Source organism: Pelodiscus sinensis, chromosome 1, assembly GCF_049634645.1.
Source record: "Pelodiscus sinensis isolate JC-2024 chromosome 1, ASM4963464v1, whole genome shotgun sequence".
Taxonomy (NCBI): domain Eukaryota; kingdom Metazoa; phylum Chordata; order Testudines; family Trionychidae; genus Pelodiscus; species Pelodiscus sinensis.
Window position 1 is genome coordinate 20,754,520 of NC_134711.1, and position 72,089 is coordinate 20,826,608.

A 72,089-nucleotide genomic window follows, 5' to 3' on the forward strand; every position below is an offset into this window, starting at 1 on the left:
AGGGGTCACAGTATGTCATCCTAATGTCTTCACTGCTGTCAGAGCTGAGCAGATGCAGAGTGGTGGCTGTTGGCCTAGTGCTCAGTCTGAAGACAGCATAAGAAGAGCAGCTATGCAGAAGTAAGAGTGGCAATATCAAGTCATATACATAAGCCTTTCTTCTGGCTGCAGAATCTAAGTCTCACCATGCAAGTTTATCTCCACAGTCCTTTGTACTCTTATCAAAGGATGCTGAACAATTCAAAAACTCAAAGGCTACGAGTCTGTTCTTGGGTTGATGGCTGTTCTTGCGCAAAACTTGTGGAGCATCTACACTGCACGTGTGTTCTTGCACAAGTAAATTTACAGTAAAGCATCGGAACAGAGGGCTTCTTGCACAAGTTATTCTTGCACAGCGTGGACAGGCAACAGGGGTTTCTTGCACAAGACACCCCTATGAATAAAATGGCCATCAGAGCTTTCTTGCGCAAGAGCGTTCATGGAAGTGTGGACGTGCTCTTGTGCAAGGCCTTTTGCACAAGAACTCTTGCGCAAAACAGTTCTTGCACAAGAAGCCTGCAGTGTAAACTCAGAGATACTGTACCAGGGGGCTAGATAAGTGGGGACTTACGGTAGATTCCAGGCTGGAGTGTTACTGTGAGAGGCAGATGCAGTAAATTCAAGAACACAGATTTTCTATTCTAGTGAAGTGGGTTTTTTTGAGGGAAGCTACAATTTCCATTATCAAAGGCGTGGGTGTTAAAGTTGACTCATTGTGACTGCTCTGGAAAGCATCCACTCTGAAAATGACAGATGTCAGCAGAGTTAACCATCTGCATGTACACTTCCTGCATGATGCCATGGGTACCGGGGTAATGCTGTCTTTAGATATATGAGTAGGGAAATGCTGAAAAGAAGGGTAGAGGCATTACCTGTGTACACAGCATGAAGGATATGGTAATCCTATACTAGCTATGCAATTCAGAATGAATGTTGGAAAACTGGAAGAGGATTCAAGAGAGCTGTAAGAGTCATTTAAAATCTGGAAAAACAGGTCATACAGTGAGAACTCTTAGACATGTAATTAGTATATAGAAGAGAAGGTTTAGAGAATTTGATTATATAGGGAGTTGGGATGCAAAATCCCAGTTAAGCAATTAACTGGATAAATGTTAGGTAAACCTAACATTTAACCGATTCACCGACTAACGTATGATCTAGGCTGGGGATTCTTCCAGTCCAGCTGGAGCAGCACCCATCCTGCAAGGCTCCTTCCTCCAGTCCCATGCTGATGCTGGCTGCTAGCTCCCAACCCTGCTGTAGCAGCCCTTAGTATCATAGAATTGGAAGAGACCTCAGGAGGTCATCAAGTCCAGCCCCTGACCAAGGCAGGACCAATCCCAACTAAGTCAACCCAGCCAGGGCTTTGGCAAGCCGAGACTTAAAACACCTCTAGGGATGGAGATTCCACCACCTCCCTAGGTAACCCATTCCAGTGCTTCACCACCCTCCTAGTGAAATAGGTTTTCCTAATATCCAACCTAGACCTCTCCCACTGTAACTTGAGACCATTGCTCCTTGTTCTGCCATCCATCACTACTGTGAACAGCCTCTCTCCATCCTCTTTGGAACCTCCCTTCAGGAAGTTGAAGGCTACTATCAAATCCCCCCTCACTCTTCTCCAGACTAAACAAACCCAAATCCCTGTCTCTCCTCATAGGTCATGTGCTCCAGCCCCCTAATAATTTTGGTTGCCCTCTGCTGGACCCTCTCCAATGCCTCCAATTCCTTTCTATAGTGGGGCTCCAGAACTGGACACAATATTCCAGATGTGGCCTCACCAGAGACGAATAAAGAGGAATAATCACTTCTCTGGATCTGCTGGCAATGCTCCTCCTAATGCACCCTAATATGCCATTAGCCTTCTTGCCTACAAGAGCACACTGTTGACTCATATCCAGCTTCTCAGCCCCTGTAATCCCCAGGTCCTTTTCTGCAGAACTGCTACTTAGCCATTCAGTCCCCAGCCTGTAAATGCTTGGGATTCTTCTGGTGTGCCTGGGTTCCCTGCTGACAGAGGCTGTTGCAGATGAGAGCAGTCCCTGTACACAGGAGGACCCTGGCAGGACTGGAGCAGCAACCTACTCACAGTTGGTTCCAGCCCCCAGCAGTTAAGTGATGCTTAGCTAGTAGATAATTCTTTATATCTTACAGAGGCATAACGTCCCCATCTTCCCCCATAGGCTGGAAGATAAAGCTCAAGAGATGTGGGGGATTTTCCATCATTTGAAGTTTTTTTAGTTGGCTGACTTTCTAAAAGATATGCTTTAGATCAACAAGAAGTTATGAACCTGATGCAGTAATTATTGAGTAAAATATCATGGCTTGTATTATACTAGAAATCAGGCTAGATCTTCATAATGGTCCCTTAAGTTCCATGAAAAATAGCCATTATTTTGTATACACCATTCCATAAATATAAGAGACAGACTTTTGAGATTCTCAATGTTGAACAAATATCAGTTTCACTTACTAGGCAGAGGAAATTTGTCCAGCTGCCAACCCATCAAGTCAAAAGGGGAAAGTCCATCAGTCTGAAAGGAAAGAGCTCATTAGGAGATACATTTTTCCCTTCATTTGTTTAACATAGGACAAAAAACTGTAGCTATTTCAGGAAATAATATCCTTTTTTTAAAAAAAATCTCAATTTTATTAGGATGTTAGTAAATTATACAGGATTAAGTTCAGAAATCCATCAGCAATGGTCAGCAAAGTGTGCTCATTTTTATTTACTTACATACACTCGGATGTGAATTTACTCAATTTCATTTCTTTTCACTTTTGTTTACTGTCTTCACAAAGTGGATGCAGCAGGTCTTCCATCGGTAAATTGAATGAAAAACATTTCTCTTAGGCAAGGCACAAAGAATTTAGACAAATTTTCAGTATTTTTTGATTAATCTAATTTTTTTTACATTAAAGTACAAAGACAACAAGTTAAATAGTCACAAAATATTCCAATGATACATAAAATCAGTTGTAAATGCAGCATGATAATTCAAAGAAGTCCAAGATGTAAACTGTTTATCATAACTAGAAGAGCCTGTTCTTTAAGAACATTTTCAACGTCCTCCATCACTAATAAATTAATGTTACTGCTTCTTTGTTTTAATCTCATTTGAAAACATTTAGAAATTCCATAGCAAATAATGGAAAATTCCAAGAATGAAAAAAGCAGAGATAAGTAGTATTTCAAGGCCATTTCACAGCCTTAAACCAAAAATACACACAATCAAACATGAGTTAATGCTTTAAAGTAACTCTAGTCAGACATTTAGAATGAACACTTCCAAGCATATGTATCTATAAGAGAATATGGAAAACGAGTATTACAGAAGTGATATCGTCATGGACAAAGTAGTATGGTGTATGGTAGTTACAATGTTCCTATAGCTATAAAAAGTAATTTCTAAATGTGTTGTGATTACATTTCTTAGCAAACCAAAATGCTCAGGCCAACCATCTGAGAAATTATTTACAAAATAAAAGCTTGTTTCATTTTCAAACGTATAAAAATCAGTTTTGGCATACCCATAAGGCAATGCACAATATACCCCTAACATAGTAAATTATACAATAAAAAGGCAAAGTTAACTTAAATGAAATTCTATGCAACGTTATTTAAAGGGACACTGTTAGTTTCAAAATTACAAGTGTACGCCATTAAAAAGTTAACAGCAAATAATTACCAAATACTGATAGATAGGAGATACAGAACATTCTTTATATTTGCAACAGAAAATCTGTATTGTACACTGTTTTTAGTAGTATCTGATGTTTTTTATCAATAATTTGGAGAATTATATTTTTTTTACTTATAATTAACAGCAACACATTAGGAAGAGATGATACACAGACAAAATGCATTAAATTAATTTGTTATTGAACTAAATGATTTCTTTTTGCATTTACATCAGTTTGGGCAATGAAAATTAACCAATTCAGTTTCAGTGTTGGAATGCTTGGGCTAAAAATATAAGATGACGACATTTATAATCAGTTGTTTATGCTGAAATTCTAACAAATCAAAGAAATCTTTCATCAGCCTTGAAATTTTAAAACATTTTTCGAAACCTACTAGGAACAAATTTGAATTCACAGTGTCCCTTTAAATCTGATTTAGCACAAGATTATTTTAGACTACTAAGAAGCCTATAACACTTGGTTTTGAAAAAAAAACCTTACAATAAGTCAGCATGCAGATTTAAAATGAAACAAAAAATTAAATTTTACAATATGTTTAAATAATCCAAAGGTGAAAAAAAAAAAAGATTTACCTTCAAGGGCATTCTCATAAAATATGGAAACTTTGGAACACCAATTGAGTTATTAAAATATTCTGTTCAATGTTCATACAAATAACATTCCTACAATTACAAGTATACATACAATCATGATACTTTTCATTGTTATCTAATATTTAACTACTTAAATTTACAAGACAAACATAAATAAAGCTGTTAAAACAGGCAAGTACAGTACTGGTCTGCCATTCAAAACAAGTTGTTTTATACTTCCTTCTTCTTGAAACCCAATCAGATTAGAAGCTTTTGAAGTCATTCTTGAAATCTAAAAATAAAGATCAAGAGAATTAGATTCCTATGTACATGTACAAATGCTTTACATTATCGAGGCATATACAAAACGATAAAAAGTCCCACCACTCATTCTGGTCAAGGAACACAATTACCATTTAATGCAAAATCTTAGAAGAGGCCACAGTCTTTTAGATTATTTTTTATGATGACATCAGTTACAGCATCAAAAACAAACTGCACATTTTTGGTATCTGTGGCACATGTGAAATGAGTATAGATTTCCTTTGTGTCCTTTCTCTTGTTCAGATCTTCAAACTGGCACTGTATGTATGCAGCTGCTTCTTCATAAGTGTTGGATCCTGAAGGAAGAGAAAAAGTTTATCAATCAACTCTAAATTTCAGAGTAAGCAGCAATGAATGCCATTCACTTCAAAAGAAGCCATTAACTAGTTTTTAAAAACCTCTGGACAGTTTCTTTAAAAATGAAAGAACTTTATGCAGTTTTATATAACCTCACAGTCACTGTTTTAATTTATATATTGTAACTCTTGTTGGTGATAAAACATATTAATAACATTTTTAATTATCTATACAGAAAACAGTGGAATCAATCTAGTTCCCACTTAAATGGGAGTTTTACCCTTGACTTCAATGGGAGGTTGATAAGCTTACTAATGAACTTCAACTATTCTTCAAATAAGTGATGTTTTGTTTCCATAGAATTGTTTTTTTCATATTTTCAGATTAATCACCAAGGAAATTAAATACTAAGGAAAACCAAAAAAATTCTTCCCTCATTCCATCATTTGTGTTTATCACTTTTCTTTTTCATAGAGCTTTCTACCATCCCCATCTGTCCAAATTTGTATTTGGCATATTCCACCTTTTCTTCCAAGTTTAATTCTAGTTTTTCAACTAAGTATTCTCTGCACTACAGAGCAACAGATTTTAATATTATGTAAATCTACCCATAAGCAGTAGAAGTCTAAATGTAGACCACTGATGAATCAATCGTCCTCTCTTCCCAAAGAATTCTTGTATTCCATATTTTTCCTTCCAACGTGTTTAGAAACCTAAATGCCCTAAAATTCTTTAGGATACAATTCTGATTTTAAAGGTTTTGGAGCAAAAGGGAGGAAATAAGAGTCTAATCAAAATAAATTGGAAAGAATCTCATCACAAAGACTGTTTAAACACTTTAAATACTTAACGATGAACCAAACATTTCTGTGGATTCTCGCCTAGTGTTTCCAAATAGTCCATGTATTTAAAAGATGTTTGACATCAGCTTTCAATAAACCATTAATGTAATAATACATTAAATATGACTTTAAAATATTTAACTATGATCAAAAGTAAGTGAATATTTGTTCAACTATGCTCTCAAACCATTACCTTACAATTTATTTGTGTTGGAAAGAATTCGAAATTACCCTTTTGTAAGCTATTTAAAAGTCTGAGATATGAAAAAAACTATACATATAACTATCTCTAAGCTGTAGTTAAATGCATTTTGGAACATTTTGGATATGTCTACACTACATGGCTCCGTTGACGGAGCCATGTAGATGAGCTTTGTAGACATAGCAAAATGAAGCAGCAATTTAAATAATCGCCGCTTCATTTACATCAAAATGGCTGCCGCGCTGTGCCGATCAGCTGTTTGTCGGCACAGCGCGGTAGTCTGGACGCTCGACATCAAAAGCCTTTGTCGACCGCCCTGGTAAGCCTCATCCCATGAGGCATAATGGGGCGGTCGACAAAGGCTTTTGATGTCAACCGCCAAACGTCCAGACTACCGCGCTGTGCCGACAAACAGCTGATCGGCACAGCGCGGCAGCCATTTTGATGTAAATGAAACGGCGATTATTTAAATTGCTGCTTCATTTTGCTATGTCTACAAAGCTCATCTATATGGCTCCGTCGACTGAGCCATGTAGTGTAGACATACCCTTTTAGACCTAGTTGTGGCTTTTCAGGTTGTCAATGCTGACAGCTCAGAGATAATGAGTACTAGTCTATCAGTAGCATTCCTGGTCTACAATGAGCTAAAACCTAAACTCTCTTTGACTTATACAAGTAGTCTCAGCTGCTTCAAATATGAGTAAGTAAGGAGAGCAGGATTAGGCACATACCTTAAAGTGACTAAAAGTGGCATTGTAAAATTTCATGTTTGTGTTACTCACCTTTCATATCAAATTGATTCAGTTTACAAACTAAAAAGCGATCTCCCCTAACTGCTAGCTACATACACAACTTTGAGTCTAGATTAAACTGTTTTTTACTTGCTCATGCATCATAAAACCAGTAATAACATTCTGTAACTGGAAGTGACTTGACTCAACTTCCCACATAAGTATCACAATACCTGCATATTCAGGATAGCAAATAGTGAGGGGACTCCTCTTGATCTTTTCTTCAAAAAGATCCTTCTTGTTTAGGAAAAGAATAATAGAAGTGTCTGTAAACCATTTATTGTTGCAGATGCTGTCGAACAATTTCATGCTTTCATGCATTCGATTCTGCAATTGACAAGAAGATACTTGTCATATAATACAAGAATAATGACATCAGAAAACATATACATGTTTGATATAGGAAAACTACCAACAGAGTAGCAAAATCTCAAAGTATTTTTGTACACTGAATCCCAGAACCTTACCCTAGTGATTTATCAAACTAAGAACAAGATAGGCAGGTAAATTCTTTATTTTTGTTTTTCTTTTCATTTATTTATTACTGTAGTTTGGAATATTGAATGTCTAAACAATAGCACAGTTTAATAACTCTTTTCCATTGATAACTGCAAATGTGACAAAGAAAAATAATTCCATGGAAGACCCTGACCTTTAAGTGCAAACTGATTACAGTACAGCTTCTCTTAAAGAAGTTGAAAATAATGTATGGCAGCTATGCAAGAGTCAAGTATTCCAGTGTTACCAGATCAAATGAATAGTGTTTTTCTACAAGTGATTTATTCACAAACATTTTCTAGTTATGCATATAGTTTCTATCAGATTTCCAACTGTTTAAGTCAACAGACTACCACCCACCTGGGGAACAAATTTGATGAAGCTTGATTTGAAGGCTACTTCCTTTCCTCACCCAAATTATAATCTACACATTGGACCTCCCAAAACTGGGACTCCCTCATCTGGCATCATCTATGTTCTGGCAGGACTATGGATGTCCCTAGATTAGAAAGTCCTGGCTGGGAGCCCTAATGGCAAGAGAACTGCCAGCTCAGAGCCTGGCGGGGCTGGGACCAGCACCAGAGTCCCAGCAGCACAGCAGGGGCTGTGGCAGCCCCAGTAGCAGGGCCAGGGACATGACAAGCACGGCAGCTGCGATAACGGGGCCAGAGCCAGAGATATGGCAGCCGCACAAACCCCGATAGTAGGGCCAGGGCTGGAGATGCAGCAGCTGCAGCAGCCCTGGTAGCAGGGCTGGGGCAAGGGAAGTGGCAGCCCTGATAGCGGTGCTGGAGCCAAGGCAGTCTGGGTTGCAGCAGCATGGCAGCCTGGCAGCTGAGGCTGGCAGCCAGGAGAGTAGGTAGTCTGAGGAACTGGTAACAGAGGGCCTCCTCTGGTCTGGAAAATTCCCTCGTTTAGCACTGGTCAGGTCCCGAGGGTTCCAGACCAGAGAGGTACAACCTGTGCAATATAAGTCAGTGCCACAAAAGAACTTTGCTTATTAAGTCAGCTGCAGAGAAACGCAGCTACATAAATAAAGAGTGGTGCTAGTTTGTGTCTACTTCTGCTGGGGTATAGGGAGGAAGGTGTCTGCGAGGACAGAAAAGAATAGTCAGAAAGGAAAAAGCAACAAAATGAATAAGTAGCTAAAGATGACAGACAAAAACAGGGAAAAAGATCAGAGAAAGAGACACATACTGGAATACTAGAACGTGAGGGGAGGGATAACTTCGTGGTTTGAGCATTGGCCTACTAAATCCAGCATTGAGAGCTCAATCCTTGAGGAGACCATTTAGGGATCTGGAGCAAAAATCTGTCATGGATAGTACTTGGTCCTGCTGTGAAGGCAGGGGACTGGACTCAATGACCTTCCAAGGTCCCTTCCAGTTCTAGGAGACAGGCATCTCCATTCATTTAGTTTCTTTGGAACACAGAATACTAGGACTGTAAGAGACCTCGAGAGGTCATCGAGTCCAACCCCCTGCCCTCATGGCAGGACCAAGTACTGTCTAGACCATCCCTAATAGACATTGATCTAACCTACTCAAATACCTTCAGAGATGGGGATTCCACAACCTCCCCGGGCAATTTATTCCAGTGTTTGACTACCTTAACAGTTAGGAACTTTTTCCTAATGTTCAACCTAAACCTCCATTGCTGCAGTTTAAGCCCACTGCTTCTTGTTCTATCCTCAGAGGCCAAGATGAACAAGTTTTCTCTCTCCTCCTTATGACATCCTTTTAGATACCTGAAAACTGCTATCATGTCCCCCCTCAATCTTCTCTTTTCTAAGCTAAACAAACCCAATTCTTTCATCCTTCCTTCATAGGTCATGTTCTCTAGACCTTTAATCATTCTTGTTGCTCTTCTTTGGACCCTCTCCAATTTCTCCACATCCTTCTTGAAATGCGGTGCCCAGAACTGGACACAATAATCCAACTGAGGACTAACTAGCGCAGAAGAATGACATCTCCTGTCTTGCTCACAACACACCTGTTAATGCATCCCAGAATCATGTTTGCTTTTTTTTTTTAAACAGCATCACACTGTTGACTCATATTCAGCTTGTGGTCCACTATAGCCCCTAGATCTCTTTCTGCCGTACTCCTTCCTAGACAGTCACTTCCCATTCTGTATGTATGAAACTGATTGTTCCTTCCTAAGTGGAGCACTTTGCATTTGTCTTTATTAAACTTCATCCTGTTTACCTCAGACCATTTCTCCAATTTGTCCAGATTATTTTGAATTATGACCCTATCCTTCAGATTAGTCACAACCCCTCCCAGCTTGGTATCATCTGCAAACTTAATAAGTGTACTTTCTATGCCAATATCTAAATAGTTGAAGATATTAAACAGAGCCAGTCCCAAAACAGACCCTTGCGGAACCCCAGGTATCCGTAAACAGAAGTATCCCCTTTCTAGTCAGGCACCTTTGGGACCTGACTGATGCCAAGCCTGAGAATTTGCAAACCATGTGAGCTCAATATTTTCTAGCAACCTTTTTACTACTTACTGGGCTTTTAGAAGACATTTAGGGGTAAATTAGAGCTCAGTAACAGCACAGAACACAGAGCCAGGACTGGTTGCTGTAAACAACCTTTATAAGATAACAGGAAACTTTGCCACATCCATAAGTGAACCTCCGGCTAACTAACACTATATCGGACCACTAATGTTGCTGGACCAGAATGTGTCAACCTGTGATAAGAATTCTAGAAATTTTATTCAAAGCGATGGCATTTTCTTCACCATCTCTACTATACAAGGGGACACTTGCAAAGTGGAAATTACTTCCTTCTGGAAACAGTATATATACACTTTTCATAAAGAATTTAACTTGTTTCAAGATCATTTAGTTTCTATTTCATCTTCTCCCACTTCCTTCAAGGTTAGTTTACTTGCCATTTCTTCATCTTCTGCTAGGACCAAGTCATAATCACTGAGCGCTACACAAAAGATTATTGCTGTAACTCCCTCAAAGCAATGAATCCACTTCTTCCGTTCAGATCGCTGGCCTCCCACATCAAACATTCTGCAAAACAGAAAAATAAGATTGCATTAAAATTACAGACATCTGAATGCTACACAAAATTAGCGAGAGAGAGCAAGCTGTACCACTCTAATCACAAATTTAATGGAGATAGGGTGTGATGGGTTCAGTCACATGGATCCCCTTGAGACTGTCTCCTGATGGACTGATAATACCAGTGAGAGCACCTCCCTGTCCTCAGGTGCACCTCAGCATCCTGTGCTGCTGAGCCAGAACTTCTGGTCTTCCCCAGCAAGGGCACAGAGTTGGGGTCACAGCCCACAGCAAAGCAACACACCTCTGGGAAGACTCCATCACAGAGACTTGACACAGCACTCAGGTGCATAGCCCCAGTGGGACCAGAACCCCAGACAAAGCAGTCTTACTCTGCATAAAAGTTTTATACAGAGTAAGCTCAAGTTGTTTGCTCCCTTTATCAATGAAAAAGAGATGCACAGCTGTTGCCCCCCCCCCCATGTAACAATTATTTGGCTTGTCATTAAACCCAATGTAAAGTTATTTTATTAAATATAAAAAGCAGGATTTCCAAGATTACAAGTGATGACAGATCGAAGTAAGTTACTAAGCTAAATAAACCAAAATATACAATCTAAGCTTAATATTCTAAAAAACTTTTTATGTGCAATTTCTTACCCTAACAGTAGTTCAAATCATTATTTCTCACAAGATCGGCAGGCTCCTAGTTTGTGACAGATCCCATCCACCCATTCAATCTTAGATGCTTCTAGCAGTCATCTCAATGGTTAGCATAAGGATGTGTGAGCCTGCTTCCATTCTCAGCGCAAGTGGACCTTGCACCAGCTGAAGCAGCCCCTGGGCCGGGGGACAAACTACCCGAAAGGCTATGGCCAGAGCTAAGCGGACAGGACCCTTGGAAGGTGGAATCTGCTCAGGCTGGACTGCTAGGTGGCTTTACCATCCCTGAACAGCATCCAGGCAGGAAGCTTGTGGAACAATGGAGCCTTTGTATGCAAAGTGATGTGATGACATCAGGAAATTTTATAATTTATTTATTTATTATATTTATATTTTTATATATTTTGAGAGAGAGAGCGCGCACGCAGTGGGTTTTTTAATAGAGAATGAGCAGTGGTTATCGAAGTGCAGTCCGCAGACCACTAAGTGGTCCACAGCTGCCTCCCAGGTGGTCCATGGTTTGAGCTTAGCCCCTGTCTTCCCCCTCCTTGCAGCTGGGAGCCCATGCTGCCGCACCAGCTCCGGCTGCCAGCTTGGAAGGTGTATAGAGGAGCGGCAGGAGGTGAAGGAAGCCCTGATCTTCACCACCAGACCTGGCTCGCGGAAAGAGGCAGAGCAAGTTAGCATTTTTTTGAACCCTGTTAAAGTCCTAGACTTCACAAATTCCTCTGGCAAGGAGTTCCACAGGTTGACTGTGCGCTGAGTGAAGAAAAACTTCTTTTGGTTTGTTTTAAACCTGCTGCCTATTCATTTCATTAGGTAACCACTAGTTCTTATATTGGGGAAATAAGTGAATAACTTTTCCTTATTCACTTTTTCCACACTAGTCATGATTTTATAGACCTCTATAATATCCCCCTCCCCACCCTCCGGTCTCCTCTTTTCTAAGCTTAAAAAGGCCAAGTCTTTTTAATCTCTCTTCATATGGAACCTGTTCCAAACCCCTAATCATTTTGTTGCCTTTTCCTGAACCTTTTCCCATAACAATATATCTTTTTTGATATATATAATTTCAGCTCTGGTTTACACCAGGCCTGATTAGGGATGTGAAAGGTTAAGGTTAACTTTTACAGGTGATGCTTACTGGTTCCGGTTAACCAGTGGAGGTGGAGCAGGTCTAGGGTGTTCCGGGCCAGCCTGAGTAGCCTGTCTGGCTCTTCTCGCTCCCCCTGCAGCCCAGCTGAACCATACACTGGGCTTCCTAGCTCTCCCACCTCTGCAGCCCAGCTTGGGTTGGTGAGTGAGGGAGTGAGTGAGAGAGAGACTTCTTTAAATATATTAATCAATTATTTGTATATGTACAAAAGTTCCTATAGTACAAGTTTTGCACCTGTGCACATCAGGGTAACTACAACTATTCTATGGTTGGGAATCTGATCGGACTTGATCTTGGGTCAACTCTCAAAAGGATCACTGGGAATCTTTAGATCCAGCTACAGAATTAATCTATTTTAGGCTTGCAACCCGTAGATTTCTTTGCTACAATAAAGAGATCTTTAAAAAAGTGTTAAGTGACCAACCTTTCCTTTGATAAATTAAATTGACCAAGCTTCTTAAATCTCACACTGTAAGTTGAGTTTCCAGACCTCGACTCATTTTTGCAGCTCTCTTCTGAAATCTTTTCAATATTTCAACATCCTTTTTAAAGTGTGGACACTAAGAATAGACATACATTCTAATAATAATTTCACAAGTGCTACTCAGAGGTAATAGTACCTCTCTATTCCTACTCACTGTTTCCTGGCTTATACCTTCAGGTACCCCTCATAACCCTTAAATTATCTTCAGACCAATTAGTGTATTTACTAGGATTTGCAAATTAGTCAGTGCACTTAACATCGTGTTGCAAATTGGGATAGAAATCATCATTTAGCTTTACTATAAAAAGATATTTCAGTGGCTGCACTTCACAAATACTGATGTTCGTAGTCCATCAGTTCAAATGATTTTGAAGAAAAGCTGATTTTTTTAATTGCTAGTTCTTCAACATTATATAAAAGGGATTATTTGAAAGAAGTTTACATGTGCACATTATTCATGAAAACATGTAAGTTTGTATGGGAATTTAATAGGCTTTCCAGGTACAGCAATTCACTGTTGAGAACGTCTCCATAAACTTTGTGTTACTTCATCATATTTGATCTCTCACTATAAAAGCCATTCTTCTCCACCCACTGATACCCCATCTTCTCTGAAAATAGTTCCAAATGCCAGGAAATAAGTTGTGATAAATGTAAATCACCGTTAATCATCAACATTTAAAACTTTGAATGAAACACATGACAGGTTTACACATACAACTTGAGCACTCACTTAAAATGAAGATCTTTGAAAGTAAAATGAGTTTCCACTATTCCTGTAGTTTTCACTCTAGTCCTGAGAACATCCTGTTGAGTTGGGATGTAACTGGTTTGCGCTATCCTGTCCAAATCATTCAAGTAACTAAAGGTAAAAGAAACATTGCATTTAATTGTTTTAAAAAAAGATAAGAGATTTGCACAAATAAAGGTATTACACCACTTGAATATTATACACCAAATGAAATTAATGGGTAGCAGGTTTAAAACGAATAAAAGAAAGTTCTTCTTCACACAGCGTGTAGTCACTGTGGAACTCCTTGCCAGAGGAGGCTGTGAAGGCTAGGACTATAATAGAGAAGCTAGATAATTTCATGGAGGTTAGGTCCATAAAAGGCTATTAGCCAGGGGATAAAATGGTGTCCTTGGCCTCTGTTTTTCAGAGGCTGGAGAGAGATGGCAGGAGACAAATCGCTTGATCATTGTCTTCGGTCCACCCTCTCTGGGGCACCTGGTGCTGGCCACTGTCGGTAGACAGGATACTGGGCTAGAAGGACCTTTGGTCTGACCCAGTACGGCTGTTCTTATGTTCACTTATAAAAGTTAACATATCTAAAAATTCTCACAATTTAGTTCTCATCATAGAGACTTATGGGGACTAGGGATGTAATAGTGTAGATGACTGAACAATTAACAGATAAGCAAAAACGTATCGGTTAATTCTATCGACTACATGCATCTCCTCCCTCCCGCACCAGTAAATTTTTAGAGGACTCGCCAGCAACATGGCTCAGTCCCAGCTGGTGCCGGGTCCCTGGAGCAACTCACACTGTGCCCTGCAGGGAAAGTCATTTAGGAGCCAGGTGGGCAGGTAGCCTGGCTCAGTCCTGGCCTGCGCCAGGTCCAGGTATGTTGTGGAGCACCGCTGGGATTGATGAGAATGGGCTTGTATCCCATCTGGTCGGGAGTGCCCTGACAACTGACAGCGCACTTAATGCACCCTAAAACTGATTAAGAGATTCGCTGGGTAGAAATGGCCTGTTCTTTTACTCTCTGTTATGGCAACATATAGCCTGGTAGCCTTTGGGAATTGTCTCCTCCTTTGTAGGTAAAAACCCAGGGCCATATACACATCAAGGGAATGAAGCCACCGTTCTCCATTTGGAACACATGGTTTTGGAAAGAAGGTGCTAGATGTATGGAGTGGCTGAGAAGGAATTGGGAAATCACCTTGGCAGAAACTTGGGATGCAGTCATAGGTGACACCTGGTCTTTATGGAATGTGATGGAAGGGGGATTTACCAGCACCTCTCAGCTCACCAGAGAGGGAAGACAGGAGATCAGCAGCTCAAAAAGAGAGTTAATTAAAGAGGTAAGGACTATTGTTAGATCCCATAGGGTAATCAACAAGATGAATAGGCAAATATTGATGTCAAAGTCCCTTCCAGAATCATGTGGTCCAGGGATGGGTAAAAATCAAATACCCTTCTACTGGAGAGTGGAAAACACTAACGGCGACTGCATTCACTCTGATAAGGCTTCGAGCATGTCCTGAGGTTTACAGTTTAAAGAAATAGAGGGCTGACGACAGCTTTGGAGGCAAGACCTTGCATTTGGGCCCAGGATGTAAAGTATGTCCATTTGGCCTAGGGGGATCACCTGAACAAGTCCAGTTAGTGCATGGCTGTTAGCTGTGTGAGCAGTTATCGGCCATCCCTCGGTTCCTTCTACACCCCAAAAAGTCATTTTCATCCGAAACAGAAGAGAGAAGGGAAGGTCACGAAGCACCCACAGGGACAACCACCTCAAAGAACCTCAGTTACTACACAAGGTGAGTAATCCTCTCTTCTTTGAAGAATGTCCCCGTGGATCATAGAATCATAGAATAATAGGACTGGAAGGGACCTCGAGAGGTCATCGAGTCCAGCCCCCCGCCCTCAAGGCAGGATCAAGCTCCGTCTACACCATCCCTGACAGATGTCTATCTAACCTGTTCTTAAATATCTCCAGAGAGGGAGATTCCACCACCTCCCTTGGCAATTTATTCCAATATTTGACCACCCTGACAGTTAGGAATTTTTTCCTAATGTCCAATCTAAACCTCCCCTGCTGCACTTTAAGCCCATTACTCCTTGTCCTGTCCTCAGAAACCAAGAGGAACAAATTTTCGCCTTCCTCCTTGTGACACCCTTTTAGATATTTGAAAACCGCTATCATGTCCCCCCTTAATCTTCTTTTTTCCAAACTAAACAAGCCCAGTTCATGAAGCCTGGCTTCATAGGTCATGTTCTCTAGACCTTTAATCATTCTTGTCGCTCTTCTCTGTACCCTTTCCAATTTCTCCACATCTTTCTTGAAATGTGGCGCCCAGAACTGGACACAGTACTCCAGCTGAGGCCTAACTAGTGCAGAATAGAGCGGCAGAATGACTTCACGAGTCATGTTAGATGACTATGGAGCAATGTCTTGTGGTGGAAGGTAGGGCTTGGCAATCTATGTGCCATTGTTAATACAGACATCCAAAGTATTTGTCCATTGAGGTATATTACTTATTGTGTAACGTTTGATGAATGTATGGACTGATGTCCATATCACTGTTCTGTAGATGTCTGTGATGGGAACATTACTGAGGAAAGCCCATGATGGGAAAACAGCTCTTGTAGACTGTATGTGAACTGTTTAGGAAGCAGGGGTATTGTTGCATGCATAGCATATCTGTATACACTGAGAGATTCATTTAGAGAGTGTATGGATATTGCTTTGCCTTTGGATTGTTCAGCAGAAGAAAAATAGTTGTGGGGATTTTCTAAATGTCTCTGTTCTCTCTAGGTAAAAGGTGAGTGCTCGCTGCGCATCGAGGGAGTGGAGCACCACTTATCTAGTGTCTGTACCAGGCTTTGGGAATAATAAAGGTAAGTAAATGAGTTGATTAAAGTGAAAGGAGGAGACTATTTTGAGGAGAAATTTGGGGTGGGGTCTTGGTGCAAATGTTTTGCCTGTAAGTGTGCAAAGTACCATATATTAAGGTACCACATCAGGGTTGACTGTTTGAAAGGTGGGAAAGTGTTATTCGTCCCTTTCATTAAATGCTTCGGTAGTTGGATGTGCACAGGTATCTTTCAATTTTATAAAAGTGGTGAGGAGTCCTGTGGCATCTTACAGACTAACTGAAGTGTTGGAGCATAAGCTTTCGTGGGCAAAGACCACAAAAGGTGAAAGCTTATGCTCCAAAACTTCAGTTAGTCTATAAGGTGCCACAGGACTCCCCGCCGCTTTTGCAGATTCAGACTAATACGGCTACCCCTCTGATACTTTCAATTTTACAGTGCCTCATGGAGAGAGCCACCAGGTATACTGTTATGGAGCTATTAGCAAGCCCTTGTTGTTTGAGGTTCAAGATCTAATCCACAACTCTAGATAACAGGGCTTATATGTTCAATGGTTGCAGCCACCACTGAAAAGAGCTCTTTACCCTGGAGACCATGTTTATTAGTTTGTGCAATGAGTGTTTGTGGGGTTTGTATGAGCCCTGTAGCCATCCTTTCAGGCACAAGATGTGCAGTCTTGCGCTTTTTACTACAGATGTGGTGATTGACATGTCCCTTTATAGTTGACAACACTGTTTGGCTGTTACTCAGGAGCTTTGTGTGATGGTTGTCATTAGGTCTGTTAAAGTGTGAAACTGTGATTGGGGTAGCTTGGTGCCCTGCTTGTATACTGTCTAGCTGGGCTCCAATAAAGTCCAGCTGTTGAGCTGGGGAAAGAAAGGACTTTTGGTAGTTTAGCTGGAAGATTATGGTGGTCAGAAGGTGTACTGAGAGTCTGAGGGCTGCTGTTGCCTCTTGGAGGGGCAATGCCATTATTAGGCAATCATCTAAGTATGGGATTATTTTGATGCCAATTTGTGTAGGTAGGAAGCCACAATGGTGAAAACTTTTGTGAAGATCATTGACAATGTGGAGAGTCTGAAGGATAGAGAACTCTGTATTGGAAGTGAGAGTTCCAAGCATGAAACACAGGAATCTTCTGTGTGCTGGATGTATAGTAATATGAAATTAGCTGTCATCCCTCGACCTTTAGGACACCTATCTCCCTGTTGTAGAAGTGGAATTATTGTTGTCAGTGTTACCATTTTGAAATGTTGATGGCGAAGAAATTTGTTCAGTTGACAAATTCAGAATAGGCCTCCAACACCAACTTTTCTTTGGTGTGACAAAATAGCAGGAGTACCCCGTCCCCCTGTGTGGAGGTGGTACCTCCTCTACTGCTCTTGGATGCAAAAGATGAGTGACTTCCTCTTGTCTTATGGATAGGGTCCCTGAAGAGGGATGGGGAAGATGGATGGGAAAGTGGGACAGAGTAACCTTTGAAGATTATTTTTAGGACCCATCTATCAGAGGCGATGTTGCATCAGATGTGGTAGTATGGTAAGAGGCAATGGCTGAATAGATTATGGGTTCCGCAGCCTTTAGATGGGAGGAAAGATCAAAACCTCAACCAAAACTTCAAAATGGTTGTCTTGAAGTAGAAGGCTGGGATGAAGACATTCTGGCTTCATCATGGCTCTCTTTTTCTCTGGTGTTGGTCTTATGATCTTTGAGCCTGTGGATGAAGTGCAGGGCAGAAGAGTTGGATATAATAGTGCCCCTGCTTTTTCTTTGGTTGAGGTTCATACATGCCTACAGTTTTCAAAGTGGCATGAAAGTCTTGAGCATATGTCAGGATGCATCTGTAGATTCTTCAAATAATTTTTATCCAACTGTATTTTGTAGTTCTTTAGGGAAGCCAGAGAGCTGGAGCCAAGAGGTGCAACACATCGCTATGCTGTGGCAAGGGATTGAGTGAGTATGTCTGCCTAATCGAAGGAGGCCTGCAACATGGTCTTTACTATAATGGAGCCTTCTGCTATGTTCAACTTACATTGCTCCCAGGCATCCTCTAGAAGTTGATCAATAAAAGTTTTCGTATTGTCAAAAGTGTTGTGTATTTTGCTAAAAGAACAGAAGTTTGCTATGTGGAACTGTAAGAAAGCAGATGAATAAGAATTTCTTCCAAAGATGTCCAAGTGCTTCCAGTCATCAGATGGAAATTAAGTAAACTGTTTATTTGCCTCTATGGTGCACTGCCTCAATTACAAAGGAGTTTGGGGGCTGGTTAGCTGAAAAGAAATCCTGCCCCTTTGACTGGAACATAATATTTCTTGTTTGCCCACTGTGACGTAGTGGGGGTACCTGGCTGGTTTCTATGCTGCTGGCTCTGGGGTAACCCCCACTGGCTGCCGTGGGTACCACGACCCAGCAAAACAGGATGAGTCACTATGCAAAACCAGTATGGCCAGACACCTCCCATGGAGAGGAACAAAGGAAGGTGGAATGCTGCCCTGGCTGGGGGGCAGGGCTGGAAGAGAGTTAGTTAGTTGCGGGCTGGGAGCATGGAGGAGACAGCCTAGGGAAAGGGGCTGGAGTTTAGGGGCCCAGTCTCCCCCATCTCAAGGGGGCCTGAGGCATCCTAGCCCAGCTCTGTGACCAGATTCCATCTGTGCTGTGCTGTATCCTGGAGAGGCAATAAACTTCCTCTATTCCACCGGCTGGTGCAGTCTGTTTGTGCCATTTCGGGGTGCAGGAGACGGAGGACCCCCAACGCGCCGTCACACCCACTTGGAGGCTAGTGGGATTGTGACAGAAGATTGGCAAAGGACCTCAGCAGGGTCCAAAATAGCTTTACTGATTGGCAGAGCCACTGTGTTTGATGGGGATGTATGGAGTATATTGATTAATTTGTGCTGAGACTCCAGTAATTTTGCCAATGAAATATTGAGCGAATCTGTCATCCTCTTGTAGGTCTTGAAATGACTGAAAATTATTCCCTGTAGTTGGTGATGGGGGAGGGAGGGAAAGGATGAGGTATGTGTAGGCAATGCATCCTCCTCCTCAGGTGTGTTGTCTGGCTTACTGAGATCCTCCTGTTGTTGAACCTGGAAAGGAGCAGATTGGAAAGGTGGTCGAATGGTGGGAGGAAGTGTGGGTTTAGATTCTATATTGTGCCCGGGGGTGCCAATATGGCCACTCAGGGAGCACGGATACTGGCGGGGGCTTCCATGGATAAGGTTGCCACTGTTGAGGTGGAAATGATTAAGTTTGGTGAGATTGTTTAGGGGAAGAGAGTGACATGGAATATTTAGTGTCACTTCTACCTCTTCTTCCTCATTTGATGAGAATGGCAATGCCAAGTTCATCAGCGTCATGATCAAAGAAGCTGCTGAAGAAATCTGTTTGCTAGTTGTACCAAAAAACGGTGTTCCAGGTACTGTAGTTAGTGCAAACTCAGCATGTCATAAGCGGTGAAGGTATCATGGAAGTTGGTGCTATGGTGTGCATGGTTGTCTGCACTGGTGGCACTGAAAAAGCATGCATTTGTATGGTGGTAGTTGGTGATGGTGCCTTGGAGGAAGCTAGTGCTGACTTCTTCCATGCCAAGCTAGAGGACAGTTTCTTTGCTCATGCACGGAGTTGGGATCTGGCAATTCATTTGCCTTTGTCCATTGGTACATATGCGTGTATTGGATGTTCCCGGTGTGTCTCAGTCTGAGGTGGACAGTACCATTGGTACCAAGGCTGATTTTTTGCCTGGAGAGAATTTTTTTGAAGTGCTCACTCTGAGGTGAAGTTGGGACCCTATATTTTTGTAGGCAGTAATGGGAGTCCTTGGTTTGATACTGCTACTGGACACCTAGTCTAAGTCTGTGAACAGCCTGAGGGATCTCTTTTAGGAGCAGCTTCAGTCTCAGGTCTCTGGCTTTAAGTGGGGTGCACATCTTTGTGGGATTAGCGCTTCACCCAACCATTGGATACACTGAGTGTCTGTCTGATATTGGGATAGATTCACAGCGTTTTAATCCCAGGAAGATGGGCAAGCTGTTAGGAGCTTGGCTCCAGGAGAGTTGCTCAAAGGGCATTACAGTTCAAAATAAAAGTTTACGTTTAAAAAAAAAAAAAAAAAGGATGAGACAAGGAGAAAAAGAAAACAAAGGTAGGACAGAATGGGGGAAAAAGGCTATCTAAATGTTGTCAGGGAGTGAAGTTCACAGAGCTGCTGATGTTCCTACCTAAGCCTAAGGTGGTAGAGAAGTAACTGAGGAATGGCTGACAACGCATGGTGGTTAGCTAATTGCACAGGCGTGAGATTAGTACCATGCATGCACAACCACTCAGGGTACTGTTGCTGAAAATCTCCGCCTATAAGCATAGGGGCGTAACCTAATGTGGCCCACCCACAGGGACATGCCTTGAAGAACATTAAGTATGGAGTGAATAGACTGATACATAGAATAGATTCTTTTGCAGCAATGGCGGTAGATAGCAAAGATGTAGATGAATGACAGGAATGATGGAGGAGCATGCTGCCATGTCTCCTAGGCTGGAAAGTTAGGTCCTGGCTAAGACCAAAGAATATGAATTCCAGGGACTGAACACAAAGTTGACTTCTGACATTGATGCTCACTCTTAGAGAGGAGAGAAAAAGAAAAAGCTGGGACCATCAATGTTTAAGCTTCTTCTTTGGACTAGGGATGTAAAATCCCTTTTAATTGGTTAACCAGTCATATTGTTTAACTGGATAACTAGTTAAAGGGGATATAGGTGAGGAGGGCTGGAGCAGCCCATACCTGTGGGGGTACCCCATAGAAAGAGGCTGCTCTGCATGCTGGAGCAGCCCCAGTTTGCGGCAGGTTTCCCGCAGACTGGAGCAGCACCTTGGCTGTGGAAGATGGGGAGCTGCTTCAGTCCCCACCGGTTAACCTTACCTGTTAACTGGTTAAACATTCACATCCCAACTTTGGACCTCAGCGCCAGTTGCCCATGTAGAGAAAAGCAAGGATTCCCTTACATCATAGGTGAGTCACTACCAGAGAGAAAAGTCTTGCAGAAACTTGCGATGGGTAGTGAATCTGAATGGCAGAACCCTATACAGGAAGTGTCAATGTCCAACTTTGAACCTCAGGAACTTATACGTCAATAGAAAATACCTGTCTTGCATGTCAAGAGCTGAAAACCACGTTCCTTTTTCCAGTGAGAGAAGGATGACTACAAACATGACCCTATAGAATTTTGGCTTGCAAAGCAAACTGTTGAGACATCAAAGATCCAAGATTGGTCTCCATCCCACTTCCTTCTTGGATACCAAGAAATAGTTGAAATAGAACCCTGTGCTACAAAATGCTGCAGGCACTGACTCCAGTACTCCTCTCTGCAGGGAAAAGTCTCTCTTTAAGGTAAGACTACTGTTGTAAGAGGAATCTCTGAGGAGGGAGTCAGGGTGGGAGGTGTGGAGGAGGCATGGTCAAACTCTATGGTGTTAGCTACATTGAATGATGTCCAAGACTCACTTAACCATTATTATAAAACACTCAAGTTGATAAGAGTTTTAGACAACCCTTCAGTGGGTGGATGGTAGGAGCACTGGTCTAGAGTGACTGCTGATTTGCTAGGCACACTCAAAAAGACCACTTCTGTGATGGCAGTGTATTGTGCAGAGGTCTGCATTGCCAAAACAGGCACACATGCTCTGAATACCTTACAGCATGTCGAAGAGGTTTGTAGGACCACTGGTGGCAGAAGCATGGCATTCAATAGTATTTGGCTGATAATGAGTGATAACATTTTCTCTTTGTTGCTGGTGTATATATGAACAAGGATAAGAAGATGACTGAAGTCTTAGTGAGTGTAAAATAATCAGTTTTCTGGTTGAAGAGGCATGATTTGTTGAAGGAAAGGCTCTCAATCATGTTTTGCCTCATTCTAGAGAAATATAAGAAATGTAAGTAGGAGTATCTCATGACAATTCCAGTCACCAATACACACAAAGACATGTCCAATGAATCAAGTGCAGCCCGAAATATGGATCCAGTGACAAACTTGCCTTCCTGTAAAATTGCTTGGAATCAGGTACAATCCTCGTGAGGCAACTTATCTGCAAATTCCTACATCCAGACAGTTTATAAAGCAGACCTGGGCAAAATATAAAGCAGACATGGGCTGGATTTGGCCCACGGGCACAGCACGGAGCCTCGGGCAGACTTCCCTGCTTGTCCTCATTCTCCCATGCGACTCAGGAAAGCAGCTGCTGTGCCATTTGTGTTTCACAAACTGTAAGCAGGAGAGAGGGGTGCTTCATGGTTGCTCCCACCCCCAGCATAATCCCACTGGTTGGTCTCTGGGGGCAGGAGCAGCCATGTGTGGGGGCGGGAGCAGCCATGTGTGGGGGCGGGAGCAGCCATGTGTGGGGGCGGGGCAGGCGCCTGCCTGAGAAACAAGCTGGACTGCTGGCTGGGAGTCTCACTGGTAAGTTTCCCGGACAAAGCCTGCCTCTGGCACCCAAAGTCCCTCCCTCCCCAAGCCCATACTACCTCCCAGACCCTGCACCAGATCATAACCCACACCCCTGCCCTAGATGAAAACCCAAAGCTCTGCAACCCAATCCCTTGCCCTAGGTCACAACCCAAACTCCTGCACCCTCTACTGCACCCCAGTCCCCTGCCCTAGGTCACAACCCTCTCCTGCCTTAGGTCACAACCCAAACCCCTGCACCACAATACTGTGCCCCAGATCACAACTGCCTCCTTCACCCAAACTCCCTCCCAGACCCTTTTATATTCCAATGCCTTATCCCAAGCTCCCTTCTGCACCCAACCTCCATCCCAGACCTCGAACCTCCTCCATTTATATCATGGAAGAGTGCGGCCCTCGACCACTTTCCAATATCTTGGAGTGCCCCCCCCCCCCATCAAAAATTATTGCCCACTCCTGTTGTGTCATTTATGATTATCAGTGCCAAGTAATTAGAAATTTGGAACTACAGTCCAACTGAGGAGACCATTCGACCGCTGAGGTGTGGTCTCTTACCCATCCTGTCTGACAGGATGGAGTATGGGTATTTCTGTTTAATCAGCTCCAATGAAGCCTGCACTACCAAGAAGTTAGGTACGAAGGGTGTGAAAATAAAAGTTGTGTCACTTTGAGATAAGGAGACCTAATATCTTTTCTCAGCACCATTTGGGGCTGGTGCACACATGTTAGGAGTATACCATATATTTTGTGCTGGCTGAATAGCATCATTCATTGGTACCAGCAAAGAAGGCCTTACCAATGTGTTGAGAATGTTTAGTAACTGGCACTGACTGTCCCATACTACTTCCACTGGAATCTCAAGGGCAATGCTTATTTTCAACAGGAGTTCTAGAAACTTACAATAGCCATCGGTGGGAGGAAAGTATTGATAAAGCTGCAACGGGAGATGATGAAGGGAAACTCTCTGGATTAGCTGATACTGTTGGAGCCAGTCTGGTAGATGCTTCATCTGACCCCATTTCTGAACTTCTGTTGGAGAAAGAGTGATCATCTGACCCCATTTCTGAATTTCTGCTGGAGAAAGAGTGATATGATGAAAAAGGGGAGTTCCCCGGAGCCAAACGATACTGCTCTGACGGCATACATTGGGGCCCATGATCTCCAATATGTCCAACCTGGTTGATTCTGCTGATGTACTTGTGCCTAAGGAGACAGATATCAGATTCTTGGGTAAGGTAAAGGGAAAAACTGCCATGGAGCTGTTGGAACCCTTTGGTTGTCATATTTCCTAAGTGGGAGTGGCAGATTGTGCTGAACGCCCAAGAGCTTCAGATTCAGAGGAGCATGACTCTTGCATGAATGGTAGAGCTGATGGAACTGGATGTGTTACAGGGGTACAGTCAGCAAGTGGTAGATATAATAATACATGAGTTAGAGCCTTCTGCAGAGGTGAGTACATCGGAACATATTGAGACCTTGGTCCTTCCAAGACAGTTAGGGAGGGCTGGTAGTGAATCCTAGTTTCCACAGAGTCAATGGCATCTGGTCTATCGATGGAACTTGAACCAGTAAAACATCTAGGAAGTAGCCTACCAAAGTAGGCAGGGTGCGCACAGCTGGCACTGGTGGATCCAGCAAGTGGTATGGCCTCTTATCACTTGCATACATTGGCATGCATAGCTCTTCCATGGTCACAACTCTTGGATGGTGAAGAATTCTTCAGATTTAAAGAAAGACTTACTGCCAGGCTCATTCACATGCCTCTATGGCTAGGCCCCAATGCAAGGTACAAAGCACTGGTACCGGTGTATCCAGATGGAGATGCCACCTTAAGTAAAACACTCCTGGATTGCTCAGATCAATGTACGGGGGGTTCCCCAGCGGGGATACAACTTCAGCCCATGGCAACTTCCATGAGTTGCTTCTTGAGGTAAACAGTCTGGCCTTCCCATGTTTAGGCAGGGAAGGAGAAGCAGATCTTGTATGAGGAGGCAATGTGAGCTTCCCCCAAACAGTGTTGGTGCTCATCACTGATAGAAACTGAGTAGGGAGGAAGCACAGACTTTGAATCCTGGAATCATCCACTACCAAGACCTGGGAGCTGGTGAAGAAAAGCCAGGACACAGAGGTAGAAGAGAAGGAGGCGGCAGGAGAGACTGTTTGGGAGGAAAAATTGCTGGAGTGACATCCCAAATCCTAAAAATAGTCAGGAATTACAAGTTACAACAAACAATAAAATCAAAACTATGAGCCAAAAAAAGAAAAGTTTGTTGAAATAAAATGTTGAAGTGCATCACTAAGATCAAGAGGTCAGCAGAGGCTCTCACTCATACCAGGTGCTAGTGAAAAGGAACTGTGATGCTATTAGTTCACCCCATCCTTTATTACCTTGGACAAAGACACAAGGAAGTACAAAGGCACATACATGGATCACTAAGCAAAATTACTTTGAAAAGCTTTCGGTTTCGGGTGCACGTGGAATATAATAGGGGCAATCATTTGAAAAGGAATAACTATTGTCTCCAATAAAAGCTAGTTACCTAAAAGGATAAAACCACAGAGACTTGAAGGGATCTTATTCAAAATAAGAAAATGACCCACAAACATGACTTTCCAGTTCCTTTTGTCATGGATGTGCATTCTTCAGCCTTATCTATTAAATGCGTCGAGACCTGTCTAAGGTTTAGATAGGCAGCAAGCCAGTGCCCAGTATCAACAAAGTTGAGAAACCCTGACATATAGTATCTCAATGCATCAATGGTAACATGTTTGATAGTTATATGGATTCAAATCCATATACTGTTCGGAGTTGGAAATTCATGCTTTAGATATGCTTCAGCCACTTGGCCCCAATCCCTCTCCTTTTACTGCAAAAAACTAGTAGTAACAAATCTGAAGAGCAGGCAGGAACAGAATATTTATTACACTTAGAATATTTTCAAATGATTCCAAATCATCACGATTTACACATTACACGTCTAACTGCATGATTTTGTTGATACTATCATCCTTCTACTCGATTTTCCATCTATTTATCCACTCTTACTGCATTTAGACTTAATTAGTTTGAAATGCATTAGGGCAAGGACTATCTATTTATGCATTTGTATAGATCTTAGCACAATAAAGACAAATCCCAACTGGTATTTTTGGGTGCTCTCTCAATACTAATACAATGAAAGTTAAGCAAAGTTCAATCAACAGTGCTGGTTCAGAGCCAACAATTATGAAAGATTTCCATATAGAGAACAAGTAACTTGGGACCACAATTGTTCCCGTTGAATATGTGGGTGGAAATATAACTGCCAATAAAGTATTTGAGAGTACTTGCCAGTTTTCATTTATCACATTAACTGCTCTGAGTGCTGCTTACAGATTTGACTTGTTAATTCCAGAACAACTCTTACTTTACCCATCCAATTCTTTTCTTTGAGTTCAGACTTCCATTTCTGGACTGATGCAGCTGTCCTACCCTTGAAGAGGGCACCTCTATCTTGGTACTTCTATGATTCTTATCAACATGGTATCAGACAGCCTCAAATGATTTTGTCTTATAAATACCTTTACCATTATATAGGAAAGGAACAGGCTTGCTCACTGTTCTAAACTTACTATGCTGCAGAGTCATTAAGCTGGTATTCTCTGGATCTGTTGAAACAGGCTTGAACTCCACTATCCTTCCACAATCTCTTGATAACGCCTGCAAGTTCCGTGGTCATAAATCCTTCCTCTGCAGCTCCAGCTAATACAAAGAGTTGCCGGGCATCATCCTGTAAGAAACATGAGAAAGAAAACTTGATGGACAAAAAAAAACAAACAAACAAAAAAAAAAAAACCACACACCAACCAGAGCAGAAATCTATACATTTCTTTAGTCCAATGGAAGGATTTAAAAGTCCCAGACTAGTCCACAGCAAATGGATGGGTTAATAGACTAAGGAAATGGATTGTGCAGACACTCTCATGGGAGTAATTTCCTCACCCACTTTGACAGACTAAATCTCACAGAGATCATACTATTGTAGCCCACATGCCCAATAAGAGATCAATTGGGTGGGGAGAAGGAATAATTTGTGTCTGGGTCCTTATTGATAAGCAGATGCACAATTAAACCTCCATACTTAAGTCTCTGGAAATCGGATCTTGCAGTTTCAGGAATTCTCAATAGGTCCCCTGTTGCTGAACTCAGACTCCATGGGAATGTCTACACAGCAACATTATTTCAAAGTAACTTAGTTTGCATCTACACAGCAGGCAGTAATTTCAAAAGAATGTTGAAACACTGTCAAACTGGAGGACTTCTTACTCCAACTTCTGTAACCCTCATTGTATGAGTAAGGGAAGTTGGGAGGAAGGGTGCTCTATTTTGAAATAAGTGCTAGGCACTTCTAATTTCAAAATTAAGCCCTGTTGTGTACACACACCGCATAAGGGCAAGTAGTCAGGACAGCTACTTTGCAAAAGGCCTGCAAATCCATGAATATCTGCTTTATATCTACAGCTATCCCCATCCTCAGATTAGTGGATCATTTTTGAGGCTGCAGATACAGATATGTTTTGTATCCATGCAGGGCTCCAGTCATGCACACTGTTTGGAATGGTAGAACCTAAGCTTCAGAAGCAGAAAACAAGCTGTTTCCCCTAACTTAAAAGTGTTTTGTAGCAATTATTTTTTAATTATATACTGAACTAAGTGGTCGATTAATTGGGTAGCTAACCAGCTAACTGAGCTGATTTCAACAAAGTGAGAAGGAAGATTCTCCATGGATTCCAAATAGAGATTTCTAAAAGTAAGCTGTGTAAAGTTGTTGGTTTAAACTCAGCAGACTGCTGATCAAAGACTAACTGAGTCTCAGGTAAACTCAACCTAAGCTTTTGGAAGCTGAGCTTCTTTTAACTGTTTCTGGGAGGACCGATGTGTTTAGATTTAACGTTTTCTTTGTTCATGTTTTCGTATAACTGTAAAGACAACGTATATGGATTACAAAGTAGCCATATTATGTTGTAAAACACAAATTAGTATTTATTACGTTTATTATAAGGTTTTAAAAAGTTAGTACTTAGTTAAGTTCATTCCTTTTGTTCTTTCTGTGACTGGAATGTGAGGTAGTTGACCCTGTGCAATCCTTATGGTGCTAATTTTGAGCATTCTGTTCTTCTCTGCATTTTACACCAATTAACTCACCAATTAATTCAGAATTTCATGACAGACTACCCCTCATAATTCAATTACCCACATTTTAGAAGGCTTATATAATTATGTGAAAATAAGTAACTTTACTTCTTTAAATTGTACATACTATAATTTTAATCCAATTGTAAAAAATAAGCTATTAATTGAAATTTTTATATATTGATACACTGATAGTAAATCAAATACTTGTGCGAAGACGCTACATTTTATTAAAGAAATTTGTAACATCTCAACAAGAAAAAAGTGGAACCAACATATTTCAAGATGAAGCCAAAATCCAATCCCATTTAACTTCTCAAAATCAGCTGAATAAAATTACATTTACACTAAATTTCTGATACACATTTACATGAATTTTCACTTATACAACTTTTTTTGACCTCCAATAAAATTGCTCTCCCCTCAAACCACTTTTCCTTTGTCAGCACACATCAGGAAACCAATCTCCTCTCTATATACTATGAAATAATGTCTCCCCTCCCCCTTTCCCAAAAATACTAAAGGAATTAACCTGTAAGCAGCTTTTACCCAGCAAGAATTCATTCCCTCTCAATGCTGGCTAACATCAAGCACTTAATAGTTTATAATAGGACAAATATGGGGGTATTTAAAATTAAATTGTTGAATAAAAAGAGAATATAGAAAAATGATCAACCATGAGTATTTTTTTGATACTTGCATCAGCTTATTGCATTTTATTTCCCCTCCTGTTTCTACATGTGATGAGAAGAGTAGTTTATCTTTTGAGAGGGTTAACCATTATATTAAGTTTATGCCTAAGGGCAACTCTGCACAAGAATTTATGTCTCCCATGGATTTCTTTGCCTCCCCACAGAAAAATGACTTTGACAGGAAAGCCACAAGAGTGGCCATGCATCCCTCGCCAGCAGTATGTTTCAGATGCCAAGGACAGTCAGCAAAGGCAAATCATTGTAGTGCACTGGACTAAGATGCTATTTCCAGCTGGACTGGGGAGGAGAGGACTTCTTCCATAGCACAATATCTGGGGGCAGTGCCAGATTTCTTTCCTAGGTGCAGGAACCTCTTCAAACTCTACATACAAACCCGCTTCCTTCACTCATCTTTCCTCAGTTGCAGGGGAAGAGAATCCTTGTACAGACAGATGCTCCATCTATTCAACTCCTATACATTCAGACACCCTCCTACCAAGATCCTCCCACCAAGCCCCACTTGCGCAGAACCCCCAATGAGCCTCACTCCCCCTGCAACTGGGCCACCCTGACAACCCACCTATACCTGTACTCCACTGAGTCTCAACCAGCTCCACTTGGAGTCCCACTCCCCCAGCATCTAGACTTCCACTGAATCCCCTGCCAAGCTCAACCCTGCACACACCCAAAAATGAAGCTAAGTTGGAAGAGAGCAGGTGCTTGTAACCCCTCATGCATTTTTTAAACAAAGCCTAGCAGGGCTAAGTAGTGGATCAGCTGCTGAGACATGAAATGCTTCCTTGAAGATACTATGTAGCTGAGACCCAGAAATCTGAGGCTAGTCCTGGAATCATTCAGACCGTCGAGGTTTGAATCGGTCTGCTCTGTACCTTCAAAAGGAAGATTCTGGATTGACCGATGTACCTCAGATGAAAGCGGGGAGAACTGGAACCATGAACACCTTTGCACGACCACAGCTGATGGATGCCACCATTCTGGCCATTGCATTAGCTGCACCTAGGGCTGCCTGGAGGGAGGCTCTGAATCTGTTCTTCCCTTCCTCCAGTAGAAAGAAAATCTCTTGCCTGGAGTCCTGTGGCAAACCTTGCCAGAGTCCCAAATATTGTAATCATACCTCCCAAAACAAGGCTTACTGGTTGGAAATATGAAGCAGTAACCCACCTATTGAATACATTTTTACAAAACAGATTTAGCTTCTTTAAGTCCTTTTGTTTGGGTTTGCACCTAACTGTACCTGTCATCAGGTATGAGCTCAAGGCAACATGTTCCCTTCTTGACAGGCTCACAGAGCTGATATGTGTCTCATTAGGGTCAACAGAACTGGGAGAGGCATCAGGTTCCTGGCTGCTGCAAAGGCTTCCAGGGTGGAAGTCACTGCAATCTTGCTGGTGCCACCATGTCCTTCCTGGTATTAGTGGATGGTCCCACACCAGATTCAATGGCACCCGCAAGCAGGCCAGAGTCAAACGGGGTGAAGGAGTGACCTGATGCAGTCACTGATGCAGTCACATGTCTCCTTTTGAACCATTGTTTCTTCTGCTTCTTTCTCAGTATTGGATGGAGGAATGATGCCAAAAACATGGTTTGGGAGGAGTGCTTTGCCCTGATTCCCCGGGTGCTTAGTGATGAGTCAGACTGGCCTAGCTCCAAAGTCAGTCTCAGTGGAGCTTCCATTAGCTTGTTCACTGGCACAGACTTGCCACAGGAAGCACAGGGTTTGAAGCCCAAAGACCATAGCATGCCTGGCCCGAGGGAGGAAAGAAGCCTCTTTAAACCTGGGGTGGGGGGTGGAGGGGTCTAACTATATATACACAAATACTATCCATGCTATGAACACTACTACTAGAAATGAAAGATAACTAAACAAGAGAACATAAAAAACAACATGTAATTACTGAAGCAATAGAAACAAGATAAGCTGTTCCAATAACCGTCACAAGCAGTAAGAGGGAATTAAAAGGGTACTGAGCTGACTGAACCTCTTATATATAATGGCCTACCAAATTCACAGCCATGAAAAACACATCACAATCAATGAAATCTGGTCCTTCCCAGGGAAATCTAATCTTGTTTGCTTTTAAACTATACAAATTTCTCAGGGGAGATCAGTGTTTCTCAAATTGGGGATCCTTACCCAAAAAGGAAGTTGCAGAGGGACTGCAAGGTTATTTGTGGGGGAGGAGGGGATGGCAGTACGTTACCCTTAGCTCAGAGCTGGGCAGCAGAAAACAGAAGCCCCTAGTCTAGTCCCAGAAGGCACAGCATAGGACACATGCCTGAGTTCCATTTGAAATAAGTTTCTTTAAAATCTCTTTCAGACCCATAGGGAAGAATATCTGTGAATGAAGCTGCTTTGCCCCAGAGACAATTAGGATTCTACTCCACTTAAGTTTTCTGAATTTTCCTTCATATTAGGGATGTGAAAAGTTAATATGCACAGTTACATGCAGGCCCCACTCTCTCATCCCGCTACCTCTGCTTTTAAGCCAGCTCCCCGAGTGTATTGGCTCCCGCAGAGCTGCCTTCACCCTCCTCCCTTCACGCTGCTGCTTCTGTGTCAGAGGCAGCAATGCAGGGGGAGGCAGGAACCGGTGCTTGCAGGGACCTGGCTCCCCATGCATGCCAACTCCCGGGCAGCTGTCAAAGCCTTGCCTCCACTTCAGCAGTCTGAAGGCCATGGGAGGAGGAGAGGGGTGCTGCAGGCCTGTATCAACCCCGGGAACCTCTCCCTTCTCCCCAGACAGCCTGCAGGTGGGGAAGGGGGAGGGGAGCTCCCAGAGTCTGGCCATCCCAGAGAGCCTTCAGGTCATCCCGGAGCTTCATCTACCCCTCCCCCACAGCCTGAAGACCATGGGGGGGGGGAGAGGAAAGCACCTTCCAGAGCCTGGTGTCCCCCCCTCCCCTCCCTCTGACAGACTGCAGGGGAGGGAATGTAATTAGAGCAGGGGAACACAGCCATGGCCCCCTGGGAGGAGTTACACCAGAGCAGTGCCAACCTGCCAACTTAAGCCTCCTGTTCTGAATTTTTCACCTCCCACCTGCCTTGATTTCTGCACACCCCCCACCTAAGGCTCCCCCAAACCTCCACCCTATACCACCCATCCTCTTCCCCTCTTCACCTCTGAACTCTCATCCCAGCCTTCATTTTCAAAAAATACAATCATTGAAATAAAGCATGTATATTTCTCATTTATTTTTAAAAAATTACTTTAGTTAAAGACTTGACCAACACCAGTTACATCTCTCACACAGCCTCTCTGCTTGCTGAAGGGTTTAAAAGTGAATGTTTATGTTACAGAGCTCTATGTGCTAAAGGTTTTGTCCTCCATCAAGCAGGCCAATTAGTGATAAGCCAAGTCCACAGAGCTACTTAAATGATTGATTTTCTCCAAGAGTCAAAATATACACACACTCAGAACACTGAATTGCAATATTTTTTAAACTAAACAAACGAGCAGCATTGGGTTTGTCCTATTCCTATAGACAGGAAACAAAGAAAAAAGTCACAAGTCTGTCTTACCTCCTCCTGATGAGTCACAAATTTCTCTCTCCATTGCCTTCTTGTTACCACTACAGCCAGCCCCCGAGTTACGAACACATCAATTTACGACCATTCGTATTTACGGCCAATTTCCTATACAGCCGGAACCCGAGTTACGAATGAAATCCGCACTTACGAACAGTGCGGCCGTATGTCAGTGAATGTAATCCAACTTACAAACACATCAAGTTATGACCAAGTGCTTGGAACGTAACTCATTCGAAGTCGGGGACCGGCTGTATTAATACAATAATTGCTATTGAGTACCATCAAAAAAGAAGAGTCTCCCCCTCTCCACAAAGGCGGTCAGAATTCATGTTTGGCACAAATCCTTCCCTCCCACATGAATACATTCTGCCCAAGAAGCGCTACAGTTCCACCTTTTACCTACCAAAGGCCACTGTGGCTCCAAAACAGAGAGCAGCATGAATCCATCAAGCTGTTTTGGCACCACAGCAGCCTCTGCTGGGCAAAAGGCAGAACTGCAGCATTTTTAGGACTGCATTTTCTGTGGGGAAAAAATTGGGTGCGCAGCAGAATTCCCTTTAGGAGCAGACACTCAGCACAGCACTCTGCTCCAAGGGCCAGGTTAGGCTAGACAGAGTGGAACACACATGACTGCTAGTGAGTCACAGACTAGGGTTCAGAATGGCTAGTGAAGGGGGCAGACTGAGGTGCAGGCTCAGGTGCTAGTGGGGTGACAATTAAGCCAGGGGCTAAATGAGAGTGGGGCTGGAGGAGGAGACATGGGGCTGGAGGAGGAGACTCCACAGACCTATGGGATGGGGGTGTGTGGCAACAGGGGCAAATGTATCTGACTGAATGGGAGAGGCTTAGGGTAAGCAATGGGGGAGGCTCCCAAACTCCCCAACAAAAAAACCCACATCTGTTCCATACTTCTCCCACCCAAACCCAACAACTCTGCAGGTTTTACTTCAGGCTCTCTCTGTCCCTGAGCACCTCTATTAACCTGACTCACCCAAACCTTTATACTGCTTCTGATGGGTGCTGAAAATACAGTTCTATAGTGTAATTTATTAGGAGTTGCTCACACTTCTGTATTAACAAGCCTAGCAAGGAATATATTTATCAAAACATATTTTGTCTATTTTTATAGACAGACATACTTCCTAACAGGTATTCTGAAATAAACTACCAAAGTAACTGAAACTGGCATGTTTACGTTATTTTGAAAAAATAAAATATAGAATTTTAAAATATTGTGCCCAGAATTTTTTGCCCAGAACTAAATTTTGGTCTCTAATAATACTGATTTTTTTTAAACTATATTACCACCAATAAGTACAGATCAGGTTCAAGGCTCCATTGAAATGGCACTGTATAAAAACACAATTTGAGATAATCCCTGCCCTGAAGAGTTTACAGAAGGCAAGCCCCAAGCCACAACCAGTTTGGAGAACAAACTAAGCAACAGGTGAGAAAAATGAGCGCAACAGTAAGAGAAACAAGGTCATGTAGATATGCTGTATGCATAATTAGTAAGTTCTGAGCATATATATTTCTTGTTTCATACATAACAAGAAAATTAATGATCTAGTAAGCCTTAATCATTATTAGCCAAACCATTATCATTTCTGTTTTATTACAAACTCAATGAAAAATAATAAGAGCATCTAGTAATCTGAACATAGGACTGAAACCAGAAGATCTGGGTTCTACTCCCAGTTTTGCCACTGCTGGTGGCCTTAGCTGAAATCTCTGTTCACACTCTGTTCCCTACAAAACGACAATAATGGCTACTTCAAATGGACACTATGGTTATAATAATCGTTAGTAAAAAGTGTTTTTGAGACTTTCTGATAAAAGAAGTAAACAAATGCAATGTGTAAACATATAAAATGGTGCTGCTTTCCTAATAAAAAATCATTTTTCTTCCTCTTGTTCTTTGTTCCCATCCACCCCCTTTCTTGTCATTCAAATTTGTAATCTTAACATGAAAGGAAAAAAAGTAAATACTATACGGCCCTAAAATACAGGTTGGATGTCCCTGGTTTGGTATCCTTAGGACCTGACTGGACCAGAACGAGGGGGGTTGCCGGACTGGGGAGGTCATTTTTAGTCCCCTTATGCCTGGCAGCCCACTGGTCCTGCCAGCAGTCCGCTGGCCCAGATGGACTCTTGTGTCACAGCGCTCCTGCTGCCGGCCCTCCACTGGGACTCTTTAGTCCAGGAACATACATAGTCCTGTTGCTGGACTACAAAAAGTCCAGGTTTAGAGAGGCTCAACCTGTACTAAATAATAAAATGTCTACATACTTCACAAATTTCTTTCAGTAGATTATCTGAGGAATCTTTCCCCTTCCTCTAAATCCCTTCTGCAAGGACTAGCCTTCCTTCTGCAAGGCTATTTCTTGCTTCCACTGTTATAACCAATGAGTATTTCACATGCTGACTTTGATCTTCACTGAGCACAATAACTTTTTATGAATTCCAGATTAGGGGACTGCCATTTGAGGTGCCTAAATCCAAATTTTGGCTGTTACTGACATCCTCAAAACTTCTGCTCATTTGATGTCTAAATCTGTAGACATCTGAAGTCCTTGGGTGCTGGAATATCGTCCATTAAAGTCTCTCTAGAGATGCCCAAGTTTCTGCCAGTGTGCATGTACACATATACCTCAGTCTAGGTGCTTGGCAACATCTTTTATGGCTAAGCTTCCAAATTAATAATTTCCTCACCAACTCATCTGCAAGGCTTGAACTGGCAGGTGTGTTTCGTGCATGCTTAAACTTAAGCAAAATGACTGTGGAAGCTTTTCTTATAACCTTTAGTCCAGTGGTCAGAGCACTCACACACAGGAAGTGAGAAACGGGGGTACAATTCTCCCCTGTGCCTGATGTGGAGAAACAGTCTGAACATCAATTTCCCATCTCTCAGGTCCCTAAGCACTGTGCTATGGGACATTCTGGTGTAGTGTCTCAATTTTTCCTCTTGAAACTATTCCTGTGTCTATAAATCAATCAATAAATAAATTATGCATGAAGACAGACAAGCAAAATGACTACATAGAGTAGCAGATAAGGCATTCACTTGGAAGGGAGGAAATAACTTTAAATCCCTTCTCCACATGAGTCATAAGGGCAAACTGAAAAGCAATATACCATGTAAAGTGCAATGCCATTTATAGTGCTCTATAAATCAAATCCCCTGCAAAGGAAAATTATCATTTATTCATCTGGGATATTAAAAGTGGACTAGTCAATATTTTTTGTTTGTCCACACCCATTATCTAAGGCAGTGTAGATTATGTTGTCAAAGTTCTTTAGTTTGTGTGTTATTCTGAAAAGTATTTTTCCTATTCCAAAGAGTTTGGATTCTTTCTACTCTTTTTGGAGTGTGGGTACAGGAAAAAAAAAACCTAGTATCTTTACCATGAAATAATAATGGATAAGAAATGACTGTCCAAGAATGGACAAGAAATTATACTAGACTGATGGATGGCATATGAATTGTATATCTACATTTGTATGTACTTCAATACTCACAGCTCTGGTTGGGTCACCAAAATCTATCTTCAATCTCCCCATTGCTCTAATGATAGCAATAATGGACTGAATGGTATTACTGTAAACAACAGCTTTGTATTGTTTACATTCTTCTTCAGAATAACCAGCTTCATGGATAATCCTATGGAGGAAAATAATATTAAGTCTTCTATTCAAATGTAGGCAAGCAGATTACTTCAGTTATATATCTTTTAGTCATACTTACTTCATTTGTTTTACAATTGTGCTTTTCCCTGATTCACCAGCTCCTGAAATACAAGCGTAACATTTATTAAGACATCTTTCTTGACTTCCCTTCATTTCCAAAGCTAGCAGTTCAAAAGTCAGTTTTCACGTTTCTAGAATTCCTTAATTACTGATGAATTTTAAAATACAATTTTTACACATTGAACACTAGGCAGGAAGCTTAAATTAGTTTCTTGATTTGGATATCTACAACAGAAGGGAGATTTGATTCAGAAATGCCTTGATACTCATAACTATATTCCATCAAGCCACGCTAAATTTTCCTCACTTAAACTGCTGAAATTTCTAATGCAAACAGCAAAATATATATCTGTAGAATACACTAGCTATACCAACAAGTTGACAACCTCTTCATAATACAGCCCTGAAAAACAATGTAATCAAAATACCATTACTGTACCATTTAAAATTTTGTCTACTAGGGATGCAAAGAGGCAGTAAAAAAGTTAAATAATTTAACTAGTTATTTGTAATAGTTTAACCAGTGGGCCCCGGCTGGAGTGCCACTGCATTGCGGACAGGGGTCTACTCCTGCTGGTTAGCCAGCCAGGTTCCTACTGCACTGTGGGTCAGGGACTGTTCTCCCCGCCTGGCACTCCAGTTAACTGATTACCTGTAAGCATGCCGATAAGACTAATGCTTAGTGGTTAACCTTTTACATCCTTATTGTCTACACAGCGATACAATGCACAGGTGTGTGAGCTGTAAAGCGCAGTGAAGTGTTTGCTGGAGCTGCCCCACATACAACTTGCTAGTATGAACTAAAAGGCACGATTGGACTGCAGTAAAACAAACTAGATACATTTTTTAGTATATTATTGTAGCCTTATAGTCTTGAAGGTAATAAGTAATTTAGTTAGTTATAATGAATGTATGTTATAAGGTTTTGATTACATTTTGAGAGACTTACACACAAGATGTAGGCCTCAGACAAGCATAAGGCAGCTTTGTTAATTTAGCTCCAGCTCTGGTTGATATTAGCATGTTCTGATGTTAAAGTGAAGGGACAAAATATTGTAATGCATAGCGATGTTAGTATTAGGTAAAGTCTTGTAATAAATAGAAAGAAGTTGAATGTTGAAACACTTTGTGACTTTGTTAAAGTGGCTAGAAGTACCCTTTAGTCTATGCTGTATGCCCAGATGGTCAGAGGAGGGGCCAGAGACTCAGAAGCACCAAATAATTATCAACTAAGCTAAACCACACTGAAGACTGGACCGGGGGCAGATTGACAAGCTCTGAAGTTAGTGGCAAGTACCCATTGATAGTGAACTGATAACTTTCACCAGAAAACAACACCTTGGAGGGGTCATGAGCATATGGATATCAGATGACTGCGAGAACAACCTCCGGATAAACATATGTTGCAGAAAGACTAATTGTAATACTGAGTAACTGATTACGGCCTGACAAGGCAAAATGCATAGACCTGCATGGAAAGAAAATCCAATAAAGGGTGGGGTGTCTTGCATTATTCTTTGGGTTCCATCCTGCTACGACATGGAGCATCAGTCCAGACTGACAAGAACCCGGCTCCCTCCCTCACACTTGACCTATCTGGCCAATAAGTTGGGTCGAGCAACAGACTGGTAACTATAGCATCAACAGGACACATGTGCATGCGTGTGTGCATGCATATGTTATTTTGTTACATTATCAACAAATGTGGCGTGCTGCCTTTTCCCTTTGAAAAAGATCCTGTGTGCTTCTTTTAAGCGTAACATTTTGCCAATCACTTAATTAGTCAGCTTCTGGCATTTAAAAACATCTTTAGTTTGACTTGGGCTAAAAATTGTATGAAAGTCTAAAAACAATTTATACTTAAAAAAAAATTCTGAAAGTCATTTGTGTAAGTAAGTTGTTATTCATATGAAATATACAACAATGAATATTTCTCTCTCTTCCATTTGCAGTTTTATGTTTTGTGGGTTTTTATTAGCCACTTCATCATAATAAAAAGAGTATGTATATTCTACGCCTGGGATGGTACATTTAATCTGGAAAGAGAATTCTCATAAGTTACTCTCAAAACTCATATAGGATGATCTTTATAACTCACCTGTAGCTTCACCACTCGTGGATAGAACCCTTTTGTGGTAACACATAACTGTATTTCATACAGCTACAGATAAACATGATAGGTAACAAAAGGGAAAAGAAGGTTCCCCAATAAATGAAGTCTAGGGACAAATATTTTCCCATCTCAACTGCTAGGAGGGAAGAGGACTGGTATTTCCTGTGGTTGATTCCTGCTCACTGACGGAGGGTGAATCTTACAGCAGGAGCCTCTGCTTTAAGAACAGGAAGCATGGCCCTTCTGGGATATGAGAGATAGATTATAGAAGTATTTCTATAAGTTTATGGGGGGCTTTCTAGACCTTCCTAGTTTTCTTGATAAATCATCTAAGCATGGCATTTCAGACTTTTTCCAAGCAAAGGCAGAACCTGTATCCTTCCCTCCCATCCGTCACAGGCCCATCCTTTTTCCTGGAGAAGTCTAAAGCCTAGTATACACCAGGAAAATAGATCAGTATAATGACATCAGGAAAAAAAAAAAAAGGATGAAAAATGCACACACCCTGACCAACACAGTTAAATGGACTTAATCCTAGGGGCAGATGGCACCAGGTACACAGGAAAATTCTGACTTTGACCTAGCTAATACCTCTCAGGGAGGGGAATACCGATAATGATGGGAGAATCCCTTCTGTTTTCAGGCAGAGTGTTCACTAAAGTGTTGCTGCTAACCTGCTGCAGCATTATAAGTATAGTCTAGGGATGTTATCTATCGTGTAGGCCTAGGCCTATTTCTTACTTCTACCAGAAGCTTGGTAGGGACAAAGTTCTTCACCTGCTCAACACAAACAAATGACACTACCACTCAAATAAATGGTACTGGCAATAGAATGGCTGTACCTGATCAGGTGAGGAAACTGTGCAAAGCCAAGCAGAAACAACTAAGTTGTTTTTACACCAAATCCAAGGAGCCTAGGTAACAAAATACAAGTATACTAGAATTACTAGTTCAAGATAGGGAACCAAATACCATAGCAATAACAGAAACACAGTGATTAGTCGATAAGGGGTAAGGTGAGGTACTCGCTATCCCCGCAGCTCTTACTCCATTTAAAAGAGCAGTAGGGACTCAAACAGTCCCCACTCACCTGGGGTTCTGCCTCTCCCTTTGAAATGTAGCAAGAGCTCTGCTTCTCCTCTACTTCTCCTGCTGCCCCCTCTTTCTCTGGAGATTGTGCTGGGGGGAACCGGCTTTTAAGATGGCTCCTCCAGCACTGGCTCTTGCCCCCAACTTACTGCTGCCTCTCTCTGATAGAGACAGCGGGGGCAGAGGAACAACTAGTTGAGTCACTGCTTATACATATCAGGTAGTCAACTAATTGACTAGTTGCTTACATCCCTAGCCTATGGCAGAGATGGGCAACCTTGGCTAGTGAGTGAGCCACTTGAATGGCCCTTCATCTCAGTAAGCCATGTGATTTTTGTAACCAAGACAGTTTCCGGGGGGTAGAGTCGTTTTTCTAACTGTACTTGTCTCCCAGGCAAAAAAAAAAAAAAAAAAAACCACCACATTTCAGTCATCATGAAATTGATAAGCAACTAGTGAACTTAAGAACGGCCATACTGGGTCAGACCAATGGTTTATCTAACCCAGTATCTTGTCTGCCGATAGTGGCTAATACCAGATGCCCAGGAGGTAGGGAATACAACAGGTAATCCTCATGAGATCCCTATCCTATCACCCACATTGAGACAAACAGAGACTATGGACACCATTCCTACCCATACCAGCTAATAGCCATTGATGGACCTAACCTCCATGAATCTATCTAGCTCTTTTTTGAACCCTGTTAAAGTCCTAGCCTTCACCACATACTCTGGCAGAGTTCCACAGTTTGACTGTGTGCAGAGTGAAGAAAAACTTCCATTAGTTTGTTTTAAACTTGCTACCTATTCATTTCATTTGGTGACCCCCTACTTCTTATATTTGGGAATAAATAAATTATGTTTCCTTATTCACTTGATCCATGTCAGTATTGATTTTATAGATCTCTATCATATCCCCCCTTAGTCTCCTCTTTTCTAAGATGAAAAGTCCAAGTCTTTTTAACCTCTCTTCATATGCGACCCGTTCCAAACCCCTAATCATTTTGTTGCCCTTTTCTGAACCTATTCCAATGCCAATATATCTTTTTTGAGATGAGGCAACCACATCTGTAGGCAGTATTCAAGATGTGGGCGTTCCATGGTTTTATATAACGGCAATAAGATATTCTCTATCCCTTTTTTAATGATTCATAACATTCTAATTTGCTTTTTTGACTGCCACTGCACACCGAGTGGATGTTTTCAGAGAACTATCAACTTTGACTCCAAGATCTCTCTCGAGTAGTTGTAGCCAAATTAGTCCCCGTCATATTGTATGTATAGTTGGGATTATTTTTTCCAATGTGAACTCAGATACTGGTCCTCATTTTCAAAACTCGGGTTCTGCGTAATATATGCAAAATGTGTTTGCACATACAAATGTGTTTATATACAATTTAAATAGGTTAAACACAGAATATTAAATATCAACATTCTGATAACTAGTCCCAAACTATTTTTGCTTAACAGAGCTTTGAAGTAAGCAAAGCTTCAAATTATCCAAGCAGAGACTCTCATTCCTCAACAGGAATTTTGAAACAATTTTTTCTCCTAGTCTCCACTGCTTAAGCAGAGGAGTGGTACCCAGTTAGAAACAGGGCTATGACCCCCTTTCACTATGACCAGTTAATTTCATTAAGGCTTCAACACACGAAAAATGTTTCCAGTGTGCAAAAATCAGCAGGTAAGAGTGAAATTTTTGGCTTAAATGAATAAAGATAGATACCTAAATAAAAGTGACTTGCTCGTTTTCTGAGGACATTAAGGCTAAATCTAGTCTGATCCAACAACAAAAATAAAAAAGCCACTGACTAGCACAGAAGGACAAAAATTCAACTCTCAGAATCTAAGGCAGAGGCAAAACATCAACCGTTACTAACAAGGACTCAAGTACTAAACCATATTACAGTAAAATTCCATTAGTCTGGCATCCAATGCTCCGGGACTCCTGATGGCCCGGTCCCATCAGGAACCCGGAAGTGCTGGGGCAGCCGGACAGGCTTCCCCCATTCAGCTGCTGCTGAAACTGACCAGCAGCTGAATCGGGGAAGCCAGTAGCAGAGCAGCTGGGGTGCTGCTGGGTTGGTCTCGTAGTGCTGCCCCTCGGGGCTACGGGACCAACCCGGCAGGACCCCAGCTGCTCTGCCCCAGGGGGCCCCAATTCAGCCGCTGCTGAAACAGATCAGCAGCTGATTCCAGGAAGCCCGGGGCAGAGCTGCTCTGCCCGGTGCTTCCTGGAATCAGCCCCTGATCTGTTTCAGCAGCGGCTGACTTGGGGACCCCTGGGACAGAGCAGCTGGGGTGCTGCCGGGTTGGTCCCGCAGCGCCGAGGGGCGGCGCTAAGGGACCAACCCCGCAGCACCCCAGCTGCTTTGCCCCAGGCGTTGGGATTCAGCCACTGCTGAAACTGACCAGCAGCGTCAGTTTCACCAGCAGGCTGAATCCAGATGCCTGGGGCAGAGCAGCTGGGGTGCTGCGGGGTTGGTCTCGTAGCACTGCCCCTCGGCACTGCGGGACCAACCCAGCAGGACCCCAGCTGCTCTACCCCAGGGGTCCCCAAGTCAGCGCTGCTGAAACAGATCAGGGGCTGATTCCAGGAAGCACCGGGCAGAGCAGCTCTGCCCCGGGCTTCCTGGAATCAGCTGCTGATCTGTTTCAGCAGCGGCTGAATCGGGGACCCCTGGGGCAGAGCAGCTGGGGTCCTGCCGGGTTGGTCCCGCAGTGCCGTCCTTTGGCGCTGTGGGACCAACCCGGCAGCACTCCAGCTGCTCTGCCCCAGGCGTCCCCAAGAGCAGCTGGGGTGCTGCTGGGTTGGTGCCGTAGCGCCGCCCCTCGGCGCTGCGGGACCAACCCGGCAGCACCCCAGCTGCTCTATTGCAGGCATCCCCAATTCAGCTGCTGCTGAAACTGACCTGCAGCAGCTGAATCAGGGACACCTGGGGCAGAGCCGGACTATGGTAAGGGGGGGCTATGAGGGATCTGGGGTGGCATCCCCTCCCACCCCACTCCAGACCCCTCGTAGCCCACCCTTCTGATAGTCCGGCATATTTGATAATCCAGCACCCCCTGGGTCCTAAAGGTGCTGGATTATCGGAAGTTTACTGTAGTTGGGAATCCCAGCCAATGACATTAAGGGATTTAGTAGCATATAATTGTTTTGTAATGAGTTTACTGGATTTGTCAGGGATTAGAAAGTGAATCACCATATACCTGAGAAATCCACTTTCAAGACAAATATGTAACACAAGGGGACAAAGAGGACAATGATCCAAGTTTGGTATTTTATATTCAGTTCATCACTAATTGCAAAAAAGCAATGGTGGGATTCACCAGTGACTCTTAGACATTTAATTAACTATTAAAGCTACAAATGTCCAATCCTTCTGATTTGTTTATACTCTGCTTTTCGCTACTGTAGGGTGTTTCCAGTCCAAGTAGATCTTAAATTCAGATCTAAATTTATTTCAGTTACTAGATCTTATCTATGTCAGTTACAGAAAGTAAGATAAGATTTTAATTGCTGCTCTCTTAAAAAGTGATAAGACTATCCAAACTATAAACTAAGAAAGACTGTATCTTCATTACATGTGTCAAGGCCAAATCCCCACTCTGGCATGATGAATGCAGAAGTGGGGGCCTGCAGAAGTACCCCAAAACCTTACCTTTCCAGGCTTTAGCTGGAGGCTAGCCCTTCCCAGGTTCCCCTGGTGGCCACTCTGGGCCAAACCAGGAAAACTCCTCTCCCCAAGCCCCGGAGCCCTTAAAGGGGTAGACTCTGGCTAGACAGCACTTGCCAGAGCCAGCCCTGCCAGCAGTCTCTGCCCCTGACCCAGTGGCCCCAGGATGAGCTAGGCAGCCAGTGACAGCTAACTGTTCCCCGCCCAGTCCCCCAGCACCCAGGGGCCAGCCAGGGGCCGTAGACGGGGCGCGTCCTCCTGGACTAGTGCAGAGGTCATGGACTTCATTGACGTTTGGGGGCAGGCCCCCAACATTCATGATCTCCGCACTATGAGGAGGAATGCGGCCGTCTACCGACACAGGCGCACCCAAGAGCAGGTGCGCCTGAAAGTGAAGGAGCTGCAACAGGCATATGCCAGGGCCATCAGGGGTGGAGCCACAGCAGGGGCTGCCACCTGTCCCTACTTCCCCACTCTTGACCAACTCCTGGGGGGGCGGGGTGGTCCGCGCCAGCCCAGGAGGCAGCGAGCCGGGACCAGAGGGCCCTGACCTGGGCGCACCGGAGGGGCTACTGCCAGCTGTTCCAGCACCGGAGTCGGCAGGGTCGCGCAGAGAGGCCATACCAGGTAAGTGCCAGCACGGTCTCCTGCCCCGGGGAGTGGGGGGGGGGCGGCGGCGGGGAAGGAGACCAGGGACCGCGCACGGGGGCTATGCCTCCCACGGATCACACAGCCACCTGTGCACATGCAAGCATGTGCCATGCCACCCTTGGGCAGGTAGCTCCAGCTGCGTGACATCCAGGGGCTGTGGCATAATAGGCACTCACGTGTGTGAAGAGACCTGACACGCTCCCGACCCCGGGGCGGAACCCAGCAGGACGCCCTCCCTTCACACACCCCCTCTACACAGAGGCAGGGGATATCTCCCCTACCCTGGCCACACTATACATGGCACAGGGGCATGGGTGCAGTCTTGGGGCAGCTCCCAGTCCCGGAGAGAGCCAGACATCTAACCATGGCCTCTGTGCAAGCACAGTGGCTCTGACGGTGCAGGGCACGGTCACCCTCACATCACGGGGGGGAGGGAGGGGGGACCAGGCATCATCCACTGTGTCCTCAGGGAGAACTGACCACTTCTCTTCTTTTTCTACAGCCCTGTGTGATCTTCAAAAATCTCTCTCATCAATGGATGTTGGTCCAATAAATATTCGCACCCACGTTGTGTCTCAAACAATAAGTTAAATTCGTACTACAGTTAACATATAATCCAGCTAAACAACAACTTCATACCCTCCATACACTTTATATTTACACTAGAGACCTTATAGTGGCACAGCTGTACCACTGCAACTGTGCTGCTTTTATCCTGTGTAGTCACACACTACTGACAGGAAAGAGCTCTCCCATCAACATAATCAAATCACCCTGACCAACAGCAACAGCTATGTACATAGGAGAGTATCTCCCTTGAGGCATAGAAGAACACATGTGAACAGAGCTATCAGTGAAACTTAGGTTGGTCAGTGGGGTGTTTTTCACACCCCTGCCCAACAGAAGTTTTACTGACAAAACTACAAGTTTAGACATTTCCTTAGCATGCCTCTTTCTACTGTCGTGTAATAACTGATCATTTACCATACCTTCCAACAGCTCCCATTAATCACTCAACGTATAATAAGTTTTCATTTTATGTGGAAATTGCTTAGTTTAAAATAGAAATTAAATAGCCAAAAATGAGAGTAACTAGGACTAGAGCTCCCTCTTCACCCCTCTAGTGCTCCTGAAATTCGAAGGATAAAGGACTCTCCTCTCTCATGTACAGCTTCTGAACTCCAAGGATCATGCTACTCTTTGTCTTCTCCCACTGTACAGCTTCTGAGTTCCTAGGAGTGCAACTCAGTATACACAAGTTAAATAAGTAGTCATTTTATTAAAAACACTAACCAAAGCAAATGCACTATAGCACCACATACACTGTTCTTTATTACTTGAAACAGTGGGTAGTATCTTCCTATGAAGTGTTCAAAGGCACCACTCCATGTCAGTGTCAAAATTAATTTAGAGTTTGAACACTATGCAATTCAGGATATAAATACAAAAATTGTAGTTGCCAAGATAAGATACGCACATTCTCAAACAACTTATTTTAATGCGTAGGTTACATTTTGTGTGTCCTGGGTAACATCTACATTTTGAAATGGATTGTTTTTTAATGTTGCAGGTTGAGCCTCTCTTTTCTGGCACTCTTGGGAGCTAACTGGTGCAGAACCAGAGAATTTGTAGAACCACAGGAGCTCAATATTGTGTAGTACAAGGGTAGGAAAGAGAGCCTCCAAGGGCCAGATTCAGCCCATGAAGCTGGTTAATCTGGCCCACAGATGCTCTGCCTTTCCCCGACTCCCAGGCCAATCAGGGCCTGGGGATGAGGAGAGCACAAAGTCTCCTCCTGGCCTGCAAGAGACATGCAGCGCTTGGAGTAAACCACCCGCTGTTCAGCAGGTGGTTCAGTCTAAGTGCTGCACAGCCCTTGCAGGACAGCAACAGGGAGCGAGAGACTTCACGTGCTCCCCACCCCCAGGGTCTGACTGACCAGGGGCCAGAGAAGCACAGTATACACAAGGTACTGGGGCACAGGTACTTGGCAGGAACCACCAGCTGTTCAGAACAGCTGGTGGTTCTCTCAGGCGGGGAAGGGAGGCAAAGACTTCACTTGCTCCAGGTTCTGTGGGAAGGGAAGCATGGAACTGTCCTGGCTGTGCCCTTTCTGCCCGAGGCCCCACCCTTCTCAGGGTAGACTGGGGCCACTTCAAAAAAATCTGTCAAGTGGCCTGCCTTCTAAAATTATTGCCTATCCCTGGTCTAGCAATATTTCCATTGCTTACTCAGCTCTTAAAAGACATTTATGGGTAAATTAGAGTTAAACAACAGCACGGAACATTGAGAGCCAGGACTGGTGACTGTAAACAAACTTTATGGGACGGCGGGAAATTTGGCCATACCCATAACAAATGGACATCTAAAATCATGCCGGAGCATAGAAGTTGCTGGACTATAGGGCACCCGACTAGAGAAGTTAGATAAGTCAGGTTAATGATGGGAAGCTTCTTTCCTTCTTGTTCCACGGAATGGTGTGCTCAAATACAGTTGTGATAAGGAAACTTTATAATACTAATACTTCTTTTGTTGATTGATCAGAATCAAGATGCAAAGATAGTTCACATACTTTTAAATGACTTCACAGAACATCTTATTCTTCCCCCGTACCTGCAAAGTTTGTCAGACACACACTTGGTTTTCTTATGTAACCACACAGTATCTCAAACATATTTGTTACTTAATCTCCTCACTGTAAGCTGTTTCTGCCCCTCTCAAGTCAGAGGCAGCCCATACACAACATCTTGCAAGACTAGAGCCTAACCATTCATAAGAAAATCATATGCAATTAAAAACCAATGTAGAACATGTTTATATTCCCTTTAAAATGACCAAAAACTAAGGAAAAGTTATACCAGTCACATAATTTAACACACTTAATACTACCCAAATATTTAGTATTCAGACAGCTATATAATCTCTTCTGGAAAAACTACACATCATGTGAATATAATTGCATATCCAAGCAAGTTTTCATTACATAATAAATATAACACTGAAAACGTACTGTGCAATTTAAAAAAGGAGTTGAATTTGATGTTTCTTCACCTTTCTAGGAATGCCAGCACATTATCTACAAGAACATCTTAATTTTGACCTACTAAATAGATGGTAAAACTTTTAGTTTCTCTCTGGTAATTGTATAGAAAAAACCTCTCAGGTTGCAGTGCTCATTGTTGTGAAAGAATAAGCCAATAAATAACCTGTAACAAATGAAAAGACTAAAGATCTTCTTCTCAATGGCATTATATTAAATAAATAATAAGAGTTGTTTACACTATTACTGCACTAAGCAAATAAATGTGAAGAAAAAGTCTACTCAAGAAAAGTTAATTGGAACACAATTGTAAGACAGAACTAAAACGCTAGTCTTGAAATCTGATCTCCACAAATATTGGTGTGCCTGCACCAAGCAGTAAGACAGCAGAGCAGTAAGAGTCTTTCTATTTTCTTTTTTTTTAATCTAAGTTTAGTATTTGATCCTGGGGTCTCCAATGATTTAAACGGGACTCCATGCAGGCATTAAGATCCACATAAGTACTTATTTGTATTACAGTGGCACTTAGAGGCCAAAGCTCTATTGTGATGTGTACAAACATAACAAAAAAAGTCCCTGACCCAAAGAGCTTAGAATCTAAATACAAGACTAAATAAAAGAGTTGGATAAAGGAAACAAATGAAATTATCCTGGTCAATGTGGAATGGGTGGCTGAAATAAACCAGCTACCCAAACACTAATTTATTTTAGGCCTCACAACAGAGTACAGCCACCTTACCCCCTCCCCATTGCTGCCTCCCACAGAAAGAGCAGCATGGGGCGGGGCAGTCGGAAGCCAGCTTCTAAGCCTCCCCCCCCAATCTCTGTATTCGGGGGGGGTGGAGGGGGGGAGGTAGAGGAGGCAGCCAAACTGGGGATATACGGGACCTGGTGCTCCAGGGGAACTGCCTGTCCCCCACGCCTGCTGCTTCTGATAGAGGCAGCAGTGCATGGAAGGGGGCGGGTGAGAGAACAAGCAGAATGACTCCCTGCGCATACCAGCTCCCACAGAGCACCTCATCCCTCTTCCCCCATCGCTACCTCTGTATCAGGGAGGAAAATGGGAGTTGCTGGCTTAAAAAGCCAGCTCTCCACGAACATCAGCTCCAGCCTGCCCCTCTGAAAGTAAACATGTAACTACTGAAAAATTCAGTGGTTACCCATTTACAAAAATTAACATTCCTAGTTCAAAACATTGTCCTCATTTACAGAACAAAGGTCAGCCTCTGTATAGGATGGAGATAAGGCACAAAATTGAAATCAATGTATTTTATATTAATTCATTGTGTATAATTTGATGTTATGAGTAATATAATCATTGTATGCTAAATTCAGTAGAACCTCAGAATTACAAACTGATCAACCAATCACAAACCTCACTGGAACCACAAATATGCCATTAGGAAGAGCGAACCAGGGCCAGTATCAGAAGAAAATATTAACTTTTAAATGAACTAAAAATACAGCAATTTCACTGTCTTGATTTCTCTTTGAAGTATTTAGAAAGTCACCTACAAATGGTGAGAAATAGGCAACTGCCTTGTGTTAATCCAGATAGCTAATTATCGGTGATGTTTAGAAAACAGGAAGTTATTTCAAAGACACTACTATTCACTCAAGGTCTGTGTGCTGTGAAGATGCATAGAAATGACATATAAAGGGCTCTTGGGGCCTGATTCTTTTTATTTCAAATGTGCCTGTGCTTCATCGGGGACTCCAGTTTCATTTTGGCTCTCTCTGGTATTGGACATTGGACTGAACCTATGGACTAATCCTGAAAACTCTCTGCAACTTCAAAGCTCACCATCTCTGAAAATGACCTCAGAGCTATACTCATGTCTGTATGCATAATGATCTTTTAACAAATACTCTTTTAAAAATATATTTGCTTAGTTAATAAAAATTGCTTGTATGTATATGGGCAAGATTTGAATTATCCATTAACTTTGTGAATAATGTGTCAATCCTTGGAAATGGCTGAACTTTTTATATGATAAACAAGATTTTCAATAGTCTTCATTATATTTGGAGTTGGCTAGCTGGGAGGCAGCCCAAGGCTAGGTTGCTTTAAGGGAGCTGAGTTTTTAGTTTCCAGATAACAAGTATTGTGGAAGCTGTTTTGTTGCTGGCTTGGTGACTATGTATTGAAATAATAATCAGTTTACGGTTTTTCTGCCCCATTCATTGCAGTTTGCCTAATTGGAAAAAAAGAACGTCCAACTTGGAACCTAGGATCTTTATCTAATTTTCCCCATGTCAACAAGCAATTTTCTTCCTTTCAACTGTTAAAATGACAGGATAAAATGTATCTTGTTATTTGCTCTTTAAGTAGCTAGGAATAGGAGGCCAAATTTTCGCAAGTGACTTAGGCACTTTTGAAAATGGATCCGGGTGCTGCACAAAATGTTAAGAAACTACTTTTTAAACAAAGATTATTCTTCAAAATTTTACTGTACAGCTGATTAAAATATAGATAAAACTACTTTATTAAATATGTTTGATATATATTTAATAATAGTTGTTTTGAATGAAACTTGACTATTACTTCAGTTACCTAAAACTAGTTTGCATTTCCAGTCAAGATATGTCACTTGCTTTTCAGAAAGCTGTCTTTGAATTAGCACTGAATATACGGGCTTACTTTTAAGTAAGAAAAATGGAAAAAAGCCAAAAGATTCCTTAAAGCCAAGTCATCAGGAATTTATCTTTAAAAAAAAACCCCACACCAGGAAATGGAAGCATAGGAATAATCAACGTCTTAGAATACGAAGTGCTTGAACAAAATGTCTATGTATTTAGAAGTTATGTCTGTACAAAATTGTTTATTAAGTATATCTTTAGACTGAAGCATTCAAGAATTCAAAGCTATCAAAGAGTTAATAAAAGCATTTTTATTAAAACTTTTCAACAAAAAAGGCTTTTTGATCAAAATGAATGGTTTTTCAACTAAATTGTAGGGATATTAGTGTGTAGTCCAGGGATGGGCAATAATTTCGGAAGTGCCCGCGGTCTGACCCAGAAAGGGCGGGATTCAGAACTACCCTGATGGGTACAGCGACCTTATTTTCTGAACCAGCTGCAGCTAGTAAGAACAGTTTAGTTTAAATTATGAAACAGATTAAGTGTTTTAACTTTGTTTGATAAACTAACTTCATTTTAAATTAAGTAAAATATTATGTCCAACACAAAAGGTTTCAATGTTTTCTTTATTTATGGAAATAAAGGGGGGGGGAACCCTTTTTGGGTCTGGGGTTACTGACCCACAAAAAAAAAAAAAAAAAAAAAAAAAAAAAAAAAAAAAAACCAGTTGGGGACCACACAAGTGAGAAGCAAAATCTCCTCCAAACCCTCACAATGCTCACTGATGTGGCCCCAGCTGAAACATCACTCTTTGGTGCCCTAGCCTCATGGGGTGAGGGGGAAACTGAGGTTCAGGGCTTCCTATAGACCAGATTTAGTTTTCTGGGGGTCTGGAGTTAGTGAATTTTATGGACTTCCTTAGGATCTGGGGTTGGGACAAAAATGAGGGGTACAGTGCACGAGACAGGGCTGCCAGCAAGTAGGAAAGAGATGGAGTGCAGGATCTGGGAGGGAGCTGGGGTGCAGAAGCAGGCTGGGAGTAAGGTGTCTGGCCAGGTGAAGGGAAGCAGGAACAAGGGAGGGTGCGGGAGCAAGCTGAGGGTGCTAGGTCTTGGGGGGAGAGAAGTGATGGGATTGGGTGTGGGGGGGGGGGGGGTTGGGTCTGAAGGGAACCTTACCTGGCTTTGTGCTCTCTTGAAGCAACACATGCAGCCACGCTGTCGTAACTACCTGGAGGGAGGCCCATTGCCACAGTCACGCTGTCTCGGAGGTTGGAGACACTGCTGCCGCAGCCATGCAATCCAGGGCTGGCCCCAAGGCACCGCAGGCACGGGCCTCCCCAGAAGCGTCGCTGCTACGGCCACAATGCCTACCTCTGGGGCCAGCAGCCACAGACTGCCCCGGAGTCGTCGTGACCGAACTTCCTGGGGCCAGCCCCGGGAGGTGCCATGGCAGCAACACCTCCAGGGCCAGCATGCTGAGAGGCTTCTGCTCACTGCTGTAGTATACCCTTAATCTCTTGCTGGAAGATCACACCCAAGAATACGGGACAACCACACTATATGGCATACAAAACTATCCAAGTAAAACAGTATTTTAAGACTTCAATATATTTTAATTCAGAAAGATTTTTTAAAAATCCACATAAAAATAAATTACCACAACCCACAGTGCCTAATGCAGTGGTTCCCCAAACTGTGGGCCATGCCCTCTTCAGGGTGCAGAAGAATGTTCGGGGCACACAGTGAGGCCCAAGCCAGTGCCCACAGAGAATCCAAGAGGAGGAAGCACTACCCAATCCACCTCTGGCACAGTCCCACAACTGATCACAGCATGGCCCTGCCCCCAGCCCTAGCTCCAGACCTGGCCCAGCAGCAGCTTCACTCCTAACTATTGGAGGGGCGGGACACATTGACATATTCCATTACAGGTAAGGGAGAGGAGGGGCAATCACAACATAAAAAGTTTGGGGATCACTGTTCTAAGGCCTAGCTTAACTGATTTGACTTAAATAATTTTAACAACAAACTTTAGTTAACGAGACCTGTGCAATTTTGTGTTTGGACGACATTTAAACTCAGCTGTTACTTAATGGAAAGACTAATCAGTATAATTTAGGTTCAAATTCAATGAGAATGAATCCACACAAAAAGTTGTCTTAAATCAATTTAATTAGCAATAATCATGCCTCACCTTAACCTCACTGGCTATAATACTGCCACTGTGCAAAGCGTTCTGCTATTATACAAGCCCTTAATAAAACAATGGAAAAAAGCTAGAAATACAAATATTGTAATATGTATAATACAGTACCTTGCATTTGAATGTATTAGCACCAAAGAAACACTCACGTCAGGATACTAAAATAAAAATAAGTTTTTGTAGAAGCTAGAGTAATTTTGTCTTAAAAACTAATCATTTGGAGGTAAACAGACAAGTTTATAAAGGACCAGAAAAAAACAGGAGAAACATACAAACCTTGGTGCAGGACAGATGGCAAGCCACACAAGTAGGTCAATAAGTATTTATCTGAACTCTCAATCTTCTCTGAATTATGGGCCTGTTCATGCAATCATTGATGATGTAAAATCTTAGTCCAATTATTCTCAATAGGTTCTCCCTGCCTAAAAACTTGAGGATCCAGCCCCAGTAAAAATTAACTCTGTTTTTCACAGTCCATCTTAACTGAAGGAAGTTTTCAATATTTGAATTGTGCTACTCTCAAAATGTATTGGTAGAAACAGCTTAGCTATATACATTGGAACTGCATAAAAATGTAAAGAATATGTATTTTCTAACATTACAAAATAATTCTGTGAAACGTTTAAGGAGGAACAGTTGTTTAGCGGTATTTAAATTGTGCTTCTTTCTATACATCCCATGCAAAAGTCTGTGCATAACTATAAAAATTAAGTATTTCACAAAAAACAGTGAAAGATTATTTTGGTTGGAGTTTCTAGGCACTACCATAAAAATGAAATGATCACTTTCTCTCACCTTCAGAAATGGAAACACTAGAATGTCTACAACATTGACCTCACATGATTGTTGCATGAGGTAAAAAGTAACGGCAGAGGAAGAACTGCACTAACCAAATATGCCTGACACTGAGGAAAAAACTCTCATAAAAATGAATCAGTGTAGGACAACATTTGTTTTTCTCCACACAAAGCTTGTTTCACCTCTATATCTATACAGGAAAGAACGATGCAATAGATTTCTAGAACAGGAAAGAGAATAAGTGTTTCTTGTGCAAAACATATTTCAGAGTAATATTCTGGCAAAGTCAACATTTCCTGGGAAACATCAAAATTGTTTAGTTTTTTTGTGTTGAAAACTATTAATTACTAGTACAGCTCCTAAATGGCAGAAAAGCCATGCAGACAGCTCTTTGTATATGTGGGTTAATATATTCCTGTTCAGTTTGTACTTCTAAAATATACAAGATACCTTTTTATAACAGTGTAATACAAATCTCACTTCCGTCATTTGTGGATTATTGTAAAAGTATCTTCCTGTTATAACTAAGGATGTCACGTTTGTTTAGTGAAGAGTTTAAAATGTTCACTTCCAATATTCTGAAATCTCTTAGACCAGGGGTGGAGAATTTAAGGCTCGGGGGGCCAGATGCCGTCCTAGGCTTTTTTTGATCCAGCCCAAGGCATGGGTCTCTCCCAGAATTGGGGAGTTCATGCAGGCACTCCAGTCCTCCCACTGTTCCCCCTCTCTACCCCCCCATAGAGCTGGAGCACACAAAATCTATTAGACCGGCCTCCTCTAGGCTCTGGTGCAGGAGGAGAATGTGGGGAGTGCTTTTCTGCTTCTCAGTCAGGGTCCTCATCAGTGAGGGGATTTGGTTTGGGTTTTTTTGTTCTTGTTGGACCATTTTCTGTGGGTCAGCAGCCCCTGATACAAAACACCCCTGTCTTAAACCTTCTGATTTCCACAGCCACGCCTCATTCTCTCCCCTCACAATTCTGTTAAAAATATGCCAAATAAACAAACCATTGCCACACCGTTTGAATGTCGCGGATAAGCAGATACTGATTCACTCAAAAGCAGATTTAAAAAAAAGTCACCAAATGCCATTTTAAAGTAGATATTTAAAGTACGGGGGGGGAAATATCGGTGTTCCTCGTGGAAGCAGGGCACTTGGAGAGTTAAAGCAGTATACCGTGTCGTGCTCCTTTAACGTTCATTGTTTCAAAAGGCGAGCTAAAATGAAAGCGCAGCTCTAGAGGGCTTAAATGTTCAAGTAAAAATGATCCAGCCTCAGGGTGCTGCCTACACTGATCATTTCAGCTGACATCAATTCTTCCTCTAAGCCAGCAGAGGCCAAGTGCGCCGCTGCCCTTCCTATCCCCACTCCCGAGAACTTATCCGGGAGATGGAGCCACGAGAACACGCACGCTCCGGCTCCCGAGTGATCGTCGAACGGGGCAATACCTACAGGTGCGGCCCGCCCCCGCAGGAGCAGTACCCTGCCCGAACCGGGCCAAGCCTGTAGCGGCGAGTTGCAGGCGAGGCAGGATCCCGGGCCGGGCAGCGGACAGACTACGGCTCAGGCAGAGCAGCGCGCCGGGGGCACGGGCCGGGAAGCGCAGCGGCCCCCTCCGTCCCTTACCTAGGAGGAGCAGCTTGACTTCCCTGGCCGCCTTCTCGCCATCCTCCCGCAGGTTCCGGTCGATCATCTTACTCCGCTCCACCGCCGCCTTGTCCTCCGCGCTCAGCGTGCAGCCCATCTCGGGGCCGTAGGTCGCTAAGCGTCCCCCCTCGGAAACTCCCCGCGCAGGTGACCGAGCTCACGCCGCAGGCGCGCGCCGGGGTAAGGGGGCCCCCGCAGCACACACAAGGCTCCGAGCCGTTACTCTCCGGGCGTCAGTTGAGCCAACGGTCCAGGAGAGCAAGGATCCGCTGCTGCCCTCGCTCGTCAGCCCAGTGATGCTGCCGCAGCCCTGGCTCCCAAGGCGCCGCCTGTCTTCCCCCACCAGCAACGCGGGCGCGCGCGCGCCAGACAACACCTCACGCGAGCCGGAGACAGCGCGGGGGAGCGCGAGCCCTCCACTCCCACTCCAGTCTTGCTCGCTGGAAGGAGGAGGGGGGGGGGTTGGTACACAGTGCGCCTGCGCACGACAGCTGGGGTTCAAGCCTGCGGGAAGAAGGCTGGAGTACTTGAGAAGAAGGGTAGATAACCCGGATGAAAAATGGGGAAGGAATGGGGCAAGCCACCTCCCCCAGCCCACGCGGCGTCTGTGTGACGTCACATGGCCGAGTGTTTAAAAAAAGTCTGTTAGCGGGGAGAACGCTGCGCAATTTTTGAATTTCAACGGTTGTAGGTCAAAAGGGAGAGAAGTCGCTCATTCAAGAGTTTATCAACAGGAACACGCCGCGGGAGTGCCCCAGTTGGCTGGGGAAAGCGAGCCTGAGAAGCGAGCTCCCTGCCGTGGGGGAGGACGAGGGTCAAAACTCGTAAACTTTTTTAAAAGGGAGCGAGAAGTCCCAGCAGCGGCCGCGGTTCCCTCTCGCTCCCAGCAGGGGAGGAGGGAGAGACCCCGTCCCCCTTCCTGAAGAGCGTCCTGCACTCCTCACAGGCGAGGAGCCGGCTCTGGCCGCCGCACCTCTCAGGGGCTAGTCTACCCCCAAACGGGGAGGGGCAAGTGGGATGGGTAGCCAATCAGAGGGCTCCAGTGCGATGAGGGGTGGAGCTTCTGACGACGAGCCTGGCTCCGGTCCTACGCAGCGGGTGCCGGGGCTGACGTTGGCAAAGGGGTGACTGGCCAGAGGGGGCCCCCTGCGCTCGCGCCCTGCATACAGCTGGCTTTCGGGTTCTCTGTCCAATGCCGGTGAGAGTTGCCTGGTGCCCGGTTTTGCAGGAAAGGCAGCTCACAAAGGAGACCTGGCAGGGTCTGGTCAGATGTACTGAGTAGACACAAAAAATTCAGTTCCCGCGGGCCAGGGGGAGGCATGGGTCATTAACCCTGCTCAGCTGGGGCCCCTCCTGGCCAGCAGCTGAGCAGGATCCTCAAGCATGCTCCCTACCTACTGCACCCCTGCAAGCCATGTGCTCTCTGCATACTCCCTTCACTGTATGGTGCAGGTAGTTCCAACTGATCTGTTCCAAACAATCGGTGCTGCAATAGGGTGGGTGCAGCACTTGAAGCCCTGTGAGTGTGCAGCATGCAGACAGCACGTGGCCTCTGCAGTCAGCTGCATTGAGCAGCTTGGGGGTGTGTGGCAGATATGGAGCTAGCCGGAGGCTCCCACTGGGCCATTGCACATGGCAGGCCTGATGTATACAGCATACAGGACATATTTTGCCCACCCACTGATCTAGATGATCCAGAGAGCATGAGGGGGAAGAGCGGTGAACAAGGATGGACCTTGGGGAGAAAAGGCAGAGTATAGGTGGGGACTTGGAGGCCCGATTACTAGCTATTAAAAAGATGGCAACCCTAAACAGTAAGGCTGCGTCTAGACTGGAATGATTTTCCGCAAATGCTTTTAACGGAAAAGTTTTCCGTTAAAAGCATTTGCGGAAAAGAGCGTCTAGATTTGCATGGATGCTTTTCTGCAAAAGCACTTTTTGCGGAAAAGCATCCGTGCCAATCTAGACGCGCTTTTCCGCAAAAATGCCCCGATCGCCATTTTTGCGATTGGGGCTTTTTTGTGCAAAACAAATCTGAGCTATCTACACTGGCCCTTTTGCACAAAAGGGTTTTTTGCCCGAACGGGAGCAGCATAGTATTTCTGCGAGAAGCACTGATTTCAGACAGTAGGAAGTCTGTGTTCTTGCGGAAATTCAAGCGGCCAGTGTAGACAGCTGGCAAGTTTTTCTGCAAAAGCAGCTGCTTTTGCAGAAAAACTTACCAGTCTAGACACAGCCTAACTGTGGTTCACAGTCCCTGAACTTTGCTTCCTTCGCTTTCCTGCCACCATTGTGCCCTTATTTCTGTTGCAGCCATGCTGGGCCCACTCTGACCTTGGGTGTGGAAGAGGGCAGATGGGGTGCAAAGACATGAGCTCAGGTGAGCTTCTTGCCCAAAAGGAACCTGGATTGCTGCTTGTCAGGTGCACACAAACCAGAAGCAAAAACTGATCTGGACAACACAGCTCAAACAACCACAGTTAGGGTATGTCTACACTTCATTCTTCTCAAGAGAAAGGAATGTAAATGCAGACACCCGAAATTGCAAATGAAGCAGGGATTTAAATATCCCATGCTTCATTTGTATAATCGTGTTATGGCGCTATTGTGGAATAGCACTATTTCAAGAGAAAAAACGGGGTTATTTCAAGATAAAACCCTTCTCTCTAAATAACCCTTACTCCTCATTTTTTGGAGTAAGGGTTATTTCGAGGGAAGGGTTTTATTTTGAAATAACCCCGTTTTTCTCTTGAAATAGCGCTATTCTGTAATAGCACCATAATGTGATTATGCAAATGAAGTGCGAGATATTTAAATCCTCGCTTCATTTGCAATTTCGGGTGTCTGCATTTACATTTCTCTCAAAAGAGAGGAATGACGTGTAGACATACCCTTACTGAAGAGCAAGGGTTCAAACTCCTGGCCTGCAGACCATCCGCAGCCACAGCAATTGCATAATCCAACCCAGGAGTCTTGGTGGAAGGAAGGGAAGCTGCCTGTTCCATTCCCTAAGCCCTGCTCCTCCTGCCTTGCTTCCACCCATGGTACCCCATCTCTCAAGGTGATTTCAGGGATCATTTGGATGGTCTGATGTGGTGTAGCAGCAGCAGCAGTCTGCCCCCCTCCCTCCCCATGCTTTCTGCCGTGGCTGGAGCCATGGAGCACAGTGGAGCAAGTGAGTGTACTCACCAAGTGCTGAGAGACAGAGTGCACTCCTGCTGCCTTGGGTGGGAAGAGAAGGGTTGACTGCTGCTTCCAGGCCAGACTCCCCACCCCCATCCCCAGTGAGCCCTGAAGCTGTGCTTGGGGAATAGAATGCTATAGGGGGAGAGGGCAGCGTGATGATGGGAAGGGTGGGGCTTGAGGAACAGTAACATATAACCCACACCAGGATTTCAGGGTCAGATTGTGCAGTTGCTCCAGCAGGGGATGGCCTTCAGATTTGAAGTTTGAGACCCCCCCCCCCCCCCCCCCCCCCGAAGAGGATATCACAGTCTCTCTCTTGGGAATACCGAGCACTATAGTTTAGTTAAAAATGAGAAATTTGCAGTTTCTTCTGCTTTTCAAATGCTAAAAGAGTCCTCTCCTCTTGGTAAAAAAATGTCTAAAATTGCCTTCAACTGAACTGTGCTTTTTTTTTTAAAGTTTGAGTTTAGCTGGTATCGAGGTATGGTTGAAAATATGTCATTTGTTACTGAAGCAATTATTATCTATTAAAATATCTTAAACTCACTGTCTGAATGTAACTTTTCAAACTTGGCATGATTTAAGTCCTCACACAGCAAAGAAAATGAAGCCAATTTGAAGAAAAATGGGTTGGTTAACCAGCAGAGGGAAACAGCCGCTTGGGCCAGAAATCTTATGTCAAATGTTTATAATTAGCAGCTGCATAAAAGAAAGATGCATCTGTACTCAGCCTCCTTCCTTCACCACAATAATCTGCTTCCTGCTCTGCTCACCCCAATCAGCTCCCACCTTTTTCAGCCACATGTGCTCAGTTTATGTTCTTTTCTGGCATCTTCCCCCAAGCAATTTTCTGTGTAATAAATGAACAACTTTTTACTAGCTTTGCTATTTATTAGTGTTATTACATATAAAATAAACTATGGTCTATTGTGGCTTCTCCACTGCCACGTGGGAAACCTATTGTCAGTCTCATTTCTCAAACCAGAGGGTTTTGGGGGCAGCTACCTAATTTACTCAATTCCAAGTGAGGAGGAGGTAAATAATGCTACAACAGTGATCCTTAAAGTAGATTAAAATGGATTGAGAAATGATGGCCATGAAATAAAATTCTTGGTATTTGGGTCACTTGCTTAGCTATCTGAAGCTGGCAAAAATGATGTGTGTGAACGTCCAGATAGCTTTTCTGAAATAACCAAGTTTCTTTGTATGTATCTACTAAATTAAGAAAACTAATTGAGTTCAAACACATTTAATTATTCCTTTTGAGGTAAGAAACACAGCATGTTTGTATTGCTCTTCATTACACTAGTTCAAATTTTGACAGTAGGCTGGGTCATTCCTTTTGAGACAGGGATTTGCAAAGGACAGCTGATTTTTATACTCTATCCAAAACTTGATTGATAATATTAATAGCCTCTAACACTTGGTCTTGTTTTCACAACTGGATTAGTTTGCTTTCCAGGTCTCTGAGGAGTTGCTCCAGAATACTTAGGTTCATTACTAAATGAACAGGGTCCAGATGTTGATAGAATTGATATGCCAAAATTAAGCTTGCATTTCCCAAGTTCTTGAACTAAAATTAATGTCACATCCTTTTCATGTGAACACAAAGCATAAACAGAAATTAGTTTCGTTAACATTTGGAATAACATAGAATTGGTTAATAATCAAAGGACATCTATTGTGAACACACATACCGTCTTTTTTTATAATAAATACCTTAGAGGAGTTGGCATCATAAGCTGTAAAGCTGTAATTACATGTGTCCTGGTTGGAAAGGCAGACATATGATCTTACATATACAGGCAGTCCCCGAGTTACGCGGATCCGACTTATGTCGGATCCGCAGTTACGAATGGGGCTTTTCTCGCCCCGGAGGACGGGAGCGGCGGGACGCCCAGATGCGCCGCGGTCCGCCGCCCCCGTCCTCCGGGGCGAGAAAAGCTGCTCCCCGTCTCCCTGGTCTGCAGGGAGATGGGGAGCAAAGCCTTGGAGCACGCCCGCAGCGGTACAGCCCGGGCACGCTTGAGCTGTCCCCCTGCGGGCGTGCTCCGCGGCTTTGCTCCTCGTCTCCCGACCAGCAGACCAGGGAGATGGGGAGCAAAGCCTCGGAGCACGCCCGCAGTGGGACAGCTGCGGCGCGCCTGGACTGTCCCGCTGCCCACGTGCTCTGCGGTTTTGCTCCACATCTCCCAGGTCAGCAGACCAGGGAGACGGAGCAAAGCCGTGGAGGACTTGGGCGGTCCCGCCACCCCCGTCTCGCTGGTCTGCTGGGGGGCGGGGTGCAGCTAGTTCCCCCCCTGTGACGTAGTGGGGGTACTTGCTGGGCTGTGGTGACCTCTGCTGTCTGGAGCAAGACCCAGCAGGGAAAACCTCAGTATGCAAAGGTGACGCCAAACCTGTTGAACCAGACATCCCCCATGGAGAGGGACAAAGGAAGGGGGAAGGCTGCCCTGGCTGGGGGGCAGAGCTGGAAGAGTGGGAGTTAGTTGCTGTCTGGGAGCATGGAGGAGACAGCCTAGGGAAAGGGGCTGGAGTTTAGGGACCCAGTCTCCCCCCCATCTCAAGGGGGCCTGAGGCATCCTAGCCCAGCTCTATGACCAGATTACATCTGTGCTGTGCTGTATCCTGGGCTGTGTCCAGACTCCATGCCTCCGTCGACGGAGGCATGTAGATTAGCCAGCTCGGAAGAGGGAAATGAAGCCGCGATTAAAATAATCGCGGCTTCATTTAAATTTAAATGGCTGCCCCGATCTGCCGATCAGCTGTTTGTCGGCAGATCGGGAGAGTCTGGACGCGATTCCCCGACAAAGAAGCCTTTCTTCATCGACACAGGTAAACCTGGTTTCACGAGGCTTACCTGTGTCGATGAAGAAAGGCTTCTTTGTCGGGGAATCGCGTCCAGACTCTCCCGATCTGCCGACAAACTGCTGATCGGCAGATCGGGGCAGCCATTTAAATTTAAATGAAGCCGCGATTATTTTAATCGCGGCTTCATTTCCCTCTTCCGAGCTGGCTAATCTACATGCCTCCGTCGACGGAGGCATGGAGTCTGGACACAGCCCTGGAGAGGCAATAAACTTCCTCTATTCCACCGGCTGGTGCAGTCTATTTGTGCCATTACGGGGTGCAGGAGACGGGGGACCCCCAACGCGCCGTCACCCCCCCCCCAGCAGACCAGGCTTTTCTTGCCTACCCCTGGGGTAGAGCAGCTGGGGGCTGCCGGGTTGGTCCCGCAGCGCCGCTCCGGACCAACCTGGCAGCACCCCAGTTGCTCTGCCCCAGGCATCCTGATTCAGCCGCTGCAGGTCAGTTTCAGCAGCGGCTGAATCAGGACGCCTGGGGTAGAGCAGCTGGGGTGCTGCTGGGTTGCTCCAGTAGCGCGGAGGAGCTGCGCTACTGGAGCAACCCAGCAGCACCCCAGCTGCTCTGCCCCAGGCGTCCCCAAGTCAGCCGCTGCTGAAACTGACCAGCGGCTGACTACAGGAAGCCCGAGGCAGAGTTGCTCTGCCCCAGGCTTCCTGGAATCAGCCGCTGATCAGTTTCAGCAGCAGCTGACTTGGGGACGCCTGGGTTTCTTAAGTTGAATCTGTATGTAAGTCAGAACTGGCGTCCAGATTCAGCCGCGGTTGAAACTGATCAGTTTCAGCAGTGGCTGATGCCAGTTCCGACTTACATACAGATTCAACTTAAGAACAAACCTACAGTCCCTATCTTGTACGTAACCCGGGGACTGCCTGTATCTGAGTAGGTCAAAGATATCTGGCTCTTGGCTACCACTGGCAGGATTCTAGATTTTCCTGGTAGCATTCTTGATCTTTGTAAATTACCTAACTTGGCATCTCCTGTGGGACCATAAGCTTGTGATTAACATACATCCCTACTGGTAGTACTGGCCACACCTGAAAATTGATGCTTTTGTGTATTGTCAGGATAACATATTGGATACTTTGTTGCTTTTGGGTCCTATGAGAAATGCATTACCTTTCAAAACTAATATTGCTTTTTCTCAAAAGAATGTACTTGGGACATTATTTCTCGTTTAATTTCAGGGGTAATTTTCCCATATAGCCTTCCTGTATGATATTGTGCAGAACTATATGTAGCCACATTTGCATTTGGGTACATGACACTACTTCTGATACATCTCCCTGCAGCTTTCCTAAAGCCTGAACTACATTGTCAAAATCTAGCTTTGGAGTTACATACCAGGACAGTCCACTATATCTACACTGATCTTGGATAGGAAGGATAGCAAAGTCATAAATGGTTCCTTTAAGTTTGCTAAGTAATCTCAGGCATGAAGTAACGGTCCTGGTACTTATCTGGAGTTCAAAAAACTGGCGAAGTTGAGACCAGTTCTCCCTCTTCCTACCACTGATGCCATCTCTCTAGTAATTCAGGGTATGTGTACACATTTATTTCAAAATAAGCTATTTTGAAATAATAACTCCCGAAATAGCTGTTTCGAAATAACACATCCACACTGAAATGCCCATTGAAATAGCACAGCGCTACATCAAAAGTCCACCCTGTTTGGAGGCTGAATCTCATTTAAGGTCCCCCTCCCCAGAAGCACTCAGAACAGGGTATCAGGACAGAAGTCACTTCCTGAAGCTGCTGCCTGAGGCTGTCTCAGGGAGAGCAGACGCATTCCCTGGACACAGTGGAGTTTAGACATAGCCTCATATGCATTTCCTCGCATATAATGATCAATTTGCATCCATGGCTGATACTGGTCTGGCAGTACTCCTCCTACCCACCAGAATTCTGGCATTCTTGTTATTCACCCAGTTAACACCTCACGTGGGGAATACTCATTCACACTTTGGGTTGTGATAGAAATGTAGCCGTGTTAGTCTATCGCTATTCTATTTCACTATTCTACATCAGCTACACTTTGGGTTGATCTCATCATTAATATGCATGGGAGTTTATTATCCCAATCTTAGCCATGTACCTCAATTAGTTTCTGTAGTGCCCATGCCAAACGGATAGTGTAAACACACAGATGCTGCTGTTCTTCTATTGTTTAGAGATAATAGAAACTTCCTCATTAGTATCAATGAGAACCCTTTGACATAGCTCTCCAAACTTCCTTGTAATAGTCATGGTAGTTGTTCACTGACCCCAACTATCTTTCTGGATGATCACAGGCTTAGGAATGGCCAGAATGTCAGGCATGGGTCACAAGATATTTGGAGATTGTCCTCCAGATGACTTCATTGTTCACTATTGATGGACATCCAATTTTCTAATAAAAGTACATTACCAATTTTAATCTTTTTAAACTAACTTAAAATATTCAATTTTTAGTCCCCATTTAAATAGTATGTGACCTCTCCTTGCTATTAGTTAGTACAAATACTTTTGGAATTAACTCTCCAATTTTAAGTGTAAAATGAAATGCACATGAAGCTTTGAGTCTTCTAAGAGACATTAAAATTAACAACTTTCTATAATGGCAAGCTCATAATAAACTAGCATGAAGAATGTGCTGCCAAACATATCTCAAAAACTGCATGCTGCCAAATAACAATATAGAAAAATGGAAATTTGAGTGATTTAAATGACAGAGAGATAGGAAAGCAAATTAAATAAGGCAATAAGGGACCATTTCATTAATCTCATACTTTTATAATCTACAAACAAATAAAAGGCTATTTATTTAATGGATTAGACTGTCACTTGAATATCCCATATAACACAGGATGTTATATATACCTATAAGCTATCAAAGAATACAGTTTCCAACATATATACAGTAGACTTCCGATAATCCGGCATCTTTGGGATCTAGGTGGTGCCGGCTTATTGGATATGCCGGAGTATCGGGAAGTACTCCGGCGGGGGCTGTGAGGGGTCTGCCGGGACCCGCACTGCGTCCGGGGGATGGGCAGGGAACAGTGCGGTGAGGGGCGAACCCTCCACTGTTTTGCAGGAAGGTGGGGGAAGCCCCGCGCAGCCGCTGAGAGTTTTCGGGAGGGGAGCGGGCTCCCCAGCCCCCAGACTGCAGTAGTTATCACCGAGCAGGGGGGTGAGGGCGGCGCTACGGGACCAACCTGACAGCACCCCAGCTGCTCTGCTCCGCCGCTTCCCCAAGTCCGCAGCTCGTCAGTTTCAGCAGTGGCAGCAGTGGACTTGGAGAAGCGGCGGAGCAGAGCAGCTGGGGTGCTGCCAGGTTGGTCCTGCAGCGCCACCCTTACCCCCCTGCTCTGCGATAACTACTGCAGTCTGGAGGGTGGGGAGCCCACTCCCCTCCTGGAAACTCTCAGCGGCGGCACGGGGCTGAGTGCAGCCAGAATGGGGCAAGTTCGGGGACTTAGCTCTCGCGGCTGCGCAGGGCTTCCCCCGCCTTCCTGCAAAACGGCAGAGGGTTCGCCCTTTCGAGACGCCGTTGCTCGCCCACCCCCCAGCCAGACGCAGTGTGGGTCCCGGCAGACCCATCACAGGGGTATAATCCCCTTCCCCTCTTCTGCCCTTCCCTTTCCCAACCATGAGTGCCCATAGGGCTCATAGCAGCTCCTATTATCCAGCTAGCCGGAGCACTTCTGGGTTCCAGTTGGTGCTGGACTATCAGGAGTGCTGGACCACTGGATGCCAGACAATTGGAGTTTTACTGTATTATTTATTTTTACAAAGATTGTATATGTGGTTGAATAAGACAAAAATTCTGGCAATAGCACTCAACTTCTAGCTATTCATTGCTGAACAGAAGTTTATTACTCTTTGATGCACAATGCAGAACAGGTTGTACCCTGATCCACTATGCATATACTGTTTTGAAATCTGATTCTGCACCACTGAATTCAATGGGCATTGTATCACTGGCTTCAGTCCAACTAGGATCAAGCTCATAGTTCTAGGTGGCTCTTGTAAATAAATACTGGCAAGTGAGTAAGCATTCAGCAGTCCTAAGGCAGGCTTTTAGCATGGTTATAATGCTTATTCACATACTCCTATTGTTAACGTGTTCCCTCATCATGGACTTAATCCTGTCAGGTGCTCAGCACTCTAGTCCTAATTCAGTAAAGCACTCGGGGCAGTTTTACATAAGAGATTTACACATTGCAACACTGAGCATTACAAAGCCTAATAGGTGCCCTGCCACCCCGTGGAATTCACTGCACCCAGATAGGTGTCCAGATGTTCCACAGCATGCATAGGGAGAACAAGGCTCCAAAGAGAGGAATTTGTGAGCCGGGCACAAAGCCCTGAGCATCTGATTGGGTGGGGCTGATTAATCTCCTGTGAAGCTGTGCTGCCACGCAGTTTAGAGGGAACACTGCTGCCTGCCCTGCCCCTGCACAGGCTGCAGCCATGTGCTCTGGAGCCCCCTGTGCTTCGTGGAGGGGGCAGGGCTGAGATCCCACTATGCGTGCCACTCAAAATCGGCCTTAAATGGGATGTGCCTGGAATGGGATTGCTTCTCATAAAACCAAACAGAAATGAGACAATCACCAAAGCAAGTACAAGTCCTCAAAACTGATATAACAGAATGAAGGTTCAAAGAGACTGAACCAAGATGAGCCAGAAAAATAGGTTGAACCTGGGCAGGATTGCTTCTCAAAAACCTTATAGAAAAGAGATAAATATGGATTAGTGCTCTGGGTTGGCAAGGCTCAATCAATGCTTAAGGTTTGAAAACTAGAAGAAAATGTTATTGGAAACCACATTGACTATAGCCCTTCTTGCTGAAACACAGCAAATAATAAAGGGCTTATAGGGATGAAGAAACAAAATACACTTGATGGAATTCCCAAATTATGGACCCAAGTAACACCATGTAAATCGCCCTAGTTGCAGCTGACTCAGAAAATATGGTCACCATACCCAGTCTGCCCTAGCCTGCCCAATCCCCTTCTCCCCCCAGCACGCATATCTGTAAATACAAGTGAATACGTTAAATCTTGGCATGTCACTTCTGAAAGGTTGCTGTCAGGACTGTTCCCCACTCTGGCACTCCGAGTGCAGAAGATGGGGTCCTGCAAGAGACTTTAAATACCTTGCCTTTATAGGCTCTACTTACAAAAACTCCCTGGAGTCACAGATTCACTGGTTCTGAAAGAAAAGCTGCCACCATCAAGTGATTTAACCCCGAAAAAACAGGAAGGAACACTTGAATTCCTTCCGAGAGCTTGAAAAAAGAAGTTAAAAGCACAGAAAACAGACTTCATCTCTGATAGCTGACCTCTCAGGCTAGGCAGACACACATATAGATATTCTGTTACTTTTTAGGACACAAGGATCAAATCATCACCTTAAAATAGGTGATTTTATTAACAAAACAAAAATATATACTTGAAAAAGCACACGATTGCTAGGTGTTACATAGCAACTGAGTAAAACAAATTAAAACACAGAGAACATCTCTGGGTGGGTGCACTCTTAGGCTACGTCTACACTGGCCACAATTTCGGGAAAAGCCATGCAAATCAGGTAAGTCAGGATAGGGAAATCCGTGGGGGATTTAAATATCCCCCGCGGATTTAAATAAACATGTCCGCCACTTTTTTTCCGGCTTGGGGAAAAGCCGGAAAAAAAGCGTCTAGACTGGCGCGATCCTCCGGAATAAAGCCCTTTTCCGGAGGATCTCTTATTCCTACTTCATAATAATAAGGGAATAAGAGATCCTCCGGAAAAGGGCTTTATTCCGGAGGATCGCGCCAGTCTAGACGCTTTTCTTCCGGCTTTTCCCCAAGCCAGAAAAAAAGCGGCGGACATGTTTACTTAAATCCGTGGGGGATGTTTAAATCCCCCGCGGATTTCCCTATCCTGACTTACCTGATTTGCATGGCTTTTCCCGAAATTGTGGCCAGTGTAGACGTAGCCTTAGGGTATGTCTACACTTTTAGTCTGGATGTGTTAGTTCGAATTCGCTTAGTTCAAATTAGCACTGTAGTGTAGACATACCCTTAGATAGTGGATACGGTAGGGAAGGCATAGAATCATACAGAGAAGGTTAACCCAACAACCAAAACAAAGAAAAATACCCTGATCATGACTAAATACACCTTTTCCCTATACTCATGATCCATGCTGATCCATACTTCAAGGTCCAGTTCACTCCATTGTCAAATATATTTATAGGCATGGTAATTCTGATTACTGCATCTGCTCCCTCCAGCCCTTAATTTAGAAGGCACACAAAGAAAGAGCAGACCAGGTATCTATATCCAATTCAGATTTCAGCACTGTATCCCATTAGTTCTTTGGGTTCCCTGCCAACACCCTTGTTAACTACCCGAGTTTAACCCTTTAGTCACCAAGTGCTGGCCAACACTGCTCCTATCCATCACAGTTGCCAATCCCTGCTTTAAGTTATGATCAGAAGAAGCTAGGTACTGAATTTGGTGATGTAGGTGTTACCATTTAGGAGGAGTGTTTGGTTAAACAGATAGACAAACTCTCTAAAATACATAGTACGGTTGGACCCTGGTCCAGCTCCCTCGGGACCTGACCAGTCTTGGACAAAGGAGTTTTCTAGACCAGGAAAGGCCTGTGGGGGGAGGGAGCACCAGCTTCTGCACTGGGCTTCTCTCCCCAGCTACCTGCCACTGCTGCCCTGACCCCTGCCTGAATCAGCCCCACAAACTCCGACAGCCCTGGAAGCCACAGAAGCTCTGGTGGTGGTTCTGCAGGCACTCGCAGTCCTGCCAGCTGTGAGCTCTGCGGCTCCCCCCACTCTCTGGCCCCACTGGCTGTAAGCTTGGTGGCCCCCCCACCCAGCAGACTTTGGCACCCAACCCAGATAGCTATGGCCTTTGGTGCCCAGTGGACTCCACTGTCCCACTGGTCCCACCAGCCATCTCTGTTCCCAGCCACGGGCAACATCTGTGTTGGGACTAACTAGTCCAGAAACATCCGTGGTCCTTTTGGACCACAGATATTTCCATACCAGAATGTCCCATACCATAGAGGTTCAGCCTGTAGATGGGGTCTGTAACTACCTTACAAAACAATCTTTCCTTTAAATCTAGAAAATTCCACATCAATGTATTTGTTTAGGCCTCACAAGAAAATTAACTCATAAATAGGGAGTTTTTCTTGCCCTTTAACTAATGCAATGCACTTTTGAAACCACTCCCAAGGTTTTTGGTACTGTTGCACAACAGGTCTTCTTTATTATTTCCAATACACAGTTGAGTCTTCTCTTTCAACCTTAATTCTCAGAAACCCTGCTCAAGTCAATTAAATACACTGTATCTGAGTATAAGATGAGTAAGGATTTCAGGATTAAATTTACTTCTTTAAACTGTTAAAACGCCAATTAATAAATGCCTAGTGTATTCATAAAAATGAAGCTAATTAGAAAACAGCTTTCACTAGTAATTTAATCTATAGGTGTTGTGGTTGGCCCCAGAGTTAATGATTATTAGACAAATTACATCGAAATGATCCACTGTAGGTTACATCCTGATCCCATGCAGTCAATGGAAATTTTGCCTTTAAGTTAAAATGGGACCAGGATTTAACTCTGTAAGCAGCACCACTTGAGATGTCCACTGATGTAGATAAGTCAGGGTATGTCTACACTACAAAGTTAATTCGAACTAACGGACGTTAGTTCGAATTAACTTTGATAGGCGCTACACTAGCGCTCCGCTAGTTCGAACTTAATTCGAACTAGCGGAGCGCTTAGTTCGAACTAGGTAAACCTCATTCTACGAGGACTAAGCCTAGTTCGAACTTACTAGTTTGAATTAAGGGGTGTGTAGCCCCTTAATTCGAACTAGTGGGAGGCTAGCCCTCCCCAGCTTTCCCTGGTGGCCACTCTGGCCAACACCAGGGAAACTATTGCCTCCCTCCCGGCCCCGGACCCCTTAAAGGGGCACGGGCTGGCTACGATGTCTGTGCCAGGTGCAAGCCTGCCAGCACCCAGCCAACAGACCCTGCACCTGGCACGGATCGAGCCAGCCACCCGATGCCCCCCATCCCTCCCCCTCTTCCCGGGACCAGGCTGGCGGCTCCCGGGAGCTTGCCCGGGACCGCAAGAGGCAGGCGCCCGCCTGGTCTAGTGCGGACATTGTGGACCTCGTCCATGACCTCCACACTAGGCACAGGAAAGTGGCCATATAGGGCAGGAGAGCTGCCAGCCTGGCCAACCAGGAGCAGGTGTGCATGAAAATCAAGGTGGTCCACTGAGACCCCCGACCCTGAGCCCTGAGCTTACAATGGCCATACTGGGTCAGACCAAAGGTCCATCTAGCCCAGTAGCCTGTCTGCCAACAGCGGCCAACCCTAGGGACCCTGGAGGGTATGGACCGAAGACAGTGACCAAGCCATTTGTCTCATGCCATCCCTCTCCAGTCTTCCACAAACTTTGGGCAGAGACACCACTCCTACCACCTGGCTAATACCACTCCATGGACCCAACCTCCATCACTTGATCTCACTTCTCTTTAAACTCTGTTCTAGTTCTAGCATGCACAGCTTCCTGCAGCAAGGAGTTCCACAGGTTGACTCTTTGCTTTGTGAAGAACAACTTTCTGTTACTAGTTTGAAGCCTGCTATCCATTCCTTCCCTTTGGTGTCCTCTAGTCCTTCTATTATGGGAACTAATGAAGAACTTTTCTTGATGCACCCTCTCCATCCCACTCATGCTTTTATAGACCTCTATCCTATCCCCCCTCAGTCTCCTCTTTTCTAAACTGAAAACTCCCAGTCTCTTTAGCCTCTCTTCCTATGGGACCTCTTCCAAACCTCTGAACATTTTAGTTGCCCTCCCCTCTCCCACCCTCTCTCTTCCCCTCTCCCACCTTCTTTTCCCAGTCTCCCCGAGTTTTGTTCAATAAAGAGAGATTCTATATTTGACCACACGTTTTCTTTATTTTGTACATCAGGAAGCGGGGCTAGGGAAGGGTAAGTGGAAGGAGGTGAGGGAGGAATGGGGTACGAGCCCCCGATGGGGAGGACTGGGCTGGCTCTGCGGGCTTCTGGGGGTGGAAGCTCTCCTGCAGCCCCCCAATTGCCCCCTCTTCCCCAGATGGCAGCCTGCGGCAAGTGCAGCCGGTCTGATGGCCGAGTGCTGTGATGTGCCCAGTGTAGGCACTCAGGGCACTCCAAGCCAGGACTGCTTTGCAAGCGGGGCACCCCTGAGAACTGTCTGTCCGGGGTGGGGGTTGGGTCCCTTTAAGCACAGCCCTCGGCTAGCCTGAGGCAGCAGCTCCACACTCTAAGTCCTCATCTGATGCCCTGCCGGCACTGCTTCCGGCCATCCTTAACCCCGGTTCAGGGTCCACTTAATGTGGACATGCTAGTTCAAATTAGCAAAACGCTAATTCGAACTAGTTTTTAGTTCTAGACGCGTTAGTTCGAATTAGCTTGGTTCGAATTAGCTAATTCGAACTAAGTTAGTTCGAATTAGCACTGTAGTGTAGACATACCCTCAGTTAGGGTATGTCTACACTACCACCCTAGTTCGAACTAGGGTGGTAATGTAGGCATACCGCACTTGCAAATGAAGCCCGGGATTTGAATTTCCACGAGGTGTACAGATAGTGCGGAATGGCTTGCTAGTTCGAACTATCTAGCCCGTGCCGCGTGTAGCCGCGCGGCACGGGGTTCGAACAAGCTGGCATTTAAAAATGGTGCCGGCCGGCTTATGCAAATGAAGCCCGGGAAATTCAAATCCCGGGCTTCATTTGCAAGTGCGGTATGCCTACATTACCCCGCTAGTTCGAACTAGCGTGGTAGTGTAGACATACCCTTAGCTATTTCCCCTGAGGTCTACACACACTGCTCTTTAGGCTACTTTCCATATCTCTGTAATTCACCAATGGTTTAAAGTTTCTTTCTTCCAATCTGAAAATGGCCCCATCTAGAGTCAGAGTCCAAAGTAATTAATAAAATACCATAACAAATCAAAGAGTAAATGGTGTAAAAATTTATTTACACTGAAAGCTGTGAACCCCAAAATAGGTTAAAATGTTCAAGTTACAGGGGCTCAAGCAAACATACACACATCTGTATTCTTCTATATAAGTGTAACATGTTATTTCCTTTTCTCTAAGTCCCTTTCTTTAGATGGAAGAACCCATGTAAGAGAAAGATAAACTGTAACTTTTAGCTTAAGAACTCTTCTATTTGAATCACTATCTAATATCTAAGGATATGTCTACACTGTCACCCTAGTTCGAACTAGGGTGGCTAACGTAGGCTTTCGAAGTTGAAAATGAAGCCTGGGATTTAAATATCCCGGGCTTCATTTGCATCTTGCCGGGCGCCGCCATTTTTAAATCCCCTCTTTAGTGCGGTCTCCGTGTCCACGGCTACACGCGGCACGGAGTAGGTAGTTCGAATTAGGTTCTCTAATTCGAACTACCGGTACACCTCATTCCACGAGGAGTAACGGTAGTTCGAATTAGAGAGCCTAATTCGAACTACCTACTCCGTGCCACGTGTAGCTGCGGGCATGGAGTCCGCACTAAGGAGGATTTAAAAATGGTGGTGCCCGGCAAGATGCAAATGAAGCCCGGGATATTTAAATCTCGGGCTTCATTTGCAACTTCGAATGCCTACATTAGCCACCCTAGTTCGAACTAGGGTGGCAGTGTAGACATACTCTCAGATTAATTTCTTAGAGGGAAGCTGTTTGCTGCATCTCTTATTAGATTCCCTTAGGGGGTCCAGCTGTTTCCCCTTAAGCAGCACTGTAAAAGTGGGTCATGGGGCCTTACACAAAAACTTGTAAGATCCTAGCTAAGGAAAGCTGTGCATTGAGTAATGAGGAAAGAAAATCAGGGAATGTTTTGTAGTGACAGAGAGCTCTAGGTAGCTGAATCAGGAGGAGGCACTCTGTATTGAATCTTATGGAAGAGGATCTGGACAGAGAAATTGTTAGAACTCTTTTCAATACACTATTTGAGAAAAGAAACAAGATTTTAAAAATCTAGTTCAATTTTTCTTTAAAATGATATCTATACTCTTGCTGAAATATAAAGTTGGGACCATGTTTTAGTAAGATCTGCTTTCCCTGTTAAACCTTCTATTTTTGTTTTAATAACTGTGCTGGGCAAGAATTATAAATGAGGTATAGAGTGATCATTTGTAAAAATGCTTACCTCCATCTTGTGAGTCCCTGCTTCTTTGACCTTCCTTGCAATTAAATTGTCAGAATCTCACTGGCAGTAACAGCGCTTGAAAGTCTCTCATGTGGAGTCAGTATCATTAGACTAAAGTAAAGGTAGTCTTAGCTCAAAAACTACTAGTTAACATCAGAAGCTGATATTCAATTAAGCTGTATTTAGGTGTAAGTTTGTGCCTTTTCCATACAATGGTATCTCCCCTCCTGCTTCTAACTTTTAGGACTCAATTATAGAACTTTTACCCATGTTTGTAAATTCTTGCATAAGTATTCTCACTAAGTCAATTGTCAGTAAGTGCGTGCTAATGAGACTAGCATTTGGACTATTTTTATCCTTGGCTAACGTGTTAGCTTTTTTCATGGAAGTTTAGCACTTCCAGTCCCCAAGGCCGTTTGCTATCTTTGCTTAGCATGTTAGATAGGTCAGCATTCTTAGCTGTAATTTGAAAGTTACTGTATTTTTCCATCATTGGAATTTATCTCAGAGATAATTTCTCACATGTATAATAGCTGGCCTAACATGATAGCCTGTGAAACTGGAAAAAACAGAAACCTAGTATCAAGCAAAAGCAGTGGTATTTTGGTGGTGACATCACTATGGTGAGGTAGGGTAGATATATGGCCAGATTTGCACCTTTTGCACCTCTTGGCACAGCTCCTTCAGTGTTGCCTGCCTACAACTGACCTTTGTGTTTTCTGTAAAAGATTAAATGAAATGTGATAATTTAAATATAGATACAAACACCAGAATTATTGACTTATTGATCAACTGGACACCTTGTGAAAATACTGTAAAGCCCCAAGGCTCAGGGCTTCAGGCAAAGTGGGCTGGGGCTGGAGCCACAAAGTCTGGAGGTCAGGGCTACGGTCTTCTGGCTCAGGACTTTAGATGGATGGAATGCTTAGATATGATGGTTCAGGGATTTAGCCCCATTACTCTGCTCCCAATTTTCAGCCCCAAAACTCCACTCTCAGAATACATCTATTCAGCAGCTCTATTTCAGAATAACTGACGTTATTCCAAAATAACAAAGACCACATCTACACTGCAAGCCATTATTGTGAAATAATGTCAAGCTGGAGGACTTCTTACTCCAGCTCCTGTAACCCTCATTTCACAAGGAGTAAGGGAAGTTGAAGGACGAGTGTTCTTCCTTCAGCTTCCTGCTGTATAGACAGCACCAAAAGTCAAATTAAGCTATT

The 72,089-nt window shown here is 43.9% G+C and overlaps 1 protein-coding gene and 1 pseudogene across 1 annotated transcript; both read right to left on the minus strand.

Annotated features, from left to right (window-relative positions):
• Nucleotides 1-2,662: 2,662 nt before the first annotated feature.
• GNAI1 (G protein subunit alpha i1) lies at nucleotides 2,663-54,542 on the minus strand. Its single transcript, XM_075926495.1, has 9 exons — nucleotides 53,594-54,542; nucleotides 35,819-35,861; nucleotides 35,593-35,734; nucleotides 26,271-26,428; nucleotides 13,331-13,459; nucleotides 10,174-10,303; nucleotides 6,946-7,099; nucleotides 4,730-4,936; nucleotides 2,663-4,608 (listed from the first exon to the last, which is right to left on the minus strand). The coding sequence occupies exons 1-8, from the start codon at nucleotides 53,709-53,711 to the stop codon at nucleotides 4,746-4,748; spliced, it is 1,065 nt and encodes a 354-aa protein (XP_075782610.1). The 5' UTR covers nucleotides 53,712-54,542; the 3' UTR covers nucleotides 2,663-4,608; nucleotides 4,730-4,745.
• On the minus strand, nucleotides 51,070-51,202 carry LOC112544815 (U4 spliceosomal RNA; annotated as a pseudogene).
• Nucleotides 54,543-72,089: the final 17,547 nt, after the last annotated feature.

Bases quoted from the DNA above. Each gene is read 5' to 3' on its own strand.
- GNAI1 (XM_075926495.1), bottom strand. From the start codon at position 53,711: ATGGGCTGCACGCTGAGCGCGGAGGACAAGGCGGCGGTGGAGCGGAGT. The intron at 26,429-35,592 runs GTGAGTATTGAA...TGTTTCTTACAG, and splicing joins TTGGTGACCCAACCAGAGCT to GATGATGCCCGGCAACTCTT. The intron at 4,937-6,945 runs GTATTGTGATAC...CTCTTCCTTCAG, and splicing joins TTGCTATCCTGAATATGCAG to GATCCAACACTTATGAAGAA.